Below are 72,089 nucleotides of genomic sequence, written 5' to 3'. Positions count from 1 at the left end.
AAAATAAAAAAATTGACTTATTTTTTTCTTTTTTTCAGATTAATCATTGTCTAACATGAATTAGTAAAATAATTCACGTTCAAATATATTATTTGATTTTATATTACAATCTATTATATACAAATCAAGCTCAAATTAAATAATTAATTAAATAAATAAAATTAAAGCTAATGATAAAGTGAGCTAAAAATAGGAAGTTAAAATGATCTATGGTATTTTTTTTAAATAGTTTATTTAAAGTTATTTACAATAAGAAAACAATGGAAGAAAACGTAAATAAGACTTTCACATTATAATCGTTTAGTCGTCTAGACATTAATAGTTATTACATTATATAAATAGGGTTTAAATTAGGTATACATGTTATGTATAGAAAATATTATTAAGTTATTCATGTTTTAGGCATTTGATTAGGTTATCTTATGTTCAATGAAATGAAGCTGAGTTATAAGATTGTTGGAATTATATTCCACTCTGTAGCGGAGGCGTGAGTAGTACGCGAAAAAAAATTGAATAACACAAATAATTGTATTGTTTACTTGTTATATTATGCAGTATGCTTGTATTCTAGCATCTAAGAGTCAAAATTTCGATGACATTTGACAGAGCACAAACTTGTATACCCGGTATCCCAGTGGGGTTCAACAGTGTATCAGTAGTCTGTAGTAAATTATTACAGAGAGTCAATATATGTATATGCCACTAATTATATTGTTGTAGAATCAACAGTACCCATGCTTACATTTATAAATAGGTTTTATCCAACTAATAATATCTTTGTAGAATCAACGGTGCCAAATTATCAATTTTATAACCAATTACACTATATGAAAAAAAAAAAAATAAAATTGTTTTTTTCGAAATTCGTATAATAATTAACAATATACCATGTTCATATTAATAAAACTATATTATCATCGCCAACAAATATATTTTACAGTGAATATAATTTTTTCGAAGTAAAAACCTTTATATTGTTAAATATTTACAATATTGTTTGTTGTCGTTTTGACTCTTTTTGAGTTATTTAAAGACATAATATATTTGAAAAATTATGAAATTACTTTAAACAATGAAATGTTCAAAATAGGTTTGTAGATTTATTTTAAGATATTACTTATTTATACTTTGAATCTATTCACATTTTTTCTACGGTTAAGTTATATTGGCTTAAAAGTTAAAAACAATATTTATGAGGTAAATTATACTTAAATATTGATAGCACAATAAATGTACTATTTTCGAAAAAAAACTAAATCAACCTATCGTAATATTAGTAGTAAAATAAATTACTTATAACTAAAAGAAAAAAAACATATCATTAAATATACTTTTATATTATTAGCTAATAGAACATTTCCACTTGGAGTATTTTTCGTATATAATGATATATCATTGAATTGCAGTGACCTACTTGACACTTACTATACATTAAAGGGGTACTTATTTTCCCACTTTTATAAAATGTGAATAAATAACTTGAAATATTGGAATCCGTCTAGTTCGTCTTAGTATTCAGCAAACTTTACAGTTTAAAAAAAAAAAAAAAAAAAACGGTGATCAAAAAACTATACTATTCTATACTGAAAAAAAAATATCATAATATTAAAAATTAAATAAAAATAGAGAGTGGAATTAAGATATTTGTTTCAATAGAAAATAGTTTTTCGATCACTGTTTTTTTTTTTTTTTGAAATCGTAATATTTGCTTTTTGTTCAGATAAAGTGGGCGTTTTATAATAATATGAATAACTGGACAAAGAATTTAAATATTCTTGAGTTTTCCATATTTTATTATTGATTGAAATATTATGCATTTATACAAAAATTACGTATACATGTAATTATACAATAAAAATTAGCTTAAAATTTTTTTATTTTACTTTATGTAAATTTTAATACATTTTGTCTTTTGAATATATCTATTAACATGAACTTGATTGATGAATGATTTAAATATACACTTGTGACAATAAATCAAAAAAAAAAAAAATATATATATGAGAATAAATTATTTTAGTGGTGCATATCAAAATTATTTTAGGTACAAGATAACGCAAATTATATGATGTCCATTTATCTATAGTTTTATGAAATGTAAAGTATAAGCCTAAAAATTAAATTTTTAGATGCGGTGCAAATCATAACAATGTACTCCCTTATTTATACGCTAAGAAATGTATTATAATTAGTGCTGTTGATTACAAAGATGATATGCATTCCATTTCTATCCTATATAAAACTCATTCTTCTGATTTCGTTGAATCACTCTCACCTACCAACTCAATTCTTGGCAATTTTAATTTAAGTTGAATTCTCGACTTTTCCACTGAAACTTGGTATATTTTCACTCTCCGAGTTGTATATTATTTCAGTCCATTGATCAGCGGAAAGGTTTAATTTCATTTTTATTTTATTTGTCTGAAGTCTGAACCCGGTGTCACTTTTTAATAGCTTCACGATTTTTATAAAGTTACTTCAACGAACTCACTATAAAATACTATGCTATAATATCTAAGAATTTAATATATTATATTTCTACAATGATTTCTCACCGAAAGCAATAATGTATTCCAACGTATACTATAATTAAAACGAGCGTAACTCGATGGCGGAATGATAAGTTTCATGCATAATTCCTTGTACTATTTACAAGGCATTTTCAGTTTTCTGTTACTATTGTACGTGCGCGGGTGTGCGATGTTTATATTTATACATTTATTTATGAACACTGTATACAATATAAATTCAAATATTTTTATCGTCGTCACATTCCGTTGAGTTAATCTCATGGCGGTGTGCACACATGTTGGTCTCAAAATCGATTGCGTGCATGTTGTCGTCAGAGAAATTTATGAGAAATTTAATTTTTGTATAGCGTGTCTTGGGTTAAGTGTTTGGATTTAGTTGTTATTGCTCGTCATACACAAAATGAAACAGACACATACACACACACACATACACACATGTTATATCCATTGTGTTGATTTTTCGCTATGAATGTCGTATAATGAAGTAATTCAAGTCAATTTAGTTTAATTTTTAAGCATATAACCTTGTTTTCAATAATCTCATCGAAAATTGTATTCAAATTGTATTCATAATATCATAAGGTTGCTTGGATTTTGTAATGTACGGTGATATATTTCATTTGTTCATATTTTGTTTTATTTAATTGTTTTTTTTTTTTTTTTTAAGAACCATGATAATGATGGTTTTGACATTAAAAAACACATTTATCATTGTTATCATTATCATTATTTTCTTCGTATATATAATCGTCACCTTTTGTAACAGTCGGTTAGGTATACCCATTGTTTCTCGACTTGTTGGTGAAGTGCGTGTATCTAGGAATAGTTTCGTATTATTTACTTGTACATAAAAGTTGTATTATTTTAGTTGTATGTATTATTAATTTAACGCACAATATGTTTACCAGATTTTTAGACAATGCAAACGTGTGAAAATGTGAAGTACTGTTGAAAAATTCTCTAGAAGGTTTGCTCATTATTTTTCACACAATGTTATAATGTTCGACACAAAGTTTAACGTATTTGAACTGTGTACTATTTGTTCAAAGTATAATATACACAATTTATTATGTTATAGTATAGAGTTTTTAATAAAATACCATATAATATACAAACACACATGACATAATACGTACATAATGTATTTAATAGTTTTCAAAATTGTCGTTGTATATTCTTGAAAAATTGAATTGATTACTAATTACTAAACTTACTATTTGTCTTATTATTATCATGAAATGTCAGCAGGACTAGAAAGTATTATGAAAAATCAAGAATTATTTTAGAAAATATTCCACATTTATACATACAAATCGTAAATGCATTAAATTATTACTCACGTCGTGTTTAATATCGATTTTTATAGTTATAATTTATAATTATAAACAACGAAGTTATACTAAATTTAAATTGTCTATCGTTTTTACATTGATATAAAAGTTAAGTAAAAAGTCAAAGAAGTATTTTTTTTCACTGTTTATAATAAAATAGTATGCTTATATTAAGGGTTCATCTGTTGGATTTTACAGGTGCATATTTAAAAATAAATATGAAGTTGTGACTAAAAAAAAAATTATTTCATCAAAATTACTTAACAATTAAATATTTTTGATTATAACATAATAAGATTATAAACTTAAGTCTTAAGCTGCTCAAAAAGTATTTAGAATAGTAAATTATTACGAAATAAAATATCAATTTTCGACTGACATATTTGTGTGGAGTAGGTTACTAACTATACTAGGATGCTAAGGGATTTACAGTAGAAATATTTGACTATGTTTTAATTCTTCAAAAAAAAAAAAAAGTTAAAAGAATAGCTTATAGTTATTTTGTCTATTATAATGAAAGTAAGGTATACGTAATTTGTTCAAACTAATATAAAAACACTTTCTACAGTCAACTTGGGATTTGAGGTTACAATACTGTTTTAATTATATGTAATACACTATCTACTATCACACACATATATATATATATATATATTATTGTATAAGGTATATTATTTTTTTGTAACGTTTAATTTTGTTTATATTAAAAAGTAGAGTAATTCCGTTGTAATTTCATCTAATTAATGAAAAAAAAGAAACACTATTAAATTTTATTTGTGTACGTTTTGGGGTACCAAAAGTAATATCTTCTATCACTTTGTGCAAGGTCATCAACCACGAATCGAAATCTGAAAAGGCTGAAATACCATTGAATTGATAATAAATACAAGAACCTAAAACGGAAATAAGTAATATTAATAATAAAATAAAACTCCTGTAAGAGACAACTTATATAATTAATGATAATAATTTAAAGTAGATAGGCGCGGGTAAAGATGGTGTTTGGTACCTACTTAGATTGTACGAGTAAAGGCGCCATAAGACTTTCGCACTGCACAGGTGTACGCACGTATGGTGACGGCAATATATGTATATAAATAAAATTAAACGAATGTGCCCAACTTAAACTGAAAGTTAATACGCACACATATACATATATTTCATAAATAAACCGTTAAAATAATAAATATAAATAGTACAAAAATATTATGGTACAATTAAACTTTATTTTTATGTAAGAGTATAATATAATATACTTTAAACTTTGGGGACGAATATTTTATACTTGCCGTAGGCAAGTGTGCACGTTACTACACGACTTTGAAGCTTTTTAATATATTATCATAAAGCTCTCTAGAGATCTCGATTAATATTAATCGACTAAACTCACTTGAAGATGAAATAAGTTACGAAACTAACTCAAATAAACATAATATTATATGTTATAACCTTTAGTAAAATGATTATATTCATTTATTTTTATGTGTAAAAATACAGAATTTTTTTATTTTAAAGTGCAAAAGTTTTGTTTATTTAGGGTCCGGATATACATAATATATGCTCTAAAACAATAATAGGTATATGAAATAGAAACATGCAAATTATGAAAACAAAATGCTTATTGAATTGAACATAGTTTAATGTATAAAACGTACTAAATAATTAAAATAATTAGACTGTACATATAACATTTTAAAAATTCACAAGACTCATTTGTTCATTACTTTGCTCAATGTATTTCGAGTATTCACTCATTTAAATAAAAAGCCATGAAAGGGAAAAAATTAAAAATGCATATGTTTTTATAAAATTTAATATGTATTACCCAGAGAGTTACAGTTAAAGATCATTGAATATATTTAGGTATACTTATAAAGTATACTAAGTTATTACATAGGCTTTTACACTAGTGGTTCGTTACAGTTTTAATACATACAGTTCTACCGATAAACATGCATCAATTGAGTAGGTATTAGTAATAATTTATCGGCTAAAAGATTAATGGGTTGATATCAAGTCATTGATGTGAGTTATAATTTTTTTTTAGATGAAATTTTATAGTATATAAATAGCATTTAAAAATGTTACAAACATGGAAAAATATTCAAAATCAAATTTTACATGTATTAATTTATAATTAGAGTAAAATGATTTGAATATAGGTACATTAGAAAGTATAACTTACTTAACTACTTTTTATACTAATAAAGAAAAAAATATGCAAATGTATATAATTCCATAATTCTGTGCCTTACTTATTATTAATTGCATGTACGTTTTTCAATTAAAATTGTACGCACATTCGTGTACACTCTATACACATATACAATATCTATAATATAAAGTATACATTTAAACTTTTGTATACTCATTGTTGTTCATCAGTATAAAATCGTTTAACATAGTTCCTCTATTCTGCTACCCTAGGGGAATCGAATGATTTGAATATCACGAAATCAACGCACAAGCACCGCCAATGAACTTTTATTTTTTAAACTAATGAACTTCACGCACCGGAGTCTGGGATACGATCCAAACTGATTTGTATTCGCAATGGACACTCTGATGTTTTTTTGGGGGCACGTCGAGTGTCAAAAGTTTTTACCAAAAACCATCATTGGAATTGAACGAAGTCGAATCGAAATTCTACCGGTGAATCAAGGGATCACTCTCTCTCTCTCTCTCTCTCTCTCTCTCTCTCTCTCTCTCTCTCTCTCTCTCTCTCTCTCTTTATATATATTTAATAATCATACATTTATATTTATACGCATACAATAAAAAAATATAATGTTTATGTAATATGTGTATTGTATAAAAAAAACAAGTTTTATCCCACGTTGGATTAAAATGAAGTCACTTTGTGTATAAAACTAATTATACCGTGACGATTAGGTACTAATACAGTCTGCAGTATATAATTCACCTACGCTAGGAATGATAAAATGTTATTGGCATAAAACCGTACTGCATTGTTATTGCTATTAATAATATAATTTAAATACGATCAACACACTTGATTTATTCAGTTATATTCAGTATCTAATATTTTAAATCGTTTAACTAGCGTAAACGTGAGAAAAAAAGTATATTTACACCTATTTATACTTACTTTGAATGAACGGAATTATACTTGCATATTTCATAACGTTGCAGTGATTACAATTTAGTATTCACGTAGATTTTACGTTTAACTATCGAAAACTCAACAAAACTATAAAATATTAAAATGACATACATATTTAATTTTAAATACTCGCTCTTTTCGATCGGAGTATAGTACTGTGGAAAATCAAACTGTATGCGTGAAAATGCAAAATTATTTTAGTAAATTGTAATCTCTTTTCTAGACAAATTTATAAATATAAATCAATTCGGATGAAAAATTTTCAAATTGCATATAACTATTGAGTTTTATGGACTTTTATATTTGTATGTATATTTTTAAATGAACAAAAATCCAAGCTGAATAGTATAAATAGTTAAGTTAACTATAAACTATTAAAGTTTTTTAATTTAAACAAAAATAATGACGATCTTTATTTTTTTTCATGACTTCTTTTAAAGTAAATTTGCTTTAAACAATAATTTTAGCTTATATAAATATTTATATTTTTTGTACTACATTTAATTATCTCGAATATTAAGTGTTTTTAAATTAAAAAAAAAATAATATTTTTCTTTGTTAATTTACCATAATCGTTATTTTTTAAATCGTATTATTATTATGTTGAGTAAATTTTTCTTTAACTATTTATATTTTTCAAACGAAAAAATTAAATAAAGTTTTTTGTACATTTAAATAAAAAATATAGTTTTGTATATCTCTCTTATGAAAATTATATAAATTGAGAATTTAATAAAGAATTTTATTGATCCAATACTAAGATTACATGATAGTTTTCAAATAGCACGATATTTGTTTTTTTTTTTATGTAGATAAAGCATAAAATCAGTTTTCCAATGATTTAAAATTTAAAAAAGACACTTTTGTTTTATTTAAACCATTTTTAATGCAATGAAATAGTTAACTTTAAAAATATTTAATTTGTAATCACTAAATCTTCAATGTTAAACGATTAAGTACAATATTGAAACAATTAATGACGGTAAATTAATCTTATTTAAAAATACTTAGCGTTCAAATTTGTATTTCAGGTCCAATATTTCACCAATTCTATATAATATAATATATCATTACTTTAATTAAATCATAAATTCATAGTACTAAGTTAATTGATAAAGCTGACGTAAATATTTATACTTATAGTTATATAATAATTTATAATTAATTTTTTATAGGGAAATTTAAAATAAATATTATTTTATTTTACATTTTTTTTTTATATGTGTATTAATTTAACGAGGTTCATAAAACGTGCTTATTTATTATACGCACCTAAATAAAGTAGGTACCTATGCATACATTAAGTGTCTTGTATTTATTAAATCGATCTTTATTATTGATTGCAGTAGTTTGTAATGCTGTTGTATGGATTTTTAGTTTTCTTTCTTTAAACTGAGACAATATCTATAATACAAAATAACATAATATGGTACATTACAGGGTACTTTTATAGGTCTGTGATGTATAAACATAGTGATTCTCAAATAATGTTTTCATTTTTACCTTTATTTAATAATGGATTTATTCAAATTTTGGCTTTCATAATTTTATTCTTAAAATATACATACTTAATGATGATATTTTAAAATTCTTGTGATATGTTGTACATGCACTTAAAGAGCTTAGCGTCCCTTAGAGATACAAACTTCTGTGTTTCAAATGAGAATCTTTATTATATTGAAGACAAAGAAGGGATGGTCATGCTTGACGAATCAATCTGTATATAAAATACAGCATTAAATAAACATGTCATCGTGTATGTATTATATAATGTGTTAAAATAATCATTATACTTTCGAGTTTACATAAATCTATTTAATTTTTATTTGGTTTATATAAAAGCAATGAAAACGAAATAAGGAAACTCGCGATAACGGCTTCACGAAGAAGACACGCGTAATGCATTCATTAGGTATTTATATACGTTGTGTTATGTACATAATAATATGTTATATACTATTCGATTAGACAAATATGACGCATTCAACTTACATATATTATTATAGATTCCGTCTCTTCGAAATACTTAAGTTGCGAGAAATCGTTAAAAGACGGATTTGCGGTAAATGTTTCACGGTATATAATATACATATTATCATTATATACAATATACGTGTATGCGAATATCCCCCGGAGAGCTTAGATTCTATATATAACGGCTGTGAGAACAAATACGTTGAGCACTGAATAATTGGAACAATATAATATACGAATAACTCGCGCTTACTCCATAATATATACCTTGTAAATACGCATATGAGTATAACTATAAAGTAAATTAAATTGGATAATATTTTGAAGAGCAATATAATATAATATTATTCGAGGGCGCATGATGAAAACAGCATGTACCATCGCATATATTACATGTTCACAAAATCACAAAAGAATACCACCAACTATGGAAATCCGTAACTTCAAAACTAAGCTACGTAGAGCGTGCTGCCATCTACCGTTGTGAAAAGAAGCTCTTAAGTTTTTGTTAGTTATCAAGAAAGTGCATAATTATGTTGTTAATGAACTAATAATGAGATTTGTTATTTTGATTCGTAACGTCACGTCGCATTGGTTTTGTTACAGTAAAAATCATTTTGCATTGTTGAATTTGATAAATCCAAATCAGCAACTGCCGTACAACGCGAGTTCCGAATTAAGTTTAGAATCTGACCTCTTGACAGGAAAGATATTATCCTATACGATGTCAGAGTCAGTTTGTTGATACCACGAGTGTTTGTGCAAGGGAAGAGTCCTGGACGGCCGTGCGTCTTACAAGGAAACGTCGACCGTTAACGCTCGTAAATTTGTAATGTAACGAACGTAAAAAAAAACTTTATTACATGCGTTCTATAAATGGTGGGTAAAAATTGGCCCTAACTAGTTTCGTTCAATAAACACGAATTTTCAAAGTTACGGTATTATTTTGTGAACACACTGTATTATACGGTGGCGTGATCCAGAGGGTTTTCTGAGTTTTAAACAGAAAAGAAAGTTACCTAGTCATAATAATAATATTCTTGTCATGATATTATATAATATTACATTTTTATATTTTTTCATAGAAAATAATTATTTGAGTATACGAGAACGTTGGTGATAGACGGTAGTCTGCAAGACAAATACTGTAAAGAAGTAATTAATATCGTGCAACTATTGGTTAAATCGTTTTTTGGGTAGATAGTAATCAAATTTGATACGTGAACTACTTTTTTTTTTTTTAAAAAAGGTAAAGACTATACATATATTTAAAATTTTAGCTGCCAAAAATTAAACTAGATGTTGGTAAACAACCCCGAGCATCTCTTTAGTTGTGATCTAATGCATCCATGTGCATGATTGCTGCAGCTTGCAAGTTATGCTGCAATTATTATGTATATGATATTGTGATGCTTTATGTTCACTTTGATTACGTTTATTTACCTATTTAATGGTACATTATAATATTGTGTACGTATTATAAACAATTATTTTCAGAAAATAATCAGGTTCAAAGATAGTTCGATATGATTTTGATCCTATAAAATGCACATGTTTTATAATTAGCAGAACGGTACGTGCAAAAACGCAACGCTACAGTATTGTGATGCGCATAAACGGTAAGATGTAAATCGAAAATGCAGGGAAAAAAATGAAAAGAAATAAGCACAAATTAAGGTCTGATACCCCGACGTGACTCGTGAAAGAGAAAACTTTGTAATTGCCGTCTTGTGCACGTGTATATTATAACAATGCAATAATAGTAACAACAATGTACATGTACTTATATAACGCACTGACTATAGCGAGCAATATGCTGTAGTCGTCGTTCTTGTTCAGAAAACGGAGGTAACAAAAAAAAAAAAAAAAAAAAATGAAATAAATGGAATTAAAATAAAAAATACCTACCTCCTATTTATATAAACTGAAAGTATGTATATATATATATTAAATATTGTGTGTATAATTTATTTTTGTTTATGTTCCCCTTTTTTTTTCACCCCGTTGTTAAGACTATTGATTGGACGACGTTAATGCGCTCTCCGCTCACCGTGTTCAAATATTGATGTTCGCCCCGGCGAAATATTCTGCAAATAAATAATAAACATTACTACGACTGAATTAAAAATTATACACGGCGGTCTATAATGTTATGTATATACATATAAAGAGAAGTGTATACGCGCTTTGTTATGTTAATGCGGGCTCGGTATTTACATATTTGACACCAAGGAACATCGGCACATACACACATGCACGCGCGTATAAACATATACACACCCACACATACACACACGCACATACGTACAAACTGGTAGGTAAGCGCACAACTGATCTGTATTATTATATCTACCGGTGCAGCCTCTCTTCCGATCCGTTTCCGTCGCGACGATGATAATAATGTACACGTTTATATATATATATATTTATACAATTAAACGTCGTATAAAAATAATGTCGTTTAAATACAATATACGTAGTCATCTCTATAGTGTATCATAATTATTATTAACATTATGCGCGTTGAGGGTTTGTGGTTGAAAAAAAAAAATAAACCACCGACAAAAGAGACGGGACGTTTTCATATTTATCGTCGTTTTGTACACTAACGTCACATTATTGTACATAGACTGCGGAAGATCGACTCCGCCGTTAAAATTATACAACAATATTTTAATCGGGTAAAGGTTATACACAAAATAATAATTATCCGCATACTATATTACTATGTACCTATATAACTGTACGGTGGGTGGCGTTACCGAACCAGACAGTACTCTTTTGCTTTGGTTTAATATTCTACTCTTTGTTCGCAATGATTATTACATAATAAATATATGTGTATACATATATATATATATACACATATATTATTTGGCGTACCTATGGTTTTTTCCACCCCGCGCATATTATATACACACATATATATATATATATATATTATATTATATTATTTCGTTCGAAGTTGTCTATAGAGTGTGCGATGGTGGAGGCTTTTACTGCGTTATCGTTTCTCCTCTGACGGTACAATAATAATATAGGTAGGTAGATACTTACTTGTGTGGTTTTTTTGTATTGTAATATCATTATACTAGCGATCCCGTTCCCGTAATAACGTGCCGTGATGCTGAAATAATATTATTTACTGGCGCATACAGCTGTCAATGCTTAATAAAAATATCGTGTCTGACCACCGCGATAACACTTTTTTTTTTTTTCAATTAATATTTTTTTAAATACGATTTCGGACAATTTTGATAACGTTTAAATAAAATTATATATAACGCCATGATCGAAATAATTTTCCGCAGTATTTTTCGGTTTACTAATGTTCAAAATCAAAATTAATTAGTGTTGATCTTTTCCGGGTTTTCGACAAAAAAATAAGATTGCCAATTTTATTTACGATGCAGTTAATTAATGTTAATATTTAAAAATAACTAGATCATTAATAAATCTCATAGTAATTATTCAACTTTCAAATTTTAACGTAGGTGTTTAAAACTTTAGGTTCAAGGCAGAAGGTAGATAAATTAGTATTATATTATTATAATAGTATATTGTTGCATTTGGTGTACGAGGTAAAATCCCGTGTGACACATACACGGTGCACATATTATGTACCATATATTCAAATAAACTCGTATTATTATTTCGATACATGTACATTGTATAGGAATATTGTCCATAAATCAAAAACGATGATGATTAAAAATTAAAATTAAAATATAATTGAGTGGCAGTGCTGCAGTTTCTGGAAATTTAACGGAGCTCGGAAAGTTTATAATTTGTAAATATTTAATATTTATTAAATATATAATGAGGTACAATTTATTGCACTGTCTGATATAGTAACGGTAAATTTAAAATTATACGAATAAAAATTAAAAATGAATTGAAAACAATTAGTTTTTAGTCCCGAAATTTTTTTAGTTAGATGAATATATTATGTAGATACATATTATGTACTATAATTGGAAACACTGAGTTATAATCATACAGTTTTTTTATTTTATAATAACTCGACTGATAATCAGTAAACATATATTCACTTGTCTGTATGATTTTATTGATATTTCACGATTATATTATATAGATGTACAAATTCTTCCATATAATTTTCTAAGACTATTATCTCGAAATTTGCGGTCAACCACGTTAGAGTTTGACTATTTGGTATATGTTTGAATTTTAAAGGAAACCAAGCTAAATAAATCAATTTTATAATTAAATACATTAACCATATAATAGTGAGAGTAGGACACGCGTACTTAACTCGTTTCTGCTTCATTACCAAGGAACCAGCTCCATTATGCGAATCATCCAGTGATCATTCACACTGTGATACAATTTTCGAAATAATAAACACGGGCATGGTAAATCTTTAAAATAATCCAATTTTACTGTAAAATGTACTCAACGAAGAAACACAAAAGCAATTTACATATTTTTTCTTGATATAAACATAGGCTACATATTTTCAGTAACTGTTAATATTGTAATTTGATAATTTGTTGTCATTAGGTACTTGTATTTAATTTTAAAATAGAGTTATAGAACCATAATTTTTAAAATTTTAACAAATAATAATTATTATGATTATAAAAAAAAATATTTACATATTTGTAATATTATTATACACAATTGTATAACAATCATTATGTTATTACTCCATGTAGCCATATTTTTTTTATGCAATATTTTATTAATACAAAATATTATAGCTGTTATTTACCACTTTTACTAAACCGAAGATTGATAGCAGAGCGTAAAAACGCTACAACAGTATGGCTCAAATACACGACAAGTTTAATATATTACGAGTATTTCGATATGTCAACTACAAATGTACCGCACAACAGTCTATGATAAATATACCTATAGTATTGTCCGATGTCAGTATGCGTATTATGTCTATATTAGAAATGAGAATGTCATATTCGTATTAAAGTTAGATACGCTTATATAGTTATATTTTCTATCAATAGACATTATACAGAGCTTGGTTGAATATTTTTATTAAAGGTCTTAAAATGTAGACGTACACACATATATGAGGTGCAATTTAAGTAGACGTTTGGAAGGGAGCAGGACTACCGGCTTCGTATCTTATGTGTATCTTTTACTAGTAGGTAAAATTATTTTTGATATTAACTAGCATGTGGAGAACCTAAATGGTTAACGATACTATATTGTATACGAACTTGAATAGTTATTGAATTTAAACATTTATATTTATATTAGCGCACGCTGTTTAAGTATGTATATTGTAAGCATAAGGATAAATATTTGGAGTGTTATACCTATAGACAGCAGTGCTTTAGTGTTTTAATTAAGTCACCAATGATTTTTAATTTAGTAATTAAAAATTGTTTGGAAACTAAGTGTACATAATAATTTTATTTTCCACGATGTTTGTCATGGTGTCTTAAGTACTCTGGGTTGAAATAATTATCCCAATACAATGCTGCGGGGGTTTCAGTCACCTCATCAAAGGTGAAACTGTAGAAGGGGACACGACGGAACAGACCGAAATACATTATATAATTTAATAGAAAAGACAAATGTATTCAAATGTAATTTATATTTGTTTATTGAAATAAAATAAATAAATTAATATTAATTTAAATTTGTATTTAATATAAGCCTCTTACAAGTTGCAAATATACAAACTTAATATATATATATGAGAAATATTTACACAAAGAAGTAATTAGGTAAAAATAAAATAACTTAAAATGGTTATATTAAATATCAATGATTTCCATGGATCTTATACTTTCCCTCGTAAATACACAACTAGACTAAAGTAAATTTCGTATTTCTGTGTATATTATAATTTATTATAATAACGAAATTTTCAACAACTAAATTTGGAATTGTATTCACTGATAACGTGATCGCATTATTATTTTAAGTTACTATGGTAACAGAAACCATGTTTGTCCGAAACTATTTTTAATGATGTAAAATTTAAATAAAAACTTATTTTGCTTTATGAATTATTTTGGGAATCATTAGTTTTAAAATTTATATATCGATTTTATTTAACTTTATTCTTGTATAAAATGTAAAAGTATAGTTTTTAATTTTTTTCTTCATATTTTGTATTGTAAATATAATATAATATTTATGTGTAACTTTTTTAAAATTTAAACTAAAGATTCCTCGGATTTGTTTTTGTTATTTCTTCCTAAACAAAATGCCTACATTAATTATTTTATAACTTAACTTTTCCCCCTTTTTTAATGTTATAAGTTTAAAGAATTCGGGAATATGTATATATATATATATATATATATATATATATATATATATATATTTAGCTGGTATAAATAAATTAAACGTTAAAACTACTGTTAGTTATAGTAGATTGGTTGCTTAAATTACGGAACAAACCAAAACAATAATTTTTTTACTATCATCTTAAAATAATTTCTAAAATTAATTGTTAGAACCTTCCAAAAATATCGTCTTAAAGTTATAATAATATATCCTAAAATAATCTGATCTTTGTATTATGGTTTTTATTATTTAATTCAGAAGACACATCGGTATAATTTATGGAATATTATCTTTAACAAATCAACTTAAATATTATTTTTACTGTTTATGGTTTCATATAGATAAGCATTATGTAAAGTGACTAATTACTTGTGAGTACTGTACATTATTAGTATTTCTAATACGATATAGTAAGTATAATATGTTTAAGAGGACTGGAATTTTTAAGAAAAAGTGATATTTTTAACTACTGACGAAATTTTAATATTTTGGTTAAGTTAAATAATTTTTTTCCAGTAAAATTCAATAATAATTATGAAATTGGTACCACTAAAAGTAATATTAATAAATTAACAACTTATTGAACTAAGGAGTTAAAAACTTTAATGAAAATTGAAATGGTACTTTTTTAGTATAATTTCAATTTAGATAAATCTTTCCAATATCGTTGAAAAACATGGTAGCTCTAAGATGTTCTAACCTTCACAGTCAAGGTTATGATGTTAGATGTATCTGTAAAATGTAATACGTTGTCAGAAGATCAAAAAGTAAAATTGATCAGAAGTATACATAAAGGAATGAAGAGGAAATGGTTATAATACTTTGAAACCGAATACGTTTATTAAATTATAGAATAGTTATTTATACATATTAAATACTTAAAATTTTGATGAAAAAACTGAATACTATTGAAACAATGAATAGTGTATATTCTTTCATACTTTTAAACTTTAATAAATTAAGATCTATTTAATCAATACTTATATTTTGACAGTGATGCTTGAAACGTGTAAAGTGTACACAGAGGTTCAAAAGTCGTTGCTGAAATAGTGTCGCTGTCTAGTGAACAACTACTGTAACTCAGAATTCACATTTTACACGTAACGCTATATAGCTGTTTCTACAATTGGACCAGAAATGTACGGAATAACCACAAAAAAATCGAAAAAGGTCATCTTAGGGTATCCTTGTTTTCCCAAGAGCCCTTGGGGATTTCAAAACTCCGAGAAAGCAATTAATCCTTTGTGTACTTGTATAAACGTTATTAAAAATATATGTATTCATATAGTGTAAAGAGATTACCGATATAACCGGTTAAGAAATTATAATTTAATTTACGATTTCATACTCAGTGCTAGAAATGATACAAATATGCTAAATTATCACTAAATTTTCGACAGGTACTTTGGTAACTTTTACTATGAATTTCACTAATTTGTTTTGCTTGGTTAAAATTTTATGAACAAAAAGGTTATTGAAGATAATTTTTTTTATAGTCTCAGTTAAATTTATTAGGTTATTTATAAAATTGTTAGAACTTGAGAATGTACATTACTCATATTATATTCAAAATAATAATATGGTTCAATTTTGATCACTGATCTTATTTTTTACAACATAGCTTTTAATATGACGTGGTCATGGATATGACACCAACGAATTCAAGCTTTTTTAAGCTCTTGCAAATTCCAACTAATGTCCAATAAATTCAAGTATAGAGATTTTTTAAAGTTTCAAACATAAAATGTACAAAACTATTAAAAATTATCTAAAATAATAATTATATTCATATTTATTTTTGATTATATAAAAACAATTTAAAATCTGTGATATTCAAATTATAATAACCATGTCATAAACAATGTTATAGTTAAACGCAAGGTTTAAAACCATTAAAAAAATATATTTCATAAAGTTTTAGTTGGACAATATTATAACTACTTATTAATCTAGGTCTGTTGGCTGATAGTAGAAAGTTTTAAAATGGTAGAAATAGATAAATTAATGAAAAGTAAGTGAATTGTTGCTACAACGAAGGCAAGCATGACATTTATTAAAAATTCTTACACAGTACATTTTTGTAATCTACTAAATAAAAATACATCTTTATTTTATACTCTGAGCAGTGCTATGAATGTACCTATTGATCTTACATTAATGTGTTTTAATTTTTTTTTATGCGCAATTTATTGTAGAAACATATGCTCTTATCATCAATTAATATTTTGTAAACTAGTAATCGTTGAGATACTTAAATTTTTATCAAACATTAATATCCATATTCTCTATCAATATGAATATTTTACCGTTTGGTGTGAATAGGGTTATGTTCTATACATCATTGAAAATTAATTTAAATAATTTAGTAATATCATTATATAAAGGTAATAAATATAGAGTTTTAATTTTTACGTCCCTATGAACAATATTTTTGAAATTGAAATAAAACTGATGAAATCATTAACGCTTAAAATGTCAATAAAAAAAAAATCTTAATATAATTATTATGCTCATGAGATTTTTAATTGTTTATAATTCTTATTATTTTAATGAATTTTTTTCGACTAATTTTGAAATTAGAAAGCTTATAAAAAGGTGTTTGTTTTTAGTATTTTTAAATAGTGTTATAAAAACAACTTTTGGATAATCAGATATTATATTTTTTAATTTTTACTCTCAAACAAGAATGAAATCGTATAAATACTAAAATATTAAAAAATTCATTTTTTTCTTAATATTTTATATTTACACTGTGTTAATTCTAATGTTAAGTTTCTGTTTAAATTCTTGTTTCCTTTGAAATCGTAGGATTTAATTCTACTGGAAACGTGTTGGCGTAGAGTAGATAGTAACTAAAAATAATGTTGGAAGATTTGAATATGAAATTACTTTGTAATGATCAGATTAATATTATTAGTATTTGAATATTTATTGCGTGATAAATAATAATGTAAATGCTTCAAGGAATTTAGCACTAAAACATTTATCGTCGTTTTACGTGGGAAGCATTCACGTACTAGATTTTTTATAGTTCTAAAAATTTGGATTTAGTATATTTTGTTACACATTTTGGCATCGATTACTTTACTATATGAAATATGAATTGATCTGAGAGTATCATTTCATATAGTTAACAAATACGAATTAAATTAAATAGTATCTATCTTTAGAGTCTAAATACAAGTGTTATATAGTCATAACTAAATACTTGTTAATCTTTGAAAATATTCAAATACTTATTTTTATTGATAAACTTTTTGTAGATAAAAACATTCACAGTTTATATAAAAAAAAATTACTCTTTGAATTTACAATGGAGGTTTTATTCATTTGATTTTATTTTGATCATAATTTGTTTATTATATTATTCTCAAAACGAGAACTCAAAAAAAAAAAAAAAAAAAATTGTAAAATGTCTAATTTTTACCTAATTTATATGTATAATTTTATCATAGACATGTTGTTATAATGTAAACGATGATCAATAATTAATTTATTGTTGTTATTATAAACGCTAGTTTTAATATATGATATTTTTATAACTATACAATTTTTATAACTTTTATTGTAGAATAAAATGTATTATCGTACATTAACATTTTACATCTGTGTCATTATTGTTAAATATCTTTTTCTATTTTCTATTTTCAATTTTTACATGGTAATATAATTATTAGCTTTGCACTGAAAGTTTTTTAACTTTTCTATTTGAATACATATAATGAAAATAAGATAGTGATTAACTGGTTTAATTTTGTTCAATACAAAATTAAACATATTAATTACAAAAATTTGGTTTAATATCATCCAATCTCGAGTTGAAACTGGTATAGTAAAACAACCAAAATTTGAATTCACGACGAAATTATATTTTTAATCAATATTTTTAGCTTAAATTTTAAATATAAGCGTAATAAGTATTTAAATCATATTGCTTTATAATAGGCAATTAAAATCAAATTGAATGCTAGTATAAAAATATTATAAAAAAAATTAATGTAATAAAATCAACTAAACCAAAAAAAAATTTCTTTTGGCAGGTCTAAGCACGGAAATATAAAATCATTGAAAAATAAATAAATATATACAAAATAAATTGTTATAAAATGTTATTAAAACCTAAATATATTCAGGTAATTAAAAAATATGTAAAAAAAATTGTTTTGAATAAAAAATTTAATCTAAAAACAATAAAATATGATAATGAAAACGTATCTTCTGAAGTTCAAAGGTAACTGTCTAAGTATAGAAATTTTTATCTTTTTAAGTAAATCATTAAACTATTTAATTACTAGATTGAGATTAAACTTTGAATATTTTGTCAAAAAAAAAAAAATAATATTATTAATAACATTTAAATGTATTAGTTACCTATGCTGTAGCTTAAAAATATAAATAAAAAGTTTAAGATGATGTATTTTGTACACAGGGACTTTAAGAAATGAACTTAAGGCAAATTTGTCCACGTATAATCAAGAAACATGATAATAAAACTTTTGAAGAAAAGTTTACTACCCTATTGATCTCAGCAATAGAAAAATAATATTTTCATTAAAAAAATATTTAAAGACTAGAATATTTCATTTCATTTTAGAAGAATTTAAATCATAATACTTTGTTATGCAGTACATTAGAATAAATACATAAATCTGTTTTTTAGGTATGAAACGAGCTTTTAAGTATGCTAAATTTTCGTGAATATCAATACAGTCGTAATATTGTTAGAGAAGTAAATGAGAAAGCAATCTCAACAATATTTTATTACCCTTATCCTTTGATAGTTTGATAACGTAATTTATAAATATAGATAGGTGACAATCATCAATAAGTTATTAAAATATTTTTTCATCTCCCTCAAAATAAATATTCTATCTGATATATTTGTATCTTATAAATTATTAAACCAAAATAATATTCATACTACAGAATAAATAGCTCTTCTCAAAGGAGTTCATATAGCCAACCCTACAATTAATATATGCTCTGATTAAATCAGTGCACTTAATAATCTAAAATATTATTTAAGCAATTAAAGAAATACAGCAATTAAAATAGGCAACATTATCTCAAAAGCAAATAAGAAATTACGTTTTATACGGGAATCAGGTTATTACTTGCATTACTTAATTTTAACATTATATTGTATTTAAACCTCTACAATAAATAATATTAATTTTTAAATTAATAATTTCAGTTGTTGAAGCTATACATACTATGAATAAAAAACATGTATTTAATTTAAAATAATATTATGCATATTACGGAATTTAATACAAATTTTAAGAAGATAGTATATTGATATTTTATGAAGTAGTTTATTTAGAAAAAATAATTATGAAAACTGTGGGTTACCGTTATTTAAAAAGATAAACGATTTTTATGCTTAATAATGGGTTGTTTTTTCGTTAGAGTCATAGTTTGTTCTTATAAACGAAAGCGACAACCAATAGATATGTGTTTTCCAAATGATAAACAATTTGAATTAATTATAGCATATTTTGCAACTTGTAACCATTGGGGTTTACTGTTAAAATTTAGAGAACAAAGAAAGAATATTGTTGTTAATAAAAATTTTTACTAAAAAAAGTAACTATTAAACATAGTGGAGAAATGATGGATAAATTATTCGACACGAAACAAACATTGAATTAATAATAAAAATCTCTATTTAAAAAATTGAGTATTTTCTTTCAAACAATTTTTAGAAATTATATTTAGTGTTTTAAATTAATTAAAAACTATTACGGAGACATAAACAACAAAATCAATTTTATCGAAATGTACATGAAAATGTAATTAAAATTATAATTATTTTCTGTTTTATTTTATTTTTATTTTTTATATGATCTCCAAGCATTTACACAATTTCAATTTACATTTCATAGATTAAAATAGGATAAAGTTAAAAGGAAATTTGCATCTCACTATTTACAAAACTTATATAATTATTATTATAAACATGCAAAAGAAGTTATAAGTTTTATATAGATTTTGTAATTAAATTAATACAAATATTCGAAATAGTATTTAAAAATTAAAATAAATATTAAAATATAACTTTGACAAAAAAAGTGTGATTTCATGATTTATAATGTTTATAATATAATTAGATAAACACAACTAAGTATGTAGTTTGAACTTTATAGTTAATTCCATTACGATGGTTTTTACCTAAATACATAAAGAGTATGGTAAAAAAAAAACTATTAAATTAAAAAAAAATAATTGGAAAATATAGGCATAACGACTTAACAATTAAGTAGATAATAGTAGACAATTATTGTAAAAGAATTTTATTTAGTATGATTTATCGACATTAATAACTACCTACTTTTGTACTTTTGTGAAATTTTTTTTTTTCAGTATAAATAATCAAGAATAATTAAAATATGAAAAAAAATAAAACCAATAATATTCATAACTTTAAATATAGTAAACGATTGCCTTAATATCAATATATTTATTCAGTACACAATTTACTGTGTAAAATAATTATCGATTTCATTCGTTAATCTTATTATATGCGTAAGCAGACAATACACGTATACAAGTATAATTCATTAAATTCATAGTAAGATAAATTATATTATAATAAATATTTCATGTACTCAGTTTTAATTTTTTTGTTTATTGAAATACATAGATCTAAAGAAATATAAATTAAAAATCTATGCATAATTATTATGATACAAAGCAAGGATCACGCGAATGCCAAAGAGTATTCTGTTTATTTTCAGCGACACTTAATTAATATCGGGCGAAAATATGTTATGGAACAGTCATACTGCAATAACATACACAACTGGACGGATACACTTGGACGACAACAACGCGACTGAGATGAAATTTAACATAATTTTGAGTACAGCTCAAAAAATAACTAAAATAATAATAATAACAATAAATCGAAAATTAATTGCGACTTATCAGGTTCGCACAATTTCAAGGAGGGATCCGAACAGTTCACAACAGTCCATTTCATTTGATACTTTGGTAAATAACAAACTTAACTAATATTGGACGGTAAAAATATAAAAACTCAAAAATCGGGACGTCACACGAACGATCATTAATTACAAAATTAATTTCACTAACGAAAATTATACAAAAAAAATTTGTAGAAATTATTAATAATTATAGTTTTACACCATTATCCTTGACCATCGTATAACATAAATCTAGAAAAATTCATATTTACATTTTTGGAAGAATAAAAAGTACAAAAAAAAAAATTACAAAAACAATACAAATTGTATTTATCGTAAATTACATTCTTATGCAGGGTCTAGGTTTTTCAAAACGTAGATTTCTATGTATAGGTACTTTGTTATGTTATATTATATTCATAAAACATGTTATGATATTTTAGTAAAAACGTGTTTCTTTGATATTAGTAAAATTCTAAAAACAATGTACATAAAAAATATCATGAAAAAAATTCACAAATCTTAAAAACATAATTAAATTTAGTTATTCGATGAGTTACATACTATTGTATTCACATTGCAATATTGCATTATAATATGATGAATAATAATAATTATAATATATGTGACTTATACATAAACAATACTAATTTAAACTACACAATATATAAAAGTAATAATATTTTATTCATAAAAATGGTATGTAGGTACTCTAGTTTTAAATAGTAAATCGAATTGATGTGGCCACAAATATATTATCATGATTACAAATTCTATCAAATGACGATAGAATTTATAATAATTGTTCATTATCAGGCAAGTGGGCGGAGAGATCTCAATAACGATAAGTTGTGATATGCCTGTGTATGTTTTTCTTTTTTTTTTTAAATTAATATAATAATACATAAAATAATATGTATATATATATTATAAATGTATTTCCATCTTATCAATCGGATTGAGCACACTACACATGCGTACGTGTTGTCATTTTTTATGAAATCCAATCGCGATCGCTACTTCAGCTGACAGAGTTGCGCGTTTTGTCTAGCATTGTAAACGTTAAAATATTCACAGTTGACACATACGTAAAACGACTATTTTACTGGGTTTTCGTTTGGTTTTACAGGCTCATAAAAAATAGTCATAGCTCGAGGAAAAAAATTGTGTTTCGTATAACGCTCAGTATAACCACGTATTATTTATATAAGAATTATCGACCAATATCGTAGATTTCGTTGTGTAGAGTGTAGACGATACGTGAATTACATTGACGTATTATATCCTAAAAAATACAGTCCCGTCATGTGTGTACAATGGGATACGTCAGGTCACGCGTTGTTCCACGCGTCTCGTCTGGCGAGTGGATTTATTAGTGGATTGATGTGGGTGTAAAAATAAGGGACATATAATATACCGATCTAGATAATAATATACTATACATCGATTTATTTTAAAGTAGCTTGCGAGGAGTATGCGTATCTTATGTCACGTATGTGCAAGACGTATATACAAGACATAAAATATAGTGCGTTTACAGACAAACTTTGAAATAGAAGAATAATAAACAACGCTGAAAGTTTTTGGCAACATGAGTTACAACTGACATATTTCAATTGTCCAGGCATTGTGCGTGGGTATAAATTATGGACTGGATAAGCCAACATTATAATAATATGATGATGGTTTACCTAAAATCCCGGTGAACGATGATGTGCGCTATACCGGATATGATGCATACCGCTTTAATAGTTTATAAACGAATGGGCTTTTCATACAGTGTCGAGAATAGATAATAAAACCTCATTTTTATCTAAGTGATTTGGTAGATAAAATCGATTTTTTATTAGATTTAAATATTTTTGAGATTATTTGAATACAGTTAGAATAATGTAATAAACATTATATTAAACGTCCTAGACTTTAAAATTTAAAAAGCTCTAAATTTAAAATTTATTTTAATCACCCAAAATTGCATAAAAATTAAAAAAATCTACCATTTTTGTTTTAGTAATAAAATATGATTTTAGTGTAATTTTTAAGATATTTGAAAATTAATAATTGTAGAATTACGAAAATATAAAAAACTCAAATTGGACGAAATTATAATTTTACTATTTTAGTTCATTTTTGGTTCGAAATTCATAAAGAGATATCTCAAAACTCAGAAGTATTAATTATGTAAAATTTGACATTAAAAAAATGAGTGTACACAATATACCAATTACCTACCGATTATATAGTATTCTAATTTCTAATAGATCGATTTTGATTATACATATATTGCTGAGAGTTATTAAAATTAAATTAACTTAAATGAGAACATTTGTAATCTAATGCAATCATTAGGTAATTGACATAATAATTACGTAGATCATGAAAAATTATGGTAGATGAGTACTTTTTCTTTAAATAGATTTCAAAACTGGTCTTAAAAAAATATAGCATTCCTCACACTATCATAATATTACGATCACGTCTTTGGTCATAAGTCATTAGATGACGACAAACAAAACGATAGTGATATTAATAAACATTTCTCTTCGGATTTGGTGACATACATCGCCCATCGAGATTTATCTATCCTGTAAAATGTTTCGACAAGGTGACAACGTATACATTTTCTACTTTTATCATTACAGTGATGGGGCCCAATATCAACCTGCTCATTGTGGATACAACGTCCGATTTCATACTTTATCTGTAACAACCTATTGCAGTTTTATTCAAACTCTTTATTGTGATGTTGTATTATTATAATAAATCGGTATATTCTCCTATAATCTCGAACAATTCGAATCATCATCAATAGGTAACCGTAGTTTAAATATAACAGTTTTTCGATCGAAACAAGTATATTTTAAACGCAGTAATCACAAGATCAATACGCGTATTTTTGGCCAAGTGCTAATACACTATACACATACATAGATACAATTAATATGATATTATCAATAAATAAATGGCTATCGAACTAAACTATTAACATATGTATATTGTATATACATGCAAAAATGAGTTTCTGAAATCATCATATTATCAATAATACTATGCATATTATTAGTTGTATTACGTTGTATAGGAACTAGAACCACTCGACGAAGACATTTATATATTTATTATATCATTACGTATAATACAACTGACTAAATTAAGTTTTGGGATAAACGGTACATATTAATCTATATGATTGTATACAAGTTATACACACGTCGAACTTGAAGGTGTTTGTAATTCGCTAAGAACCACTTCTCACGAATTTCGCGATCAACGCATTAAGTATTTATATACTTCTGACTTAAATTGCTTTTACGGATCGCAGACACGTCACAAAAGTAAAACAACGGAAACCATAAAACCATAAAATAATAATAGTAGACATAATGAAAAAGGCGTCGGAAATAAATAATCAAAAGGAAGTAAGTTTACACTTTTCGTTAGTGCGGTACTACGGTGTAACTTACTTTTCAAATAAACACGACAAATTTATGACATTTGTCTTTCAGAAACAAACTTTTGATTTTGCTAAAATACTTTCTGGTTAATATATTTTTCAGAACATTTTGTTACGGTTTTCACAAACGCTTTTAACATATTATAATATTAAATAATTATTGTTAAGTATTATATTCCGACATCGCAGCAATATCATGATGTTTAATAACTACTCGTAGTTCTCGATTTCGGTGTTTGAATTATGCCGCATAATAAACATCGTGTATTATGATATTATTAATTTAAAATATTAAATCATAAAATCATTTACGCGACGCAAAATATTTTAAATAATTCGTGTTGATTTTAGTGTATTTTCGTTACTAAAATAACCATCTGAATAACTGATAAACATCAGATATTTTGGGATAATGGTACATATACATTTTATAATTTTTACGGAAACGACTAACCCCCGATGCCGGGAAATCGCGGTAATAATTGGTCATTTTTTACCAATTGTGAAATGCTTATTTTGAAAGCTGTAGGGTCGTTTACATAATATATTATTATAGACGATTTATTAAGCTACCTTTGTTTTGGAAAAATATATTGAAATTACATATACCTACTTGCAAATCATTTGGCTCAATAGATTACAGTTTCGATTACGGTAAATTATTTATTATTGTCGCATGTATGTAGCGCTTGTATACCATTATTCATTTGCCGATTATTATTGTTGTAAAACGCAAACAACGTTTTTGCGAATCATCCGGCATACGCGTATATATGTTATATGTACGATGAGAATAATATTATGTTGATTTTTATACCATTTCCGAGCGTTTTGGAGCACGCGTGACACGTCGCAATAATAGTGTGCTTTGCCGAAATAACAATCAGTAAAGCAATTTTCCGATTTTATTATTTTACCGCATCAGTTTTGTTTTCACTACAAATCGGTTAATGTTTTATAATATTAATGAATTGAGAAATAATAAAAATAACAATTTACCATCTCGTAATATTATATCGATTGGGTCGGCGTAAATATTATACCCCCTTCCCCATGCGAACGTCAATAATAATAATATTATACTCTTTAGTTTTGCACGCTGTCGCAATCGAAATGACAGCACCCAGATAAACGCGGTTAATTTCACGGTTAACGTATAACATTTCACAATATTTTCGGATTCCGTAGCCATCGTGGATATACGAATTGCTCGTGATAGACAATTATGTCCGGTAGTCGAACAGTTAACATATTGACCGAGTTGACGTACAACGTCAAAAAAAAAAAAAAAAATCGACATTATATCTGTTACGGGTTAAAAGACGACTGACCTGCAGCATACTGCAGTGTAGAGATTAACCAGTGCAGGTTTTGGCAATTGTATACGATTGCAATGTCAGGCTTCCAACAGTTTCGAGTGAACGGTTTAAAGACGGACTAGTCGTAAAATTCATCGACCGGTTAAATATAACATTAGCGGAACCCTTTTGTTTATTATTATTATTATTATTACATGAAAGTCGATTGGTTTTAGGCGAGAAAAACAAAAAAACATGCTATCCGTTTTACTCCGTGACAGAGAATAAAAGACAATAAAATATGTCGTTTCGAGCTCCGGTTTATCGTCCCGAAAGAGGTTGCAAGAAAACAGTCGCAAACTACTCCTCGGTCGAAAGTGACGTTGGGAAAAAAAAGATTAAAAGTACCTACGGTCAAACGGCGTAAACCTAAAGTCACGAACACACACACACACACACACACACACACACACACACACACACACACAGACTCACACACACTCGCGCGCGCGCATATCAAGTGGTGATGTTTTTTTACTGGGAGACGGCGGCAGTGGCGGCGGCGGTAGTCGCCACGCCGCGTTCTTCCGGTGAGCAACGATCGGCATTGGACGGCCGCGATTCGGGCGAATCACCGTCACCTCCGGCGTAGCCGCCGCCGTCCACGCCATTTCCTAACAACCGCTGTTCGACCAGATACTCGTCGTCGTTGTTGTTGTTGTTGTTGTTGTTGATGATGGTGGCGGCCGCCGCCGCTGAAGACGCCACCGACTTGACGGCGGCGATCGTCTGCCCCTTGCCGCCGTGTTTGCTAGCGACGTCTTCGACCGTGTACTCGGATTGGTTGCCGTAAGCGTACGCCATTTCGGCCACGCGCGAGTCCACCGACGACGAACCGCCGCTCGAGTGGTCGGCGGCCGCGAGTTGCAGCTGGTGCGGCGGCGGCGGCAGTGCGCGGCCGCGGATGCGGTCGGCCGGTCCGCGGGTCAGGTCTACCTGGGTCTGGCTGCTGGGCTCCAGCACGGCCGTGTCCACGGCGACGGCCGGGCCGCACGTCGCGCCGCTATTGCCGTTGGCCAACAGCGACGCCTCTCGGAACTCACGACGCAGCATTTCGGCCTCCATGTCGAACTCGTCGTCGTCGTACTCGTACTCCATCGACTTGGTGGCCGCTTCGGCGGCAGCCGCGGCGGCCGCCGCCACCTCGCCGGCCGATGCCATGCAAACGCCCTGCAACACGCGCACATTAATAGCACGTTTCAACTGAACATTATCTGTTGTATCTGTCTTACAAGTGCGTGACATTGACGATTTCCGTTCATCAGATCGGTGTTAGCTTCGTCAGTTTAAAGATTATAGTGAATTTACCTATGATGAGACTTGATGGTAAGAAGATTATCAGTGTTTTACGAAAGTTCAATTTTTTAACGAGTTTTGCGCATGTAAAATATAGTAAATTAAAAATGCTCATATAACTCGTTTAAAAAATTGAATTATCGTAAAAATCCGCATACAAACACAGAAAATGTTTTTACCATTAAGTTTCACTAAAAGTTGATTTACTCTAATTTTTAAACTAATAAAGCTAAACCTAATCTGCTGAACGTAAATAAAATTGTCCATGTTACGCACTTGTAAGACAAATACAACAAATTTCTGTGTAGTGTCCTCTTAATAAGTCGTAATAATTTATCATATTAAAAAAAAAAATTTTCGTTATAATTACGAGTATTTAGTATTGTTATACGAGCCATTGCCATAAGAAGTGAACGGCGTATCTGCAGATGGATCAAAGAAGATGAGAGATCGGATTTAAAAAAATAAATATTTTTACGGTACACCGGCAACGTCAGTTTTAAAATCACGTAAGAAACACGCCCCGAATGTGGGTGTTCGCCTGCCATCGAGTTTTAATATACTCACGTATAATTTATGGACACTCACCTTCATAATGGTGACCAGAAAACATCTCGCTGGGAGGACATATAATATTGTAGTTTATACTCTTTGTTTTGAGTATAGATATATTTTAATAGACACTTCTCTAGTCTTGTGCAATTGTCTAATAATTTTTTTCTGAATATACACGACAGAACAGTTATTTTGAATTATTGATGTTTTAGTTTAGTAAACCGAGTCGTTCGATTTATGAAGTATACTTGCGTTTTATTAAACTACAATTTCAAGATTTAATTTATTTCTTTTAAAATATGTGGTATACGTTTTTGTAATGAATTAAACAAACTATCAAACATTATTTTGATAATTATCTATTTTAGATTTTTTAGAACGAATTAAGAAAAACTAGGAAACAACAAATGAAATGATATGAAATTTAAAAAAAACATCAAACTACGTAAACGATGGTGCTCATTACAGTTTATCATTTAATTACATTGTATTTAAAATTAACTGATTGGAAAAATTATGGTGGCTTATGATTTTTTTTTTTTTTTTGGAGGGGGGAGGAGTACATATCTGTCCTTATTGTAATGACAAATTTGACATAATTTATGCTATTGTATTTTGTTGAAATTATACTTGACTCTTGATTTACCTCTTAAAATTTAGATTATATATTCCTATTTCGAAACGTTATAACTAATAACTTATAAGTCTATAATGTATCTGGTATAGACATAGTAAAATCATTTTCATTTTGTGATGTATGATATGTGTTCTAACTTCTAAGAAAGAGGAGTTGTAACACTAATAAATAATTTACCATATCATATAGAATTTTAAATTTTGTGGAACAAAATATCTGACTTGAAACCGCGTATGAAGTAAAATATAATATGAATTTCTAATACTAAACGATAAAAATGAGATATTATATAGGGATTGTAGAATATTGTACTTTAGATTATAGACACTAGACAGTTATTTCCTAAGATGATAAAAGTCAATGTGTATTAATAACATAACCATATAATAAATATGCAAAAAAATACGTCTAATAGTAGTAACCAAATATTGAGCCACTGGCGAAGCATCAAAATTTATTGCTAGTTTATGTTATATTTAAACACGTACAAAAGAGTGATTATCCTCCCTTTCTTAATGATTTTTTTTATTTCAGTTCACGGCCGGGTGCGTAGGCATTTACGGCATTGAACGTTAGTATGTAACTATTTAACTATACTATAATATGTTAGTCTCAAAAAAACGTAATTCTGTTTTAATGTCGTTTGTAACTATTTGTATGCACTTTTCATATATTTTATCTTATTCTTACACGAAGTAGTGATATTACTAACAAAATTAAAAAACAACCGATACAGCAACAAATGTTAGTTGCCTTAACTTACAATTATAATACCGTACACGAAGATCAATTATAATTTAATTTGTAAACGCTTTGTTTCTAATTGTTAACACCGTATTTACAGCTTTAAGTACTTCTATTATGTGATTATGCATTTATGTTATCATAAACGTTCATATAGGTACATGTATAATTAGTAGCACGAATATTTGAAATTATATGTAAACAGTTTCGTATTCGAGTACTGAATAAAATATTAGACTGCTCTTAGTTAAATTAATGTTTGACAAAAGTGTGTTTTAATACACTGTCCCGCACTCGTATAATGTCTGTATACGTAATTTTTTCTCCGATTACTATTAAATTTATCTACTTTAAAACAGCAAAGCTTAAATTAAATCGCGTCAATTCCAAAAAAAAAAAAATAATGCTTTCATAATTATAAACACACACACCATATCAACATGGACTTCCCTTTAATAAGGAAAGCAAATAGATCATGAATAAAAAATCATTATTTAATGTCTTCTACTAATCCTCATAATAAACTGTTATCGAACAAAACCATAACAATCACACATAAAGATGAACTTTACCTAAATAGATTAGTAACTGGCCATAATAATAATGCTGAAATACCCACAATCAGAATTATAAATAAAAAACAATAAGTAGATTCAAGCTATGGTGACTCTGACAACAATATAAATAACTGAAATTAGTCATTTATCTACTAAGCGTATAAACTCTCCCGAAACGTCATCTAATACAAAAATATCGAACAATTAAAATATATTTTCTATTCCAAATCGAAATTCCTATGATACACAAACATCAAAGTTGAAACTCTTAAAATAAAATAACAAATACCATAATGTATGAATTATCAGGACTATGGTCATACGTGCCATTATAATAATAACATGACTCGTTACGTCTGTTTTGGCGATTAACATACCTGTCACCTGCACAAAAAAACTAAAACATTTTAGCAAAATGTGTGCTTTGTTTTGACTATTATCTAGCGAATTACAAAGGTTGCATATCTCACAAGAACATTCAAAATCGCCGAAACCACCATTTTCCTTAAGCAAATAAATATCGTCTCAATAATAACATCAGATTCCATAAAAATAATACTGATGTACCAAATTGTCCAGTCATATCATTATAGTAATTCATTACCTTAGAAAACAAAAAAAACCCACTTCTAATTTGTCTTACTCTTAAGCGATTCAAAAAAAAAAAAAAAACTCAAATGTGCAACGAAAAACTAACTTTACTTAGATTCTACTATTCGACAAAACGCTCAATTTGCGTTATTTAAAAAAATGAACTAAAATCACCAATTACTTTTTCCTTATCCAAATCTAGGACGTTTGACGCCCGAAACTAATAAAAATGCAGTACCCTTACATAAAATATGATGAAGCTATGCGGTGTGACGGGTGTCAACATAACACAAAATGTTTAAAAGTAAATCAAAAAGTATATTTTTATTGAAACCATTGTCTTCATAATATAATGTACATAGTATACACACGTCAATAATATTTTTAAACATCATTAAAAAACATGAAAATATTTTTTTTCTAGATAAAAGTTTGGAATCATATTATTTGTTATACATATTTTATGTTAATGATTTTTTTTGATTTTTCATAAGCATAAGAATGCCCTTATATCAACAACGTGTGGAACAAGGATACACACTATCCCCCTAGATCCTAAAATACCCATATCACTACTTACAAAAAAAAAAAAAATGACAAAGTCTTAAATAAAAAATGACTTCAAACCAATCAATCATTCCTTTTTATTCATTTTTCTCTAAAATTTCAATGGATTAATAAAAAGCATAGTAATAAAAATTTTTTACTTTATCTATTGTAAAATAAAACAAACATCACTATATCACTCTTATTACTGAGACACACCTATTGAAAACTGGCAACATAAGTTTCAATGGCTACTAAATTATTAGAGCTGGCTATCTCGATAACACATCCCACGGTGGTTCTGCAATAATAATGAAGTTCTCACTTTTTTTTTATAATTAAATGGGAAATATCAACAAATTGTACATACAAGCAGACAAATATCAAAATAAAAATAAATCATTTAAACATTACAATCTCATCAGCTTATTTTTTTCCTCATCAACAAATCACTGAAACCAAACAATTGGAATTTTTTGTCCAAAGTCTTAGTAGCTTCTTCATTATAAGAGAAGATTTTAATGCCAAACATGTCCAATGGGGTAGTAGATACACTAAATAATATAAGGTAAACTATTTCGTATTTAATATAAAAAAAATGAATTGTCTTTTATTTCTCTTTTTCTCTATAATATAGTATAGTAAATGTTATATGCAATTAATAGCTTATTATTCAAACGACTCAAATCAATACAATTCAAAATAAATAGCCTGAGAATTAAAATATTTTAACTTTAATAATTTTATTTTGTCATATAAAAATATTTCAATAATTTTGTTTATAAGTCCATGAAACATAAAAAGAAACACATTGATTTTTTTTTTTTATAATGATAAAAATGTTATTATTTCAAACATGATATTTGACTGAAAATTTTGAAAAATAAAGTATGTATAATATAGATATTCGAACTAAAACACGAATAGTATCTAATGGTATGTAGATTTTAAATTTTTTATTTCTATGAGGATAAAAAGCGAAAGTTCTATATCTTTTACAATAGTATTTCTTTTTTTATACGTCCATTAACATTTTTTCGGATAAAAGGAGTTTTGAAAGAGTTTCATAAGCTTCTCTATAAAGTAAAAAATCGACACATCAAAATAGAGAAACAGAACTGAAAAAACAGTGAAAAGTGTAGAAGAATGATGAATAAGAAATCAATATTATACGAACTAGTGTAAGATTTTTGCAAATCTATTGACTGATTAATGGTTGTTGGTTGTTGTGGTTACTGCCAAATTGTAAAATACCTTCCTTATTGGCTCACTCAAATCTTGTATTAAACTTTTTTATACAAATGTAATACGTTATTTATATCTTACTCGTACCTAAATGTATTATAGTAGCAAATATACCATCTATATAATGTAATTCACTATCCATACATCAACTAAATATTTTTCGAGAATAATTATTAATACTAGTAATAAATCAAAAAATGTTATCATTAATCTACTAGAATAACTTTTGTATAAAGTAGTTATAAATAAATTAAGCTAACGAGGATATTATGGATACATTAAAATGTGTTTTAGGTAGTGATTTGGTTAACTATATTATAACGTAATAAAAATGGAAAATATCTGTTAAGTAAATGTGAATTGAGTTATATACAACTTTTAAAAGATTTTTTCCTATGTATACACCCGTCACCAATGCAAATGTTTAAAATATGCATTATGTACCAATACGGTGATTACTTTTTTTTTCGGTGCAGATTCTTCTTATTACATTTAAAGTTATCATAAATTATGATAAAATATTATACAAAAAGAGGTATTATTTATGTTCGAGGCGTTATTTCGCAGTATTTCAGCGAAATTAAAAGTGCAAAGCATGAATTTAATCATTAGAGAAAAATACGCGATAAATAGGTGAGCACATATTCGTAATTTAGCTGTTTTTCACTTTCATAAGCAACCCACTCTGTGTGTAAAAATTAAATTTGTAAAATGAAAATAAAATGGACGGCAATTAAAGACGTCTAATGTTTAATTTTTAAATGTTTCTAAACGTGACTTGGATGAGGATCAAGTAGCTATATGAACACAAAAAAAATGTATTAAAATGCAAAAAACACGTTATTGTATAATGTGTTATAATAACAACGTTATAATAATTAAATAATATTAATGAACGCTTGTTCTATTTATTCACATAAATTATCGCAAAAACTAAATAAATGTTTAAATTTTGATTAAATGTTTTAAAACTTATTTTCTAGCGCAAAAACAATAGTTGTACTTACTTGATGGTTTCTTATTAATTTACCATTCAACGCTGATTAAGACAGCGTGAACAGACAGATTAGTGCCAAAATAGTGTGAACACAGAGGTTCGATTCTTTGTTTAAGATTAAGTGTAGTAACTATTATTGTTATTCGAATTGAAATATTTTATCATTTAAAAATAAAACTCAATTGTATAAATTCAAACGCGGAAAAATTTTTATTTAGTTAAACGTGTAATAATTTAAATTAAGTAAAATTTATAAGTTAAACATTTTGCGGTTATATAGAAGAATGAAGTTTCTATTGATCGTTATGTACAAATCAGCTAACGCTAAGGTATAACTGGAAAACGTATCATTGCGATCGGATTATAATGTGATGGATTTAATTAATAATAATAAGTTAATGGGTGTGAGAGATTACAAATAAGTTAATGATCGCTGTACCGTGTTTAATTTAATTATAACAACACGTATTTATACTTTGTATGTTTAAAGAAACAATGATATATTTTAATAACTTTAGCTGTAATAATATTATCCATCCCCATCCATATAACACTATTTTAATAATATGGTTTAGATTTTAATTTATTTGGATTTTTTTAGATTTCTTGACACGAATACATAATGATTTTTAAGTTACGAATGATTTTCAAGTACAAATTTATTCTAGAAACGATTTTTTTATTCGCTGTTGGTCACGCATGGTGAAATATTTTCTTGCATGGGTATTTTTTTTCTACTTACAGCTGTCTATTATTTCGGTGTATTGTGTTAACGTTAAGCATCCATAATTCATATACTTTTTATGTAACGTATAATTTAAAAATAATTTCACAATAACAGAAATTATAATCAACTAGGTATCGATTGTCAGTATTAACAGTATTTAACTGATGCCATTTGTATCCACCTAAAGAAAAATATTCTCTAACCGTGACGTTAATAATAATGATAATAGTAATCTATAATTAAATTTTTAATGTGTAATATCAATATGATGAGATAAATATTCAAATATATTATGTTTAAATACTATCAATATAAATTGCATAAGAAAATTATTTTAGTAATTTTTAACATGTCATATCATAGCAATAGAGACAATTTCTTATCAGGCTCGACAAATAAAGTAAATAAAAAAAAATTAAACGCTCTTAATATTTAAATTTTTAGAGAATATTAGTTTAGATTAGGAATATAGAAAAAATTACCTTATTAATACAATTTTAAAAAATGTATTTTTTTTTGTTTTTATTTAGAAGTCGTAACCAGGTTGTATGGTTACCGGTGAGTTACATACATAATAATTTGTCAATTTGTTGTATTAATTCAATACAAATTAACTAAATTTTTCTATAAAAAATAATCAAATAATAATTCTAAAATATATTATGGATAAAAAATCAAATTATTTAAGTCAACTGTTATATTTTTTACGACATCAAAATTCTAGTCTTAATTACAATATACCTATGCGCAATAAACTTATGCAACATAATTTCTTCTAAGCATAAATTAAAGTATAAATTAATTAAAATAATTAGTAGGATTAGAAATGTTATGAGCATTTCGCATTTAATATATTACTAAAACGAAAGAAACAGCTGTAGGTACTATCAGCCATTTTAATCGCGCGGATAATGTCTCGGAGAAGTCAACCGTAAATGAGTCACACGATTTTCTTCCTCTATAAGTCAACCACGTGAAAAAATTCAAGATATTATTTAACAGTGTATGTAGATATATATATATATATAGTATATACGGCATACGGAAGATAGAGAGCCCCGACAACAAAAGGCTAATCTTTTTGAGCTTTACTGTTAAAGTTGAAACTATAGTATTTATTCGCTGGAAAAAAGTCGTGTCAGATAGATAACGGGAAAAAAAAAATGTACACGCCTAAAGCATAATATAACTTTCGTCGTGTTCACGACTGAAGTCGACAATTGGCAAGTTTTAACTGATTTACTTTCGCCATATATAAATAATAAATTATACTAAAACGGCGGAGCGTTGGTGCGTTTTTTCATCCTCGCTGACCTTTAGAGCACGGTTCATCTCAAAAACATAGTCCGACACATATAAGCATATTTACAACTGTATTAACTGACCTAATACAGCCCTACCATATGCATAGGTTAAACACTATAGGAAAAGATAGATGTGTCAAATAATGCTATTGATACTGCGCCTAATTGGGACATCAAGATCATTTACATCGTTGGTCCTTGTTTATTCTCTACGTGTATTTGTGGGTAGATATACAATGGCGGTGACCGATGTTCGTATATAATATGTGTAACGTGAATTTAATAATGATTGTCGACAAAAAGGTTGGTTGTGGTTACCACTTAATATTATACATGACAAGTATTAATAACTCGAAAACAACTCGTATTTTGTATACTATATCAGCTCACAACAACAAACTTTGAATATACTGCACGTACTAAACAATATGAGAGTATGGATAGCTACTGGCGCTTTTTTGATCTAGTCCCATAGAAAACATTCTCAAAGTATTAAGTGAAATAATGCCACTCAGCATGAAACGCTATGAATTAGTCGTAAATCTAAAAGTGAAACTCGCTAGAAATAATATGTCGCGTCGTATAGTGATATTTCGTATAAGATTATTCAACTAATAATTTTTACATAAAAAAATTTGATTTGAACACATCTTCACGGCACTTCAAAATAAATATCGACCTCAGTCTCACAAATTCCCACAGAAGCTCTTTGATCCTTCTAATTAAACATTAATTTTAAAAATATAATCCTTCTATACACACATCATCAAAATAAACACAAATCACAACGCTTAAAAAACCATAATTTACGTTGAAGAATCACTTCACAATGTTTTATATTTTCAGCTGACGCATTTATAAATTAACAAAACACTAGAAATTGTTCACGATAAAGTTTTCAAGAACTTTACTATTCTAAGTGACTTTTTAAGCGCATTAGTTATTTTAGAGCATACGTAAAACCTTTTAAGTTTAGCTTAACTCAGACAAAAACATATTGTTCTACATTTAAACGAGAGTAACTCGGTTAAATTTATGTAGATGTATGAACGTTCTTTAGAGGACGTCAACGAAAAGGCTGACTATCACGCCAATTAAGCTTTGTCATTTCTTTCCTCGAAACTCATTCCACGTGAAATTGCATAGAATAAAATCTCCGTCCTTCATTTAAATAAAAATACTCTAAAAATACTCGGATAATCGATAGATATCTGACGACAAGAGTGGAGAAATTGACATGTCCAATATGTTGTCGAGATCCTCACTGTTTATCATGTCAGTATGTATATAAAAGCTATAGATTAAAAATTCCTTCAGTCTTAGCGAAATCAATTGGTTTAATTAATAATAATACAGATGATAAAAACAAAAAAATATTGTAGATTAGATTTAGTCTCTGCAGTATGTTTCGCATATTTTGTAAACTGTATACAACTTTTTTACGTAAAAACTCATTGAATAATTCATTAATCATCATTAAATCATGATAATATTTCTTTGCACAACCTTTTTTGTGGAACCTCTAGCTAATATTACCGATTAGCAAGCTACATTGCTTGGGGACGGTTTTTCACCGCTGTGAAATAACTATTAATAATTGTCACGATGAACAGCGTGGACCAAAATCGAAGCATTCGTTGTTTTCGTAAAACAAAAATCTAATGCCAGAAGCATCTAAAAAATCTATCCACGTGAATTAAAATTACAGATCTAATAACGCATAATATTATGTACTATTTATTTATGTAGGATAGATATGCAAATTTCAAAGCGGTACGATATAAAATTCTTTTGTAATGTTCATATCGCAGACAATTTTACTTTTTATATTTTTGGTTTATTAATAGAACACGAGTCACCCATTAGCTATAGGGTTGGTCACACACATCGACATGATTATAATACAACCGTCTGTGGATTAAAAAGTCACAGTAATGTATTTATTAATTATACAGTTAACTCGGTATTATTGTAAAAATAAAATGATATTATTATTGTACGTCATAATTAATTACCGGCACTCTTTCTTCGGTTTCCACAATCAGATGGTTGTTTTTCATCGTCAACGTGATAATGCTCCCGTTCAGGTTCGTTTTGTTCGTGTTTCCAAAACGATTGTTGGGCGGACTATTGTACAACAGCGGTGGCAGCGGCGCGGAAGCACCGTTCGCCGCGGCGTAGCAGCACACCGCCGCCGACGTCACATCGTCTGGCATCAGAACGGAATACTGCGATTCACTGGTCTTCAGCTGGGTCCAAAACACAAAAGCATAATGATATAACATCCACGAATTATTATTATTATTATCATTATCATATCATTATTTCCGATGTGCGGCACACGGTTACGACGACGCGCGTAGAGGTATTGTCATTTCGAGCATTATCGTTTGATCTCTACTCACTCGTGTACATGACGTATATTATATTAAAATAATTAATTAATAATACAATAATATTAGGATTTATTGTATTCGACGAAAATCATACGTACATCTTATGGTTCCCGCGTAGACGTGAATGTATGGTAATTAAAGTTTATAAGTGCGTTTCTATGTGTAATTATTATGATTAATACCTACTATTTAAAGAATATTATTCTCCATACCTATAAACAAAATCCAATTATTCGTGTAAATGTGTACCACCCTGCCGTAATAATTTCCTATAAACATTTTTTTTTTTTTCAAATCAAATATAACTATACTCGTGGACTCGTCAATGTGTATATTTTATAGTCTCAATATTATACTCAGATAGTTAGATTTCGATAGGATTTAGCTTTGTGATGGAAAGCAATCTTTATTCAGAAAAAATATTACCTCGTTTATTGAAGAGTTAGAATTTAATTTCAATATATTATTTATTATTGCTTCTACTCAAAACTGAAGCTATAATAATAAGTTTAACACCCATACACTTATATTACAGCTATAAAAATACTTAAAAAATAACGAATATATTTTCATTTTATTTTTTAATTGTAAAAAAAAAAAAAAACTATTGAAATTTTAAACAACTTTGCTACCTATGTATTATAAAATATGATGAAAATGGTTTTTGAAATTAATAATATGACATTGTTGACATGTTATTATTAAACACAGTAAATCTTGTCAGAAAATCAGAAAATAAATTTACCTAACGCCTGCAGATTTTACCGTTTTTAAATTTATAAACTAAACTATTTATTTGATAATAAAGTAATTATATTTTGTTAAAATGATAAAGTATAAACAATTTTTATCGATATAATAAATTTCATATTTAATAAAGTTTTAGTAGCTGGCAGTATAAAGATTAGGGACGTGAGATGAAATAATTTAAATAATTGTTGTGAGAGTTAATTAAATATTCGACTTTTATTATAATATTATCTACATTATATTAAAACTAATTTGTGTACTTCTATTTATCAAACGTGGTTTTTTGTGAAATAATTTTACTGAGTTAATAAAGGTATTCGAGATAATAATATAAATTATTGTTCGTATTAAACCGTTTTTAAAAGTTATTTTAAATTATTTTTATAGCTAGTTAAACGTAATAATCAAAATTATAATAATACGAAATATGACTTGGATTGTGAACAATATTTCCATTTTTATTTTGTAAAAAAATTGCTGATAAAATATGTTTTATGTGATGCTGAACGCCAATTAATTTACCATCTACATGTCAACCTATATGATTGCAAGAAAATAAGCAAGATCAACATCATTATGAGATATTGTAGTAAGGTCCCGCCTGCAGTTTAAAGTTTCCAGAACAATAAATTGCTTATCCACAATCTACTCACTTTTTATCTCTCAGTTTTCCAAGAAAACTTTGTATATATCGTCCTTTTTTTTGACAGCATCTTTTTCGACCTTAGCCAGTACATTAAATTCGGTTTTAATAATGTCAACTAATATATGCATGTGTGATTCATATTCATGTATAATTATAATTATTGATAATATACACTTTTGTAAATCCCTTAGATAAAATTACCTCAGTTCTTTCTTTATTTGTTTCTTCAAAATTTATTACTTGAATATTTTTTATCAAAATTTGCGCTGTTTAAAAAAAAACATTATAAATAATAATTTAAAATATTATTTTCTTCTTTATTTTTTTTTCCCAAATTAAATTATTATTTTAACAAAGACATGGTACATTATTAGTGCTATTTAATTAGCATGTATATTTGTAAATTCCTGAGTTTTATCATAGCTATTTTATGTGATTTTACAGACAATTATTTTAATTTTTTTTTTTTGAAAATTGGTTGAAAAATGATTTATTTACCCGATACATATGTTGAAAAAGTTAAAAACTACTTTATTAAATTGTCAGTACATCACTTATTTTGTGGATAAATAACCTGATTTTTAAAACCTGTTATCAATTTTTATGATATTCCTGATATACTTGATGGAGCTTGATTTTACGGACTTTCAGATTTTCAAAATGGATAATAGAATAGATTCTTATACTAAACTACTAAACCTAAAATATTCAAATGACTATAAAATTTATAAAAAAGTAATTAACCATTAATTTATTGATGAATTTAATGTTTTTGTTATAATCAGAGTTATATTTTGTATTTCCCCTTTAATAATATAAATTACGTCTCACTTTTGTGGAAATAGTAATTTCAGTATACTCACCTAATAATAAGAATCATGTGGTTATTATAGCATATTCTTGTTAAAATGTACAATTAATGTTAGTATTTTAACCTTTTATAAGGACGTATGAGGGCATATATATTTTATATTTCTCTATTAACCTTCCACTGGACATAATTTTTGATCGTTATACGAATGTAAGTTTAAATATAAGACGTCAACGCTAGCAAATAAATTGGATCTTTGACGTACGTAAGGCATTAGATCACAAAACGTCATACTGTGTATATAGTCTCTGTTGCAGTCCAGTTAGGTACATTATATTATAGTTATATCAGTGTCAACATAATCGTTAAGTCATGATTTATCGACATTATATACCAAAACCCATTAAAGCTTCAATTTCAACAACTCTATGGTTAATTTTTCGTATGTGATATGTATGTCTTATAATTTATTATTTTATTTTTGAATACTTTTTTGATATTTATTCAAATTCTTTCCTTTAATAATATAATTTAACATATATTAAATATAATAATTCTTTCCTTCCTAATCAATAAGTAATATTATAATATTTTTCATTAGTATATAATAGAAACCGTTAAAAATGACATTCAATGGACTAGTCAAAATTAGCCATAAAAACCGACTTTCATTATTAACAAAATAATACAATTAATTTAAAAATTCGTATAGATATTTAACAATAAATAAAAAAAAAAAAACAAAAAATTAACTAAATAAGTAAATAAAAATAAAATAAAATATAAGATATTATTATTAATTAATAACTAATTTTATATTTTATTATAAGCAATGTGCAATATTTTCTAAATCTGATAGTAAATCGCGATTTCAATATTTAGAGAAACAATTTTTTTTTAAAGTGGCATCATTATTTTAAAATAAAATTAACATTTACAATTTAAAAATAAATGTGTTACTTTAGCTTAAACTTTGTTTATACAAAAAAAAAAAAAAAATAAATAAAAATAAAATTATGCTTAATAATACACATTTCTTCAATAAAACTAAAAATAGTCTTCATAACATCTGGATAGTCGTTTTATAGACGTCCTTAAAATTGATTTAAATAAGTATATACAATATATGAGTTTTAGTGGGACTTACAATTTAAGGTTATTATACCCGGTTTTTCATTAAAACCGATGTCATCACAAACAGTGTACTTACATTAATATATAAATATATAGTAGATAATGAGTAAATAAAGAACACTAACAAAAATAATATATAAGTAGCTGCGATAATAATAATAATATGACGAAAGAAAACGTAAAAGAAATATTTTTATTGACGTATGGGTGTTACATTAAAAAAAGAATTACGTTTAAAACGAGAAAAAGGAAAGAAAAGGTATAACGATAAAGTAAACACATTTGGAAAAACAGAAGGCAAAGGAGACAGGTGGCAGATATTAAAGTGCCTAATGGCGATGCGTAACGTTAGAACAATTTTGACTGAGATAAAAAAAAAAAAGTACGAACATTTTCTTTGTCCATTTACTATTTTTTCTTCACATATTAAGGTTTTATTTTACACGCATAAAAGATTTTTCAATAATATTCTAATTCATTGATGAATAACAGCAATTTTATCTCGATAAATCAAGTATCTCTTGTATTGCGGGTTTTTCAACATTGATTAGCTACCATCAAGGTTTTAATCAAGCTACCAAGTTAATGTTATTGTTCGAAATTTAAGCAAAACACCCTACGTCATGTAGTATACAAGTAAATTATTAACAATGTTGTATAGCAGACACTGTATAGACATTTTTATAATATTGTATAATACGAGTATTTTCCTGTATAATACTTGGTAAGAGTCAGTCATTGATTTTCATTACGTTTTGTAACATGCTATTTTATAATATAATATCATTACACTCATTAATTTCTTTAACTATTGTGTATCTATGTACTTCACTATTGATTTATTTATAAAAAAAAAGAAGCTTTTTACACAACGAACAAAATACGATAAATTTAGCATTTAAATGTTTAATACTCTGATTTGTAGTGAGAAAATCATAACTGATCTTGATATTTTTCTAGATTTTTTTTAAAGTTCTTTGAAATAAGCTCAGGTGTTTATTTAGGAAGTCATCTTAATTATATATTATTTATCTCTTTTCATAAACTTGATTTCTAATCGAATTACAAGAGTATAATTTTCTTTATTGACCAATAATATAAAGATCTTCCTCAAACTTAATATATTACTCTAATATACTTTAGAAAGAGTAAAATATGTTCAAAGATTAGATAAAATATGTACTTGTCTTATTTTCAAATTAAATACAATTTTAATGCAAATCACGCACTCTTATCTTAAATTTCTAGTTTCTTGAAAATGTATCTACTCTTACGTATTATCAATATATGAAACGTATTTTTAAAACTCAAAATGCTTGAAATCACATACATGTTTTCAATCTACATAATATTTATTCTTAATCGGTAGCTGGTTCAAATAGTTAAATACGATATAGTACTATAGCTTCGATATGCAATTTAAGTTAATTTACATATTAATAAGTTAAAACAATTTTTTTAATTATTCTGCTTTTACACCAAATATTCAACACTCTCCTTAAATTTAGGTACACTCATCATCCCTACATTATCTGTTCGTCACAAAGAAGTATGTGTTGATCTTTATTATTAAACAGATCACTAAATGTTCTCGAGTCTCGATTTTCTTACAGTTATTATCTTAAAATTTAATCTTACTCCTCTTATATTTAGTTGTGGTTATATATATATATATATCGTAAACATTAGAAATAGAATAGGCACATTCATAATTTTATGTTATTGAGTTGTTACTAGTGTAAAAACATCGAGCGATTTAAATTTCACAACGTGTATCGATTTTATAGGTATGTCTTATCGTTTGTTAATATTACTGTTTTCATAAATCTGGTTTTTTAAATATTGTTTTTTTTTATAGCGAAAGTATTTGATTACTGCTAGTTTGTAGGATTATCGATACTTATGTAAAAATAAAAACCCAATTATTATTTAAACGTTGTGTTAAGATTTTCGTTTTAAAAAAATAACTGCAGTTACCTACTTGAAATGAAAATAAACTTGATAACCAACTCGATCCATAAGACCGTATATTAGTGATGTCAATTTATTTTATCGGTTTTTTTTACTTCCAAAACTAGTTTGTCACAAGAACTGTTTTTTTAGACTATCTATTGTACTATTGGGTTCAACTATCTAGCTGAAAACCTAAATGCAGTAGATCTATAATGATTCATACAATGGTCTTCATTTATTTTATTAGATATTTTATTTTAATAATTCTTTAATAATTTTTATTTATGTTTTATAATTTTCTAGACGGTCTTAAAAAAATATGATTTTAAAATAAAATAATCTAGTGAAACACAGGAATACTATATGTTACAACATTGTAAATTAATTCACATTACTCCTACATCACTGCCATTAAATAAAATCGTTTTAGTGTGAAATGCACAATTAGTATTATACAATGATATTTATTATTTGAAAAGTAGTAGGTGAATACAAATTTACAATACACCAATTATCTTTTACAGGTATTCATCATATTACTAAATTATAAAAATGTATTCATTCTTTATAAACGAATATTACACTATAGTAATGATAAGTTATGATAAATACGTATTAAATTAATGGTTTAAATAATTGTTTTTATTTTTATTTTTACCTACTTTAAAATCGTATTTTTAAATTGTGTATTCAATATATTCATATTACCATTTAGGGTTTTAAGCTACCATTAATTATATTCGCGCAATTTACAATAAAAAACATAAAAAAAAAAAAAAAAAATGCTGGTTGTTAGCAATAATAATATATTTTATATACATACAAGTTTTTTCAGGCATTTTATTTAAAAAAACTTATTTTATATTACAAGCAATTAATGCAATTTATATAATTATGACGAAGACATCAAGCCTGTAGCCAAAATAAATCATCACGTGAAACAAATTAAATTCTAAGGGGGAGAAATAAGTTATAACAATATTAATACTATTGTTAATTTATTTATACTATTGTAAATCCATTAATCTTATCATAACTCAATATTCATTATAGCTAAATTTTGAATATTTTTTAAGGATTTACCATATTTTTTTAAAATTTAATACAGTTATCAATTGTATGTGCTTTTGCTTGTTAAAACAAATTGATAATACGTCCAAATTTTAGTTTTTAGTCCGTTTAGACTCAAATGTCAATAAATTTAAGTTGGAAAGCGGGTTATGTTTCATTGATTGTTTTTGATGATTTTTAAGCTTAACAGGAAAATTATGATTCAAAACTGCTGAGTTACATCAAATACTTCAACTGCTACTATTATTTCAAATATAGCTTTGAATGCTTTACATTGTAGATAAAACTCTAACAAAATACCCTAATTAGATATTTTATTTTGTTTTAAACTAATTTTTACAAACATTTTTTTTTCTGAAGAAGAAATATTAATATTAAAATCGTTAAATATTTTAAAATTATCATTATTAATTCGCATATGTTAAAAACTGTTTTAATAAGTTCATAATTTTTTTTCAAAACAAGTTTCCATTTCATATTTTATTGTGTCAATAACTTTATAAAAGATACGTAATAATGAAATACTAATATTATATTTGATATACCTATATATAAATACCAGATGTTTATTATTGTCATTTGTATCATCTTTTATTATAGTATACCGTAAAACATCTTAATTATTTAAATTGTCTACGATACTATTTCCTACAGATTTACGTATAATGTTGATAATATTATTTTGTAAATCAGGGGTTAAAAAGGTATCATTTTTAACCCCTGATTTAGCGTATTTTATAAGTTAAAAATCTTTTCTTATGACTGAAATGAAAAAGTGATTGAAATCAATCTTTATCTTCTAAATAAAAATTACCACTAAATGGTTATTCCATCATGTCTAAAAATATAATTATTTAAAAAATAAATTTTACATAATGCCTGTGTTTTTCAAGAGAGTTTTCATTCAAAAATATATAAAAATTTTTAAGTCGTTTTAATACATGAAACCCTTTATTTGATATTTTTTTTTCCAGTTGGATTATCCAATCACAGAAAATAATATTTCTTTAGATTCTCTATTACCAATATTTACTGCGTGGTAAACAAAATGTGACATTTTTTCTGAATAATATTCAAGCCAATCAAATAATTTAAGCTATAATTTCTAAAAGATCTATCTGCTGCTTAGGGACAAAACGGAAGTATCATTTGATTTATTTTATTTAGTCTAATAGTTTGATATGTTTTGAAAATAAGTTAACTATCTATTTTATTATTTTTAGACGATTTATCATTTATTAAAATATTTTAAGATATTTCATTTGTTTTATTTGCTGATTTGAATACTCACAAATTCATATTATGTGTAAAAAAAAGTAAAAATTTGCTCATTCAGTTTTCCTCATGTTTAATAAAAACTGACTTAATAAAATGATAATATGATAATTCTTTAAAATATTATCTTTTGATAATAATGACGTAGGTTTATTGGCATATTAATGTAGTTAGTAAATAAAGGAAAATAATGAATTAAATAAACTTATAAAATATACATCTATTGGCTGGTTAATCTGGTTCAAACCGAATTAAAAAGTATAATAATAAAATCTTAAATGTTAATCAGACGTTATCGTATTTCTCTGAGTAAATGCTACAATACTGCTAAAAATAACTTCTCACATTAATAGTGCTTCTATTAGAAATAAAATTATCAAATAATAAAATTCATACCTAGTAACCTACTAAATTGTAATATACTATTATATATACACATTTAATACTTGTTGGAGGATAAAGATTAAATTCAGGAAGAAATTCCTCCTTTCTGTGATTATAGGCCTAAGAAAAATTTAAAATTGCAAAAAATAAAAATAAAAATGCATTCTTCCTATTAGAATTCATTTAAATTAATACAAAATTAACAATAAACAGTTTTCAATCATCAAAAAAAAAAAAAAAAAAACTTTAACTTATATGTCTCAATGAATAATTAGTAATTATTGAAAACCGAAAAAATGTTATGAAGCATCTACTATATACTGAAATATATTTTTATACATCTTTGAAAATCTTTACATGTTGAATGTTACGTCTTTAAGTTGAATTGTTGATATTAAATACTTAAATATTAGATCAACACAGTTTTAAATTAAAATAAAAAAATTATACTTCTAAAACATAAATTGCCACATGTTGACCTATTACAATGAAACCTTAATTAATTAAGGTTTATTTAACTGTCAAGTTAGCACTTTTATGTAAATATAAATTCATAAGCTTGTTCAAAAATAATTTTGTAGTAAATGAGGATAACATGGTAATACATTTTATTATTGTTGTTATACGATTAATGTTATAAACCAGTAAATAAGGTAATGCTGTGTCTTATAAAACGTTTTCATTTTATATTATTAAAGCTGAGTATATTATTATTTCATATTAAAATTAAACTTTAAATATTGTACAACTTTGATTGTTTTTCATTTATTGACAGTCATGTCTTAAATTTACTTGGTATAACATGGTAAAAATATGTTTTATATGAATTAATTTAAAGATATTAACTGCTATGATGGCATGCTTTACAAAAGGTTAACAACGGATAAGTTTAGTACCTGCAAAATTTGTTTTTAAAAATTGTTAACGACCTAAAACTTTTTTTTTATCTTCTAACTTTAATAGTTTTTTTCAAACTAAGACAATATAATTATGCTGCATTTTTTTTTTTTTTAAGTAAAAAAGTCGAACACTTGAATGCTATACTATAAGTTGAACACCAAAATACTATGAATAACATCAATTAATAAGTAATAATAATAATAATATTATTATGTTTTCAAAAATTTCAACTTTTATTATCTTTTGTTGGAATACAGAACACAATAATAATAATTAGTGTGGGAGCCCTTTACTGTAAAACTTCTAATAATAATTATTCAAACTCCGAAGCACACAGGCTATTCGAATTTCGAGTTATTAATTAGAGCTAATGTGTTTCTTGACGTCAGTGAGTTTTTCACCGAACGCACAAGAACACCTAATTTGCCTATACATGACGCCGTGTTTCGGTTTTTAGAATACATTTAATACTAGGAATAATATTATATTATTTATATTATTATTATTATTATTATTATTTCCTGTTATCTTACTAGATACTGAGCTTGGTTAAAGCTGTGAGTAGTGCAATAGACATTTGATAAAGGGGTGTGTTTGAATAATGTTTTTTTTCGTTTTATATAAACGAGTATAGAGAAATAAAAAAATGATAAATTTTCATACCTCCTCGGCGCTTTGCATAAAGCTCGAACTTTTGACAGCATCGCAACTGTCTTCGCGTCGCAATCCGTCGTTGTCATAACCGCTGTTGGTATTGTGATTTTTGTATTTTTTCCATACCATTCTATAAATGCAGATCAAACAATAATAAATCGGTTAATTGATCACTGTTCATCCAATACGTCATGCACACACACATACAGTGCTGATGAACTTACCTCACGCCAAGAACGAGCAGTAGCCCTAAGAACAGAGGTATAACTGTGGCTACGCATGCTAAAATTAATGTTTGTACTTCTGTCAAACCTGGAATACAAAAAGGACGTAAACGAAATATTTATAATAAAATTATTACAAAATATTTTAGGGTAACTTATATTCTACAAATTATAAAATGTTGATATAAAATACTGCATTATATACTTGCAGTGTCAGTATTTTTAACGTAAATTCAAACAATCACATACACACACACACGCAAATGCCTATGTATATGAAGTATTTATACTTACACATGCAACTAATATCATTTGTATGGAATGACCATACAGAACGAATCGATAAAATGTGAGTGTGCTTTTAGTGTAAATTAGTTTTTTTAAGCGTGGAATTTTTAAATTTGTTAAAACCAACCAACTTATTTTGTTTTCCAATTACTAATGGTTTACATTGAAAAATAATACAATTTTAATATTCACTACACACACAATTTTCTTTTGATATATTTATCAAAGCTTTGATATAATAGTTCAATGTTTTCCTAGCGACCTTCAACTATAACAAAAATTTTTCCAATGTCCAATAACCCATGATGTTTTAGAAGTACACAATTATGAAATAATAGCATTTCCATTATACTTTGTCAATCTATAAACTTATGAATAATTACTATGTATTTCATCTAATGGTTAAATTATGTTTAAAATTATGTTTAAAAAATATATCTATATCGGCAAAGTTAGAAATTATTATAAAATTATACTCAAACATATATATTTAAACATTTAATAAATGAATAAAAAATGGATTAAACAAATAAATACCAATTAAAAATAAATTATTATTTAGTATAATTATATTTTTAAAATTTCTTAAAATATATATTCTTATAAAACGTATAATTAATTAATAAGACATTTTAATTTCAAATTATCAACATCGATTTTTTTTTTATTATTTTTGTTTTTTCGTACGCTTACAAACAATATAATATTACACAATTATAATTTTATCATTGAGTTAATATAATATAACATTTTATATGTACTCATTGAATAGGCTACTGTATTCTTGTAATGGCGTTATAGCAAAACAGAATAACACTGTAACGGCTCATACCGTACATAACTATTCAAAACTTAATTAAATTATTTTATCCATGATTTACGACGAAAGATAATGAAAAATAAAAAAAATAACGACACACAAGAGTAGAAATAAGATCAAAATATGGCGTAGATCTAAATTGTAAACATTGTTTAGGGTTGCCGAAATTCTCATGAGAACGTCGAGAGATTTACTGTTTTACGAACTATCGTATAGGAATCATCAATTACATTAGGTATAAAAAAAATTTAGGTATACAACGAACAATTTATGATGAAAAAATAAGTAGTAAAAACACACGAACGTATGATAAAAATAATAAAAAAAAATCTGTCAAATAATTATTTAACAATATAAGGGTTCGTATTCAGGAATTAATTTCAGTTAAATGTGTACGAATAGTGATAAAAAACGATAATAATAATTATTCACTAAATGATATTAGAGATAATAATTTTCTACAAACTTTGAAAACTTTATAAGCACCGATGTGTGACATAATTCTGTGCTACAAATAAAAATAATATTCTTATTACTGAATTTCGTAATATTTGTTTATTTTTTTTTGTAAATTATGTACCTAATCGGAACGACAAAAATAATAATAATAATATATATATTTATATGTATGTGTATATTTTAGTTGGAATAACTAGAACAATTAATCATAGTTATAATAGATAATCTGTGTCTGAACTTATACCAACGATGGTGATCGATATATTCAATGGCCAATGCTCGCAATATCCCACAGTGAAGTGAAATAAAATACACATCATACAAACGCCATCATTATTTTTTATTGAGCTCGTTTCAAGAAAAGTCCTAAAAGCTAGTTATTTTATTTTTTTTTAACGGGAAAACGATCGTTTTAATTTATATTGTTACGTTCTATATTTTAGAAATCGCTTTGAACGAAAGCACTATAGCATTGTCATCACGTCATATTATTAAACGACGAAGGACAATGGATAAATGTCATAAAATTATACATAGAAAACATGATAGCATTGCTTACATTACCTAACTTTGATAAAACGACTTAACCTATTACATGCGACTGAGTGTAATTTAATATAGACGTTATTCTGATGGTTATTGAACTTAAAGAGTACGATTGATTGGATTTGTTAACGTTATCAAAGATTGAGCACTTGTGTACTTTTGAATTGATAAATAAATAGATATTACATGTTGATTTTAAATTAAATTTCAAATGACACTTTTAAAATGATCTAAATACGATTGTAGCTAACAATAAAATGATTGTGGTTACTGATTACTTGTGCTGTGAAAGCAACAATAGTTGCAGCTATTGATATTACTAATGATTTAAGCACTTACCTCCGTACTCCTCCAAGTCTTCGGCCAGAAGTCCAGTAGCGTTGATGCTGTTTGGAATGTCCGCAAGAGCCCAGTCCGCCTCTTCGGGTAATTCGGTGTGTTCAAGCGCCGTTTCCGTGCTGTTCATTTTTCTCGTCGACTTCTATGAACCGCGATCGGAAACGAAACGTAACCGCTATTATAGTATAGTACGTATATTATGTTATCGTATTGTTACGCGCGTTAAATAACACCTATCGCAAACGCATTCCTGTACCACACGGTACGGTGAGGGGGGGGGTACTATCACTAATGAGCGGTAATTTCTTTTGTCTTGTTATCAATTCTAACGTGACGTAAACAGTGTATAATAAAAGTACCTGTAATGCTTGGTCCTCTGGAACGTGGCCTGTGTCGCGTAAACACCATAACAGTGATGCGGATCACACAACGCACGCGTACACACAATATAACGTTATGGGTGATGCGATGTACGACCGGATGACGGGAAAAAAATTGAGATAATGCGATAATGTAACCAGATCGTACACGCGCACGTTATCGTACACCGAAACGTCGTGCGCGCGTAGTATTTCGAGGGACGGTTACTGGTCGTGTGCTATTCGGACGTATCTGACGGAGGTGAAAAGTTCCGGGTATACCGCGAGAGATCGGTACAAAGTCTGTTTCATTGATTATGCCCCTCTGTCGGCGCCCTGGGTCGCTGATCGGGTGACTTCGGCTCCGGACGGAATCTCGTCAAAACCATACATATATACGCACAAGCAACCACGCACCCCCTTGCCAAGCGCGCCACCCGCCCACCCACCCCCACACACACACACACACCCTGCACACACGTCCTCGTGACGCCGTTTTCGTAACTATCTATACGGTATATAACGTTTGGACACTAAACAAAAATGCCTATAAATAAAAAAAGAAAACACACAAAAGCAATATGATAAATAAACAAAAAAAAAATTATGTACACTTACGATACGTCAACACGTCTATACATATATTATACAGACATGGACATATTTTGTACATTGCGATATTTTTTCAAAGTGTAATTGATGGAAATACATAGAAAACATGTGCAAGATGTACATAATATTATCCTACGTAAAGATATTTAAAAAAACAATTCGGAATAAACATAGACGTATTCTTTTGCGTAAAAGTACTTTTTTTTATTCTATCAACAATCAGATCGCTCAAATAATAATAATAGAAAAAAAATGATTTCAATATTTTGTTAAACTATCTAACATGTTTTTTTTTTTTTTTTGTTTATTATCTCACAAAAATAAATTGAAAATGTGTAAAAATGATTTTATTATTGTCGTAATGTCCAAATATGATGTATGATAAATATTTATTGAGCTAATTGTAATAAATTTAATTTTAACGATAGGAACTACTATAAAGATCATATTATGAAACGTAATAATAGAATTTTATATGCCTATAGTTATAATATTTTATTTAAATATAATATTATTATGTATTTACACTTTTGAAAAAAAAATTAATTACATTTCGCTAAATTTTATATGTTTAAGTATTGTAGTGATTAATTTATTGGTAAAAAATATTGTTTAAAAACTTTGAATAGTTTTCCTATACGGCGTTATTTTATTGAACAAGCAATTTTTTATTTATTAAAAAAGTATAATACTTGTGGAAAACTTTGTAATCGAAGAATTGTCAAACCACTTTTTATATTCAAGGAACATCAATGATATATAAAAAGCACTCAACAGAATATTTTTTTATTAATATTATGCATTTGATCTAAATTGTATAACATTAAATATATTATATTTTATTACAATGCAATGTATTCTTAGAATATACAAGATCGAAAAAAAATATCATCGAAAATTTTTACAACATGTAATACATTATCTATATTATATATTTTAATAGATATTCTGATCATCAAAAGATATTCAGAATATGACCGGTACAAGCTTACAGCTGTATGTATTACTCCTTATGAGCGTCTAGTATATTATTAGGGTTATACTTATAAACCTACTATACTCGTATAATATAATATTAATATAAGTATATTCATACTTATCATATGTATTTATATGCACACTATATGTGCAAATATATGTTAAGGTTAATATTTATTGAGGAACGATATATTTTAATTGAATATTATCTGAATATAACCGTTCCTAGTATAAATTAAAATCAAATACACCCCCTAAATGTTGGTAGGTACTAACGATTTGGAAAATTGCCAAATTAAATACTCCCTGTTACTTAAGAACCCTTACACAAGCTCGTATAGGTAATACTGTTTGAACTCAAAAATATTTCGATTGACGGTCGAATGTTGTTCAAATTTTGATTGAATACTTACGTATACAATAATTTTTCAAATATTGTGTACATAAGAAACGTCAAAACTTCAGACTCTAAAAATATAATAATATTATATAAACACAATATAATATAATATTTATTATATTAAAAATGCATTAGGTATTGTGCATTTCTTTACCTGGTGTTTGGTGAACTGGAATGAAAAAAGTTCTGAAATATTATTCAAAAAGTTAATAAAAAAAAAAAAATTTAACTACATTGTTGGTGTATGAGAATTATATTATAACCGATTGGCTTAGGTACATCAAAGTGATGGGTTATGTGGTTTATTTATTATTATTATTATTTTGTATTATATATAAAAATATATAATAGATGTACATTAATCTTGAAAATGTCAAAATAGTAAAGTTTGAAAACGTAAAACATATGTTTAATACTCTATTTTTCAACGGAATAATAATATGAACATCGTAATACTTATCATTTTCGTGCTATATAAAACGACGTTGTAAAAGATATCGAGTTCTATCCAAATGTTAATACAAATATGTCTTTTTTATACACTTTTTAACTAGTAATAATTTTCTGAAGTTTTTTTTTTTTTTAACAGTTAACGCTTGTTTCATACGTCAGAATTTAATGAGTTTTAACTTTTGTTGAATACTTTATTTAATTAATTATAATTTATAGAATATTTTCAAATATTTTTCTATCACAAACAAAGAAAATTTATAAAATCATTAAAAAATATCTATGGATTATAAATTATATTGCTTTCACTCAATGAAATAAAAATTACAGATATTCTTTATTTTAATTCTCTAAATAATTATGGTTTAACTAACATAAGTTGAAAGTTTTTCACATTAATTTTATAATTTAAAACTTGTTTTAACTAAGTAATAACTACTTATTAATATTATAATATTATATTTGTTACATATATATCTATATTTTTTATGCTTTTAATAAACGTTTAACAGCTACTTTATTACTTGTATTTTAATTTTTACTATACTTGAGTCTATTCAAGAGTATATGCAATACAAAAAAAAAAAAAAAAATTTAAAAAAAAAATGTTTTTTTCTTTTTAGTTTTTTTTTATACGAGTTATTACAACTATGGTCATAATTTTAAAATTCTTATTGTTTTTAATGAATATAACAATATACTCAAAAAACAAAATGTAAACTTAAACACACATTTAAAATTATTATTTTTGAGTACTTCCCCCACATCCAATATTGACTTTAAAAATAAAAATGGTATTTAATATATCGTACAGGCTTAATGTGACAATAATAGGTATTACAATTTACCAGAAATATCAATAAAACCCTTAAATAATTCAAAAAGTAAAATATAGCTAATTTATTTTCATTAAACTACTGGAAGCTGTAAAGTATGTCAAAGGAAACTATTAATACATAAAATAGATAGCCTCACATTGCCGCCTTACGATCCAACTAATCTGTAACAAATAAGTTTTAAATGAAAATAAATCGCTGAAAAAATAAATCAAATTAATTTTCTTTTATACCTTAGTTCAATGACATACACGACATACTTACAGACTAAGGCACTTAAGCAAATGCTATAGGAAATTGTCTCATCTAAACAAAAGTCTAGCGTAAAATAAATAACATAATAGTACGTTAAAGTGCATAAATTATTTTAAAACGTAAAAGTTTACTAGGTAAAAATAAATTTAATTATACATAATAACTTACGGTGTACCATTGTTAGATGCTTTTAGTTCAGATATGCTTAAAAGAATAGACAAAATAAGTCCATAAAACTGTTACTCAATATAATATAAATTAATATAATTTTAAACTACATGAAATTTCTATAATTTCAAAATTATATATAACAGACATTACATTTTTATTTATAATAATAATTTTGTTTTTGCTTAGCGCATCAAAAGTATACTTGTATATTTGTTATTCATAGCCCATATATAATAATCGTTTATTTATTTAACAAATGCGTATATATAAAAGTAGAATAATAATATTACATTAGTATCTAATACAATTTGTATTTGAAATATTTAAATCAACATAAAACTCATATTGCAGACAGTAAATCGACTAGTATTAAATTTAGTATTTAGAAAAGAAAAGTTTAGGGTTTGCAGAAAATAATTATAATATGCAGCTGAATCATTAAAATATATATTATAATATTTTCAAAGTGTAAATATACAATAATATATATCTATTTTTTTTTTTTAATACGGGAGATTAAAAATTGAAACGTGTACCTAATATTATATAAATCATATTATATAGTTTTAAAACCATAATAAACTATTAAATAGTTAGTTTAAGTAACAATAATTAACTCTCGTTCAAATACGAGTACTTTAGTAATATTTTATGTTTATATGTGTATTTGAAAAAAATTCAAAAGTGTAATAAGATTTTTTTTTTTATATATTTACTAAATTGTTCGCGAAATCGGTAAGAAATAAAATCAATATTTAAAGAAAATACTACTACTACTATTACAAGTACTTCCATCGTAAACATATTTAGTCACGTACACAAAAATCTACGCAGGTGTTTATTTTGACATATTTTTTGTAACAATTTAGCAATCTGAATTATTTTGTATGATTTTACAATTTTTATTTTACTTTTCATCCTTCAAGTTCTAGTATGATTGACTATGACTTTTTAGTATTTTAGTCTTTCGAACGAGATTTCAAATAAGTTCTCACAAAATATTTCATAAATATAAAAAAATAAATATTTACAGAATTATTTTAGTTTTATTAAACTTATGTATTTATTATAGGTTTTTAAAGTTTTTTTTTTTTTTTTTGTGGTCACTGCTAACGTTAAATTTGAAGTTTTTTTTGAAATAATAACATAATGTATATTTTATATTACAACAACAGAAATGACAAGTTTAGATACCCATTTTAATATTTGTACAGTACTTTTAGAAAATAAAACATTGAATAATAGTATGATGATGATCCATGAAAATATTAACTCAATATCATAGTATTTTTTTATAAAATATATTTTAAAAAAAGTATAATTTATTGTTAAATTAAATTTAAAAAAATATCTTGGTTTCAGTCACTTAAAGGCATACAATGTTTCTAAAGTTGTATAATAAAATACATGTTTAGAAACACGAATTGTCTTACGATTAATTAAATAAATTAGAACATACATCTATAATTAAAAATCGTCTGAAAATAATTTATCGTTATATTTCAAAAGTGTATAACTAAATAATCATTGAGAGATTTTAGAATTAATTATGTACCTAACATAAGTCTGCGTAACTGTGCTGGTATACTAAAGTATTGTATACCACTATAAATATACAAAATTAGGTTCTTAGTAAATTATTTGGAGCTGTGCGCTGATTGGTCGATATTTAAGTGGTATTCAAAACTTACGCAAAGTTTGAAGGTTAATTGATTACTGTAAGAGCGGCGTATATTCTAACGTTAAACATATCTGATGTTTAAATATACCCTATGGTCGTGATAAATTGTATTATTTATTTGTTACTTGATAAAATTATATAACCATGTTCATATTCAGTAATATTCAGTACAATGTACAATAAAATTATTATATAATAGTAATATTGTTTTACAATAAATTCCATTCGACAAAATCAAACATAGACATTTGTTTTTTCTACTATTATATTATTATTATAATATTATAAATTAAATTTTTAAACTAGAATTTATGTCTATAAATTTATTATTGAAAAATCTTAGAAGTATTTGTATTTTGGAAACGCTACACGAAAAAAAGTTTTTAATGTTATTCTATCATTGTGATAGTCGCATGTCGTTATGTCGTGACGATGGTGATATCTCTAACAGTCATCGTAAATGGATAAATCTATGACCTATTTATTTTTCAACGACAACAGATTTACACTTGACCTATTGTATTTATATGACATGTTTGCCGTGTTTTTGAGATATAAAATAAATAAATACTTGATATTTCAGGAATATTATTGCGATAGTATACCTACATTTGATTTCCGGAATTGTTATATATTGTTTAGTATACTAAACCTTAATATGTCTATTGTTCGCAATAAAAATCGATAAATTTTAAAGTTAGTTATAACATGATTTTTTCAATATAGAAACGACTTTCTGATCGATTTACGAGTAATAATTATTGTCTTTTCGATTGAATATTTAAAAATACTCGTACAATGATTACATTTTGTAATTTAAAAAAAAAAATCTTTAAATAATCCTGTAAAATTTTTAATTTTAATATTCTTCTTTAGTATATTATGATATGTATTAATGAATATATTTAAATATTTTTAAACAGTAAAGGCTCGGTTGCATTAAATTTAAACTTGCAAAAAACTAAATGCAACGAGACACGAGACGTAGTGATCACATTTTAAGTGAAACGATAATTAGAAAAAAAACTGTTTTTAACAAAATGCATCATATTATAGAGATAAAGTTGTTTTTAGTCTGAGTCTATTTAACATATTATATAGTTCTTTAATTATTATAATATCACAATAATAAAATATTTACATGGTTTGCTGTGAGTATATTTATTCCATGTATCTCTGCATTGTTGATTATTGTGTATGTATTATTATATTTATATATTTATTTAAATAATATTATTATATTCTACTCATACAGCTTATTAAATTGACGACTATTATTACTCTACTGCAATTACCGTACAACCATAAAATTAAAATATCAACGATATTAAATATTATAAAAAAATACAATCAGTCGTGTATATATCTATTAGGCACAATGGGATAAATATTTTACACCAAATGCTTGAAGGGAAATTTAATTCAAAATATTATTTAACATTTGTGTTGATATTAAAATAGGAATTTTTTTTTTTAACTCGTTTTATAAAAAATGCGTGTTTCAGATACATTGTACATTCTATGAACATTAATTATTAATTGGTTGAGTGTGCAATAAGTTAATAGTGTAACTATTAAATTTAATGATTTTTTTTTTTTTATAGTTAAAAAGTTATTGTACTACAAAAAAATATATTAGTCTTGTTAAAATACAATTTTGCATATTATTCTGTCAATTCTGCGTATGTTTTAAGATAAAATAACTTTAGTCAATGTACAAATATAATGTATATGCTATGTATATTATACATAATTGTTACTTCTACACATGAAGAATGCAATGTAATGATAGTTTTGTATTTGAACACATGCCAAAAAAAAAAAAAAAATTGTTAACTTATAAACACATTAGTTGTTTGGTTTTAAGCACAGCGTACAACATAAAGCCATCGAAGGTGGTTAAAATAATTCAATAAAATTGAATGTGTTTTACGCTTTACAAATAAATTGTTTTCAAATAATTTATTTAATTAGTTAAAGTTGACATGCACAGTGAATGTTACAAAAACAGTTGTACAGGCCTGTAGGTTTATAATAGTACACTGGGTTCACTAGCGCACTTGCAATGTTTATTCCGACCCACCCTTTCCCTTAGCACCATCCGCTAAACCACAATTTATGTTCGCATGTATTTTTTGATTTAAATACAAACGAAACAATAATATAATATTAATTTTATATACTTACTCAAACATAATATTATATGACATTAAATTACGCATTCCAACGAATATAAACTATAAAGTATTTACGTTTAATTACTTTTCAAATTTTCATTTTAATTATATATTTTGTATCATATCAGCTATTTTATACATATTTTTACCATATATTATACAACTATATTGCATACATTTAAATCATAATACTACTACACAGGTATAATATTAATGTTACGTATAACAATAGCTTTATTGTTAATTTGTTATTTCGAATAGCAAATGGTACCTGTATACATTTTTCAATTTTAATATTACCATTGTATATTTAAGCCTCTATATTAAAATATGAAGTAACTATAAAAACTTCAAATATTTTTTAATTAATTATTTTAGGTATATTATAATCTTAAACTGTATACTAGTCTGCATACCTATAGTAGTCTATGTGCCTATTATCATTTGTTAGATTTTGATTGATATTTTTTGCCAGAATAAGTTTGTGTACAGGTATAATATAATTTATGATCATTTCAATGTGATTGCGAACGGTTTCAAAGTCAAAGCCATTAAATTTTACATGAACATACGTATGGAAAGTAGACATTTTAGAAATCTTGACGTTGAAAGGTACTTTAATAGTGATTTATTATGTATAGGCTACCCACCTGCAGAGCTTATGTTTAAAACTATACTCATGTAACTAAATTCAACAAATAACAAAGAGTTCATCTTCTCTATTTTGTAATTTGATTTTTCTGCTTAAAATACTTATAAATTAATTAACCTACTCCAGATCGTTTTTGAGTTTATATTTTATTAAGTTTTCTTAATATTATGTTCTTTTTATAATAAAAAATATTTCGTTTTTATATAAATTTAATAAGAAAAATAATACTTATTATAATAATACTATACTATATTATTCGTGGGAAAATAGTGAGTACCAGTATAAAAATAATCACCATTGTTTGATTTTAGTATATTTTTATTTAGATTTGTATGTATATACCATTTTTACTGTGAAAAATAACGAGTGTAAACAATGATCACAAAAATTATGGTTTTTTTGTTGTAGTTACATAGTTTATTTTCATCATTAAAAAAATTGAATTAATTTAAATAGATACTTATTGAAAATACTTTTAAATGTATTAAAAATTATAACTAGGTATGTACTTTAAATGATAGTATTATTGTAATAATGTCAGAAACAAAGAAGATAACTAAGTGAAGCAGATATAAAAGACAAAACAAACGATTTATTCAAATTATATTATTAAATAATATAGAAGGTAAAATTTTATTTAAAATCTAGATAATGAGATAAATATCATCGATTAACTGTACATATAAATTCAATGATAATATCTATAAAATTAATCAATAATATAACTAAAATTATTTTTGAACAGTGAATAATTATAATTAAGTTAAATCATGTATGTCAATGTGGCCAACATTATAATGTTCAAATGAGGATGAAAATAGAATTGTACTCACTTTTTTTTCAATTGATGGAGGCTCATAACCATGTATCTGCTTTTAAAAGTTTTAATCTGGACTTACCCTAGGATATACGAGTACCCCAGCGTGATTTATTATGAACAAGTTATTTCGATTTAATCTAAAAAATATGTTTACAACGCTTACATAAAACAAAATAAAATTCTGTGTAGGTATTAAATAGTTTAAATGATTTCTCAACATTTATAGAAATAATTATTAATTATTTTATCATCTTACTTAACGATGGCATTTTATTTTAAATATTTATTACGATTTCTAACAGAATAATGATTTTTCAGTTATAATTTATTTATTTTATGAACGTTTTCAGTCATAAAGTTTCACGTGAAATCCCACGCGCTACTCATTATATCATTTTGATTTTCTTTCTTTAGATTTCCCTCATGAAAACCGAAAAGAGTGGTAATTGTTATCGGGTTTGACGTATCGAACGTAATGACTATACATACATTTACAAGAATATGCTAGAGTGAAATATAATCGATAGGTTTTACACAATAGTGTTGTACGAAGGTCGAGTCAATTTCAAAGGAAACTTATTTTTATTTTATTTTACAGGTTTATGAACAGATATACAAAACGTGGTCAATTGACTAATGTACACAAATACATGTAAAGCGAAAATCGTTTAAAAATAGTATAATACAACAGGCGCGTGTGATATACATATATGTTTTTTATCAGTATTTAAACAACGACGAAACCCCGTGCAAAGACCTTACAATGTACGTAATACGGAGAATAGCAACATTTACGATATTTTAAAATATCAAGAATAAACATAATATTAGAATAAGAAAAAAAAAATGAATCAACGAGCAATAAATGACCCGGGGTTTAAACCGTCGCATCGGTTAGCGGTGTACCGGAGGCGGGTGTGTTAAAATATGAAAACGAGTAGGTAACGACAACGGTGTTACCGTCAACTTATAAATGTATATTGCCAATATCAATTACGTCATCACCTCGAATAATTACAATAATGACAACGCGTAACTCATAATATTGTAATTCGAAGAAAAAAAAGACGCGCATATATTATTGTCGTCGTACGACGTTATCCCGGTAATAAATTGCACTATACGTATAATACAGTGTACGAACTACGTATATTTCGGAACACGTTTCAGGTGCATCGTCGTAGGGTTCCCGTAGGATTTGAATTTTTTTTAAATCACCTCGTCGGATGAACGGAGTGAAGGCAAAAAACGGCAAACGACACTTCTAGACCCGTTACATTATTGTATACGCGACGGCTGTGTACGAAAATCAATTTCGACCCGACGGACGTCTGTTCTGTATACACGGCAGCTATAATATTATTATAACACAAAAACATTATACGTACGCGCCTTACATACACGTATTGGCGTTATGGTGTTTGAATTCGGACGGCGTGGTCCGTACGCGCGCACGATGCGTATGCATACGTTCATTAATATTATAATATATAGGTAAAGGTAATACTAGATATGTGTACATAATAATAATGTACTTGCGTGGGCGGTACTCGTATTATATACTGTGATATAATAAAATACATCATTATGATATTGCTATACGGCGCGGGCCGGACGCGGAAAACGAGAGTTCCGCGAACCGGAACTCCTGTGACACCGTACACGGGAGATCGGCGATTGTCGGGGGATGGCGGGGAAATGATACCACGGGATCGGCGGCGATGGCGACCGGAAATGTTCTTCCGCAATTGGTCGCCGGACGCATAGAATCCACCGCCTCGTCAGTCCGTTTTCGGTCACCACGTGTGAAAAGTTGCACACGATCGTCGTCGCCATCATGGGCTGCGGAACAAGCAGTACGGCCACGGGCCACGGCCGTCTTCGTACCAACAAGGACTTGTACTTGCCGTCTACGGAACTGCATTTCAACGCCGGTCAGATGCAACGGCTCAACGACAACTTCCTGCGCGGTTATGAAAACTCGGGTACGTGATCGCGTAAATCCTGCGCTACAGCGAATGCGCTTACATAATGCACGTATATCTACTGACTTTAACGACTTTATCACTTTGTGATATTTATACAAGAAATCCTCTGAAACAGACTTGTCCACTGCGCTATGGATATGACCGAATACAAGAGATTGGCGATTTCTTTTAACATATTCTTGCAGCGCACCTACAAAATCTATTATATTTACGCCTCTGCAGTTCAAAACTATAAAAACTTGAAAAAGCTATTATTCAGGAATAACAATGATTAAAATTAAACCAAATATTTTATAACTATAACACATACCATATGTTTTCTAATAGAAAACTTAAATTTATAATACATTTGTAACTATATGTAATAAAAATGCAATCATATATTTTATTCATTTTTAAGTAAATATAGCGTAGATTATTTGAGTTGTTGCAGTTTTAAATGGAGGTGTCGATATATTATGCATAACGTTTTAACATGTTTGAGGATAGGTATATCAGCTCAGTATAATATTATAAGCGTACTTTTTTATGATACCTGTTTTTTATCGTTCTATAATATAATCGTACAGGTATAATTTATCACCTCGCCACTAGATGCGGTAGTGACCGTCTGTCGCACTCAGACATTATTTTTATGCGTTTACTTTTACAAAACTTTCAAATAAAAGCAAATAATAATATGATGTTAAAAAGTATGTAATATTTATAACTGCACGGTTGAAAATTAGTGTTTTATAATTACATGTAAATAAATTAAAAAAAAAAAAAAAAAAACCAAGCAATATATTATTGACAGCAATTAATATTGTTTTTAAAAAGTGGACGTATAATTTATTGTGACACGTTTATGGAAAATGTAAATTTATACATTGTTATTAAAAGGTAGGTGTATTTATTGGTTATCGTTTACCACATATTAATCACTAGTTTAAATTACTTAGTTTTATGTCTAATGGGTGTTCTATTTACATAAAATAGGAAGTCGTACAATGAGATGTTACTATTTTTTTTTAAATTATATTTATTAGACCAAGTCTAGATTATGGCTAGTGATTTTTTAGAATTTTGAAATATGTTTCAAACGACACGCTAAAATCGAAATAAACACATACTTACCTACTGTGAAAGACCAAAACCTGTAAGGCACCATGAGATAGAATAAAGGACAAAGGAACAAGATTCGCATTCAGTAATCGATGAGTTGGTTATCATGTACTCAGAGGGAGTTGGTAACGACATAGCATCGTATAAAATCAACGTTGGATACCAAATCTCACAGAACCGATTAAAAACTGCTAAAATAATAAGATTCGGCTGTGATTTAATATGTTCTATATCGTTTCGTTTTTAGATACTATTTACAATTTTAAAAATTATTAAATAAAATATTTCTTAAAATATTATGTCTGATATATTAAAAAAAAAAAAAAAAAAAAAAACAACAAACAAGTTAGGAATTTAGTAATTCTTCAATAGGTATTCTAAAATACGACCTTTTTTTAAAAGCACAAGGCAAAAATTTAGAGCTCCTGTACACGATTTTCATGATTGTGATTATTTTCTTTTATTCAGAATTATTAGCGGAATCATTTGAATCTAATGTGGATAACTCCTCAAACTTTCGTCGTTTTTAATCATTTTTTTTTTTAACGTGAATCACTTATTTTCAACTGTAGGAATATTATTAAACTGTATTAAAATTACAAATTGATTTAATTATAATTCTTCTATTCGTAAATAACATATTGAAAATTTGAATAAAAATATAATATGATATATATCACCGTTACGGTAGATAACCATAACTTAAATTGCATATATATTTTATTTGAATTAATATCTATAACGGAATGAGATCATAACATAAATTTTCTTGCATTTTATTAAATGATTGAGAAATTAAGAACTTAATTAATTACTAGTAACTACAGTACCAAGTGATTTAATACTAGTCTATTTATTTAGTTATAATATCTAGCTAAATAATGATAGATAGAAGATATAAACTCGACTATGAATCGGTAAACTAAACCGGTAATTACATTAATTATCTGTAGGTTGACAAATTACTATTATTTACCAAGAATGTCATGGGATAAGGACAAAATAGTATAGTATGGAATATAATCTATAAAGACTACATTATATTCATATGAAATAACTCAACAATTTTATTAACAACGTTTGTGGTTTGTTTCTTTTTAATCGATTTTTTTTATCGTAATTTACTTAATCAATACGTTTATTTATACATATATGTGATAATTAATTTAACATCAATAAAATAAACAAGCTTAAGACTTCAGTTGTCTTATTTATTTGTAATCTATGTTCATTTTCTATCTCTCTTGTCGACAGCTATATGTGCGTATAGTAATTTTATCTCAAAGATCAGATTCGTGCCGACTAATTGAATAAAACATTTTCGATAACATTTATTTGTTTTAATTTTTTTTCAATACGTAGATGATATATTATTAAATTGTATACTAGAATAAATATTTTAAATATTTTACTGTGCATTAAAATATTATAAATTATAATATTTTAATTTATAATACACATACATTTATAAACGTATTACAATATGTAAACTTACACACGAACAAACGCGTGAATATATTCCATAAATTTTATAATTTTTAATTTACAATATTAAACTGGTACAAACGCATAATATAATATTACGTTATTTGATGGAATCCCACTTTTTCATTTCGTTTGGTATAAATGTGTAAAGAGTCTCATAAAGTTCTCAAGTATAGGGCTTCACGCTTTTTAAATAATAACAAAAAGAATCTTTAAAATCGATCAAGTGCAAGACGTAGTAAGAAAAAATGTAAATACGTTTCAAACTTTCAAATTTCAGAGGGTCGTGACTAATGGTATCGCTTTAGATGTTTTGTATATTTATTTTAATTTTGACGTTTGTGCACACAACGATAATTATTCTTCCTTTGAAAAATGTATTCAAGCGCTAAATTAAAAACACATTTCATGTTAAAATGAAAATTATATATTATATATATATATATATATATATATATATATATATATATACAGCTTTGAATAGAAATGTTATTCTTTGACTAGTGTATTTTGTAGGTAGGAAATAAAAGTAACATAGAATATTTACTCTTGAAAAATTAATTTGAACTTGGTAGTTATCTATATTCTGTATTGACTAATTATGAAAATCTAATTCTTTTCGAGTATAACTAATTTTTATTTATACTCCGTAATTAATTAGTTCCTTTTTTATGGTTTTAATATAGTGTACGAAGATCTTTCTTACAATGTTTAATTTAAAATAAGACATACATTTTTTTATCTAAAAAAAAATGTTTATTTAAAAGATAGAGGTATTTTTACTACGTTTTTATGTGTTTTTATTAGTACATTTTAGTTGTATAGTATGTATTTATCCTATTGTATGGAGCAAATCAATTTTCAGAAAACGCCATATAATATACATTAATATTATTAAATTAGTTCATAGTTATATTATTATTTTCAAGACAGTATGTTCAATTTTACAACAGTAATAATTTTAAGCATACCAAATAATATTAAAAAGTGGTTTTGAATTTTCCAAAGCAAATTTAATAATTTTGGTTTTACTTAATCCAAAAATTATGTCCACGATTAATTTTTAAGATTTTAAAGCATTACTAAAATATTTCATTTTAAAAGCTTTTAAAATATAATTTTTTTTCTTAATTTAAGAACATTTAAAATAAAATTCATGATTAATATTTTATTTTTTTTCACATCTGTAACAAATTACATTTTTGTCTTGTACTTCTAAAAACTATTTACTATTTTATGATTGATAATAAAACATAAGTTAAAAGAAAAACTAATGTGAATTAAAATGAATACTAAATAGTAAATAAATTGTATCTGTATACTCAATATTTCAGAATTGAGAGACAATGTTTAATTTACGTTTTATAGAAATTCCATTATTTTACCACAAACCTAACCCATTTTACAATTTCTGATATGCTTTAGTATCATTTATAGTTGTTACTTTTTAGTTTCTAGATCAATAGCTAAATTGTATTATGTTTACTATTATGTAACTGATTATATATATATATGTATTTAAACTTTAAAGCAATCTACTCTCAACTACACAAAAATTTATCGAATCAGTTATTTATTTTCATTATTTATCCTGTTTATTTTATTAATTATATTGTTTTATAACTCACAGTCTTATAAAATACCATTACATCTTAACAAATACTTTATAGTTTTGAGCTATGAACTTATCTATATGTTTTTCTTATTAAAATATATTGTATTACTATTTTTTCAACTTTTTCATTTATCACATTTTATTAATTGAGCTTTTTAATAGGTAATATAATTATTATAATAATTGATGTTCTATATGGCTTTAATGTTTCAAAGTTAATTAAATATGATGAATGATTAATCAAAATTAATAATTTTATAATGAGTTATATAGGTATTTTATTATTTTATATAACTACTTATTAAATAATTTATATTATTCTCATTAAAAATTATGTGTAGATGATTTATCTACTAGTTCATCATCACTAAACGTTGAAGCCATAGTTAATCGTATTATTCAACGTTTGTTGTGTGGAATTGGGAAGTTGGACAAACGATTCGCATGCAAGTTTTTGGTCACCGCAGAACCCATGTCATCTTCAATAAAGGTCTGGTCAACAATAAAAATAATTAATTTAACTTTCCCCCGACAAAAAATTCTGTAATTAAAGTAAAAAATATTGTAACTTAAAAAAACAATATACGTAATATTATAGAGTATAATAAATTAAATTTGAATAACTATTAATAAATTAGGTATACTGATATAATTATTTCAATCAAATTAATATAATTTCAGTTATCCAAAAGTTTTAGTTACTACATAAGACTTGACGTATTGTCAGAACCGAAAATTTACGAAGACGATTTTGACTATCAAGTAAGATGTGTAGTGGAAGAAGATGGCGTACCCCAAGGCTTTGCTAAAATCCGGCTAGTCACCAATGAACCTGAAAAATGGGCCGATTTAATCGACAATGATGGATATCTCAGACGGTAAAATAACATACTTATTTTAAATTATAATTACAGTATATATTTAATTGTATGAAATTAACAATAAAACTTGTTAATTAGATCTAGTTTTAGGGAAATATAAATTTTTAAAGAATGATAAATGAAATAATGCAATTTTTCATTAATTTGTTTTTTTTTTTTTAACTATGTTGGTAAGTATATTTTATTAATTCAAACCAATTCCCTTTTATTTTATAGCTGAAAAGCGAAACAAAGCAATTTAATTTAAATAATATTTTGATTCCACTTTAAAGTTCTACCTAAAAAAGTACCGTACGTCACATCCATTTACAATTCAAAAAAATATTATTCATTTAATTAATTTTATTTTTTATCTATACTTTTATGTTTTTCGTATATTTTAAACATTTTTAATATTTAGTAAAAATACATGTCATTTTTATTATTAATAAATTATGTAATACAATATTATTCCTCGTTAAATGTCAACGCCATAGCAAGTTATGATATTGTTAAATGATTATCAGTAATATTAGAACTGATAAAAATTGTATATAGTAGCAATTTATACGTACAACCTTTATTATATTTTTTTAAATTGATTATTTGTTCATTAAACATTTGAGTATACTTGAAAACCAAACCAATAAAAATAACGTTTAATTTAACTAACTAATTAATTGATAAATTATATCAAATTTTGTTTCGTAAAATTAAATTTTATACTCGTATATTATAATGATAATATCATGTTTAAAAATATTTTCTAAATGGAAGAATACCGAGGTATATTATATTTATATTTATACGAGTTTTGAGCTTAAAAAAAATATATTATGATAATATAGAATATTCGTTTATACATTCAAATTAGTTTTTGTTCAGAATGACAATAAATTGAATATTTCATAATATTTATGATATACCGTTATAATAGAAAATGTTTATTATATGCCATAAACGTATATACATATAAATTAAATTATTTGGTGTTATCAAAATGTAATATACTAATTTATATTTTATATTATATGTATAGTTATATCAATAAAACAATAATCATGTACGAATTTTATTTCGCTGCAATTATACTTATATGGTAATCAAACGAAAAATACAATGAACATGAAAATAAAATGTTTATCATATTATACTAAGCCAAATCTGTACGATAACTAAAATAGTAATATTGTTTGTTTGAGACTTGAGTATAACAACCAACGGTGATATATATTTTACACGAACTGCTGTAAAACTAGAGAGCCAAAAAGGATAACAAAAGGTTAGGCTTTTGGGATTATTAAGCGCAAATCTCCGCGATTGACTATCATTTGAGACTTATTTATACAACGTTACCCAAAATGCTATCAGAAATAATAATACAAATAAAACTTATTGTCAAAACGGGTTCGGCACGCCTGATATATTTTTGTATTGTTCTTGTGCGTTCAAATTTTCACAAACATTCGATTGTAATGTATCATGTCAAGCTTTTAATGATCGGTTTCGGTAAACGCATATAACCTAAAATTGATGAAACGTGTCAATCCTTAACATACCCAGAGATTTTGCTGCTTGATAACGCACAGTTCGGTGCACCATTAATCAAAATTTAAATTTTTCGCCTGACACTTATTTGATAACCATGTTTTGTTAAACATCCTACAAGGACAAACTTAACAAAATAAAAAATAAATATTTTTTTACTCTTTGCTCTCCCCAAGACAAGGGTGATCAGGAAAAAAGTTTTTCTTGGGGGTTTTAACGCATACACTAAAATACGCGCTTATTTGTAGACGATAAATTTTATTAAAAAAAAAAAAAAAACAACCCTCGATATTCTACAAAATAAAAATAATGTCATTTTCGATGACATCCATCGATTATAGTATATACCATTAGCAATTTTTTTCTATGTAGTCATAAATACTTTTAAGTCTTTGTTGTACTGGAAAAGACAATAATCAAGCGCCATATGACGATATATAATATTTATTTTTATTTTTTTTTTTTTGTAAGTTTTGGCCTTCAAGACAATTATTCCAAACAAATTTATTATCATCCATCTTTATTATCTACCCACTTATCTTAATACTGTAAATCTGATGTTATTGCTTTGATATATTTTTAATTTAGTGTATCTACCTTTAGTGTGGTATACTTAAGGATATTTTCCAGTTGAATCTTTCTTAATACCTATTTTTACAAAAATGCCTTTTTTTATCTAAAGAAGTCCAGCTAATTTAATCCTTTTCGTGACTACTCCTAATATGTACGGTTATGGAATTAATAGTTGTTTAGTTCATTGTCGAGACGTTTTTTCCATTCAACAAAGTTGGAATAAAATAAGTGGACTGTTTACTCGAAGTCTATAAGTTATTCTTCGTAGAATTGTTCATTTAAATACTGAACATTTCGTTTATTTAGTCTTTCTTGGCGATCATACCCATACAAAACTGCTGGTTACGTACCAAAGTTACATATTATTAGATTTTTAGTATTTTCGGTATAAATTCCTCGATCTAGCTTTATTTCCTAAAGCCTAATATCTACTATTCTCTATTTGTATTCCAGTATTCACGTCCGCCTTTAAGTCGTTAGGTTACTATGTGTTATTAGGTTACTTGTGCTATAATTGATCTCGAGTATTTGGACTGAAAAAGTATTTTAATGGGGCATGGTCTATTTTATTATTTTACTCTAATTTTAGTAGATAATGTAGTGTTTATTCTTATACATTGATAGTGACAAATTGAAATTGCGTTTCGTCGAGTTGCTAGCCAAGTCCGCTTCTTGCAAGAGTGACTTCGTCGGTCGACCCGAAGACGTGGACGAAAGTTACTTGTGCGGGTGTCCTGGTAAGATTGTAGACGCGGGATTACTGCATGAGATCCTAAAGAGTCCCGCCGACGAACAAGTATTTTTCGGAATGGGTAAGTGTGAGACATTTATTTATACAGGCTTATCATATGTATAGTATACCTGCATGCGTTCATTACGTTTGGAAACTCTTGATTACTATATACATATTTTAATATCTGGGTAGAGCAATCACAGAAAACACCGATATTTATTTATAATGTGTAATATTTAATAACCTCATTAATTATATCATATATTATTATCGTGTATCAATCCCAGCCATTAGTCTAATAACCGTTTCCAAATACATTGAACACTCTGTATATTACAGTTTATAGATATAAATTATAATGTAATTAAACGCAGGTAGTGCCGGATCCAGCAAGTTTCCCGACCCCAGAGACCTAAGGATCGCCGTCGTTGAAGACGCGCAGTGCGTCAAGTTACGCATATCAGGTCCGAAAACGTCGGGAGATATTGCAGTGGTTCTTTTGCCCGCCATCGAGTTTTCCGGTTGGCCTAAGTATACAGACATCTTATCCAGAATACCACTAACACATCCAGACATTCTTATACATCAACGGGCCATGACTATGGTGAGCGCACAAACTGTAGAAACATTCGTCACCAAAAACGAACAATTGATTTTGTTGTAATCGAAATATTTTATATTATTATGACTTGACGCCGTATAATGTTGACAATGCACTCTATTCAGAATGTCAAATTCGATTATCTGTATTTTATGTGACTAATTATCATACACAGAAGCTCAATATGTCACCCCCATCATCGTTTTCAATTAATATATAATAATTATACCAAATATGCAAATATTTTGAATCCAATGAAATATGCATGTGTCGTATATTATAAATTAGATTATATGCACTCAAAATTATATAAAATATATATATTCCAACACTTACCTAATAACTATAACTTATAAGCACGAATAATTAAAGGGAACTCTTGGTAATTTGACTATTAATAAATTATACACATAGATTAGATCAATAAATTAGTTATCTAAGGTTTTAAGAAAAAAAAAATATTAACTATATTTAAAAATAAAATATGTATAAATAAAAACAGAAACAAAATATATGTAGATAACAAGTACACGAATATTATAATATGGTTGTATATTATTATGATAAACCAGTCAAACTTTTTTAAGAGCAAGATATTATGTGGAAAACATAAATAAAAATAGATATAATAAGTTTAAACACGGGGTAGGTCTTTCTAGAGTATTGTTTAACTAATATTAATGCGCGAAAATACGAAACGAATAATCAATTACTGAAATAAGTGTATTACACGAGTCAATAATTAAATTGTAAATTATATATATATATATATATATATTACGAGTATTATTATGATCCAGATGGCCATTAAAATGATACATTATGAACAGCTATCGATTTGTTGGCGTATCAAAATCGAATATATCACATTGAACGTCTCGTATACCAAATAATATGTTATGTTACAGGGATACTATGCGGTTCCGGTGGCGCCACATCTGACGGTCCGATGCTACGACCGATCAGCCACCTGGCAGATGAGATTTCCGGCGGCCGAATGTCTGTATCAGACGCACTACTCGGAACGGAGCGTGGTGAGCAACATCTATCACTTCCTCCGGACCAAGGTGCCAAAGTTGCGGAAAGGTGACAACGGCGTGTGCGTGGTGAGCGGTTACATGTTGAAGACGTTGCTGTGGTTCCGGCTGGAAGCGTGCAGCCGCGTCGAGGACTGGGACCACCGGTGCGTGGCCGAGCACGTGCTGACGGTGCTCGACGCATTAGTTGCCGCGCTCAAGGCCCAGCATCACAGGTCATACTTCTATCCATATGCAAACGTCGTACTAAACGCACCTCGGGCCTGCCGGACGATGGTGTCCGAGGACGATTACCAGAACGATGTGGAAATTGTGGAGGCGT

General features: G+C 26.6%; 1 protein-coding gene and 1 pseudogene across 2 annotated transcripts; one reads left to right on the top strand and one right to left on the bottom strand.

Annotated features, from left to right (window-relative positions):
* Nucleotides 1–24,277: 24,277 nt before the first annotated feature.
* LOC112592773 lies at nucleotides 24,278–51,479 on the bottom strand. 2 transcript variants are annotated; one of them, XM_025336934.1, is made up of 6 exons: nucleotides 51,192–51,479; nucleotides 50,833–51,007; nucleotides 48,381–48,468; nucleotides 48,166–48,286; nucleotides 38,198–38,431; nucleotides 24,278–28,153 (listed from the first exon to the last, which is right to left on the bottom strand). In XM_025336934.1, exons 2-6 carry the CDS (start codon nucleotides 50,957–50,959, stop codon nucleotides 27,458–27,460), a joined length of 1,266 nt encoding a protein of 421 aa, XP_025192719.1. In that variant the 5' UTR covers nucleotides 50,960–51,007; nucleotides 51,192–51,479; the 3' UTR covers nucleotides 24,278–27,457. The 2 variants fall into 2 exon arrangements, with proteins under 2 accessions (XP_025192719.1, XP_025192711.1); XM_025336926.1 differs by having other exon boundaries at nucleotides 24,279–28,153; nucleotides 50,833–50,974.
* A 10,555-nt stretch (nucleotides 51,480–62,034) lies between these two features.
* The window catches only part of LOC112600623, an 18,664-nt pseudogene continuing 8,609 nt past the window's right edge, over nucleotides 62,035–72,089 (top strand).

The sequence above is a fragment of the Melanaphis sacchari genome, unplaced genomic scaffold, assembly GCF_002803265.2.
Source record: "Melanaphis sacchari strain LSU unplaced genomic scaffold, SCAv2.0 Contig0_pilon_pilon, whole genome shotgun sequence".
Taxonomy (NCBI): domain Eukaryota; kingdom Metazoa; phylum Arthropoda; class Insecta; order Hemiptera; family Aphididae; genus Melanaphis; species Melanaphis sacchari.
The sequence above is the reverse complement of the archived record's forward strand: the minus strand, read 5'-3'. Positions and strand labels throughout refer to the sequence as shown.

What these genes read in the sequence shown, in the direction of transcription:
- LOC112592773 (XM_025336934.1), bottom strand. Translation starts at nt 50,959, where the DNA reads ATGAACAGCACGGAAACGGCGCTTGAACACACCGAATTACCCGAAGAG. An exon ending in TTATGCAAAGCGCCGAGGAG is followed by an intron (nt 38,432 to 48,165) that starts GTATGAAAATTT and finishes TTTTGGACCCAG; the next exon opens with CTGAAGACCAGTGAATCGCA. An exon ending in AAACCGAAGAAAGAGTGCCG is followed by an intron (nt 28,154 to 38,197) that starts GTAATTAATTAT and finishes CGCGTGTTGCAG; the next exon opens with GGCGTTTGCATGGCATCGGC.